Source organism: Crinia signifera, chromosome 19 (genome assembly GCF_055691185.1).
Source record: "Crinia signifera chromosome 19, ASM5569118v1, whole genome shotgun sequence".
NCBI classification, from domain to species: domain Eukaryota; kingdom Metazoa; phylum Chordata; class Amphibia; order Anura; family Myobatrachidae; genus Crinia; species Crinia signifera.
The window spans coordinates 125,736,917-125,809,005 of record NC_139226.1 but is presented as its reverse complement, the minus strand read 5'-3'; positions in this window follow the sequence as shown (position 1 = coordinate 125,809,005).

Sequence of the window (72,089 nt, the reverse complement as noted above, 5' to 3'; positions counted from 1 at the left end):
CTAGTGGGTTTCCATCTTGTCCGTGTTTTGTGTGGGTTCTTCTGACCCCTAAATGGGGGTTTCTGAGTATTGGGGCCCTATGCACTTAAAGCATCCTGTGAATCTCCAGCTGAGCGATATGAGCCACTGGTAGAATCCATTTCTTGATTTTGATGGCTAACAAACTTTTTTCTTTGTGGATTTCTTCTGCTATTAGTTTTGTATACAACAATTTAATGCTCCAATTTTTTTTATCCAGTGGCAGATAAGTAGCAAATCATTTAAATTGTCTGTAGTTCAAATGTTGTCTCATTCTGAGCAGTAGAACTTTGCTAACCCTGTAGTTCTTCAAAGTTTGAGATTTTTGCGTTCATTAAAGAGAGCGCTCATGTAGAGTCCTCAAGAACGAGGGGCATCAAATCGAAAGAACAGTTGTTAAGGACTGCGGCAAAATTCATTGTTATATCTGCCATTGATGGGGAAATTTTTGACCTCGAAGCCCCTGGGTATTTTTTTTTTCACTATAATATAGTGAACAGGGTAAACCGTGCATCCGAAAGTCTACTTTTTTTTCTTCTTAAGTTTCGTTAGATTGTTATATATCTTATCAGCTGTAGAAATACCTGCGGCTTCATTCAGACATTCTTTGAACAGCAAGGCTTCTGTTTCACTCTTAGAGAATCTTAATTTCTTCAATGATGGGAGTGTAACTCTATTGCAGTCATCACTGTCCTGAGCAGCCTCTGCAGGTTCTTCCGTTATTTAAAGTGTTGAATGCCAGCGTAAAAAGTGCAATAAAATCATAACCATCAATTTTGTCTTGACACGGGTTCCAATGGTTGCGCTGTGCATACGCAGGGTGCGTGCACCCCGGACAGCCTGCGGGGAGCGGAGAGGGGGTTGGGGCAGGGTGCGGCCCCATTAGCATATGGGAATGCCCAGCGTTTCAAGGCGGGGTTTGGTGGACTCATGGCAATTACTAGCACAGTTCCTGAAATTTTCACCTTACTCCAGTGCAAATCCCTTGTGTCTTAGAAGATAGGCACTCACATAACCCAAACAGAGATATCAGCCACAGTGCATGCTCAAGGGAATACAGAAGATGCAGCACAGACCCACTCCCACTCCAACTGACTTAAGCAAAAACTCCAGACACAACTCTTAAGGTGCCCATACATTAGTAAGATTTTTCTTCAGATCTGGCTGGTTGGAAAAAAAACATGGTTATGGATGAGTGACAGTTTGTCAGTTTTCCAGCATTTCCAAGCAAATGGTCAACTGTCATTTGCTCTCATCCATAACCATGTTTTTGTTCCAACCAGACAGAGGTCTTCCTTCAGCATTTTATGAAAACCTAGGGGTCAATTCTATTCTCTACGCCGTGAAAATAGCGCTGGTAGAGAGCTCCCGGCAATATTCTAATCAGTGCGCTGCTACGGCCGACAAGTGGATTTCTGCTCGCACTTGTCATGGGGTGCGATCAGAAATCTGAAGAAACTAGGGTGTCGATATTATTTCAAACCCTAGCACAGCTCAAACAGCATTGCAGCGGGGCACTCAAGTCACGGTACTCGTGACTCAACACCGGAGAATACCAGCATTCTCTGACCTTGCAGTGCTCTGATTAGACTATGGGAGCTCTCTCTGCTCTTCACAGCGCAGAGAATAGAATTGACCCCATAGAATTTGAGAGCACTTTTTGACAGAACCACTTGGCCCATCTAGTCTGGCTGTTCTTATCCTTTAGGCAATCTCAACCCCTATCAGTGTGAGGTGTCATCACCTGGGACTGCCTTTATCACAGTGGTGTCATCGAGGGATGCTACTAGAGGCTTTGTTTCACACCCCAGAAAACTTCAGAAATAGAAGAGCTATTGAAAGCTGTTATGTTATGGTAAAACAAGGAGCCGATTCCATGCAGAAAATGGGTGTGGTTTATCTCCCACGAGGCCACGCCCCAATTTTAAGTGATTTGTGGCCTAGATGGCACAAGGCAATGCCCCTTTTTTTGTGTTCATGCCTTTGGAGTGACACTTGTAGGAGCATGGCCTTATGTCAAACCTCGGTTTTAATTTCGGATGTGGGTGAGACAAGTACATTGAAATGCACAGTTTATGCAATCTTCCCAATATAGAAAAACTTTACCATTACCTTGTCACTTTGCTGTTATTTATTTTATTAGTGGGACTTTTGACTTTAATCATTTTTATTAAAATTCTAGCTTTTATGCGGAGATACTCGCAGCGATTCTCTTACATGTGTGTCTGTAAGAACAGATTTTTGTTTTCGTTTCATGTATTTCAGTGTTCAAAAAAAGACTCACACCCACTCTGCTATGCAGCTGCATACCTGCTCTGACGTCCTGCCACTGCGCCCGCTCTGCTGTCTGGCTGCCGCACTCGCTCTGCTGTCCAGCCACGGCACCCAGCCTTTCACCCCCTTGCGGTCTCTGTTCCCGATTCCTGACACTTGGTACAGCATGCTCTTTCCAGGATGTGACATCATGACATCACGTCGAGCACTTGGAAAAGTAGCGCATCACTCAAAGTGTGCAAGTGGAACTGCCGCGGGTGCGGGAGCCGGCACACTGCTAAGTAGTGCACAGTCAGAGGAGCATTCAGCTGTGCCATGGGTGCGGGAGCCACATCTCATTAAGAAAAGAGCCACAGGTTGGCCACCCCTGATGTAGACAAAAAACAAGGGTATGCAGGGTGGGGGTGGTTAGAATTACCACCTTCCAACCTGCAAATTCCGGCTTAAATATTGTTAAAATAAAAGAATAAAAATTAAATAAAAATTATATTGTATGAATTAGATATCCACTGCTGCTGCAAGTGTTCTAGTTGGTCTGCTGGGACTCACACAAAATGGAAAATGGGAGAGATTGAACACCATGCGCTGCTGTATGGCTATGTGTAAATTTCTTGCTGAATAGAATGCACACTGGACACACTGCATATTTTATAAGTTTTGTAAAGAGTAACATATATTGAAACAATTAATAAAAACAAGACATACACATAAAATGCAATTGTAGCATAAAAAGTATAAATCTAATGTAGCACGTTTGAAAAGATAGTCCATAGCAGGGCTGGGCAACACCGGCCCTCCAGATGTTGATGAACTACACATCCCAGGATGCTTTGCATTAGTTTTGCTATGTGGCCATGCTGAAACTGATGCAAGGCATGCTGGGATGTGTAGTTCATCAACATCTGGAGGGCCGGTGTTGCCCAGCCCTGGTCCATAGGGTCATTTAGACTAAGCAGTGGGAAATCACTTTCTGATGGGTAGTCAGAATGTATTAATGGGGGATTGCCAAGCTGGTTAAAAGCACAGATATACAGGAATCGCCAAGCAAACTGTGTTAGTAGAAACGGTTTGTTGGATTTTAGTTGCTGTTGCACCCGGCCCAATTAGCATTGGGCCGGGTGCAGGGGCGGATCCAGGATAAAATGACAGGGGGGCACCATGATAAAAAAGGGTTTGGGTGGGGGAGGGGCGGTGTTAGTGGTGCCAGTGTACATGCTAAGAGAGCGGCAGGAGAGGGTGGGAATGAAATAAAAAATAGGCCCTGGCATTTAAAGTACGCAGGCCCACCATGGCGACAAAAGTGAAGGATGTAGTTGTGCGCGCTCCAAAGGCGCGCTCCAGAAAAGGGTGTGTGGCCACTCAACAGGGGGCGTGTCAACACCATATACAACTTTTACACATTATGCAACAAAATACTAGACCCCATTATACTTGCCCCTTACACATGATGCCAAATGGAATGAGCCAAAATTCACATAATGCCACATGGATTGAGCCAAAATTCAAATAATGCCACACGGATTGAGCCAAAATTCCCATAATGCCACATGGATTGAGCCAAAATTCACATAATGCCACACGGATTGGGAAAAAATTCACATAATGCCACACGGATTGAGCCAAAATTCCCATAATGCCCGATGGATTGAGCCAAAATTCACATAATGCCACACGGATTGAGACAAAATTCACATAATGCCACATGGATTGAGCCAGAATTAACATAATGCCACACAGATTAAGCCAAAATTCACAATACACTTCATAAACAGGGACATTGTCCACCAAAGGCGCGCATTAAACATTTACACCATAATGTCCATTACACGTTAAGTTACACGCCATTATGTCCATTATGTGTTATACCAAACACCATAATGCCTATTAAAAATTATGCTACATAAGTGCTGCTTCTCTACATGCTCATTGCCAAGGGTTCCATGCTCATTGCCAGAGGTTCCATGCTCGTTGCCATGTGGGATTACATGCTCATTGCCAAGGGGAAATACATGCTCCTGGTAAATGGGGGACAGCCGTCAGGCAGAAGTGATAGCCACTGACAGTGGCAGAGCCTGGCTGTATTCAGAGCACTGTAGGTCCCGGCTATTTGAAATAATACCCCTTTCACACCAGAAAATGCATTCCCAGGTTGGCCCCTTTTACACCAGCCTAGTCCCTGCATTTTCTGGTGTGAGGGGAGAGAAAACCACCCCTCCCCCCTTTAACCAGTTATCTCATTTAACCGGCTATATCTTCGGAACCAACAGACCCATTTACATGAGACCAGTATCATATTGAAGAACTTTTGAGTGGGCTTTGAATGATTTTGGTCCAGTGAAACTTGAACGTTTGGTTCCAGAGTAATCTGCCCTCGAAAAACATGAACAGCCATGAAATTACATTTCAAAAATAAAAAAATAGGTTTACACGCAATATCTCTGGAACCGATTGACCGATTTGGACCAGCCTGATAACATATTAAAGGCCCAGCGATTTGGAATTGAATGAAATCATTCACAAGCTTTTGTGATGTCAGGGCGGGAACTGGCAGCCGTCGGAACTGGGTGGGGGTCGGAATTGACGGGTCCCATATCATCCTATGGGGAAAAAACGTTACAGGTTTGCCAGGCGATATCTCCGGTTCCCGGGGGGGCTAGAGACACGGGGCTGGGCTCGTTGGAAAGCGCTGGTCCTCAGCTACAAAATAAATGACAGGGGGGGCACGTGTCCGGATGCCCCCCCCCCCCTGAATCCGCCACTGGCAGGGTGCAAAATCCAACAAACCGTTTCTACTAACACAGTTTGCTTGGCGATTCCTGTATATCTGTGCTTTTAACCAGCTTGGCAATCCCCCATTAATACATTTTGACTACCCATCAGAAAGTGATTTCCCACTGCTTAGTCTAAATTACCCTAAGGACCAGGGCTGGGCAACACCGGCCCTCCAGATGTTGATGAACTACACATCCCAGCATGCCTTGCATCAGATTCAGCATGGCCACATAGCAAAACTAATGCAAAGCATCCTGGGATGTGTAGTTCATCAACATCTGGAGGGCCGGTGTTGCCCAGCCCTGCTATGGACTATCTTTTCAAACGTGCTACATTAGATTTATACTTTTTATGGTACAATTGCATTTTATGTGTATGTCTTGTTTTTATTAATTGTTTCAATATATGTTACTCATTATAAAACTTATAAAATATGCAGTGTGTCCAGTGTGCATTCTATTCAGCAAGGAATTTACACATAGCCATACAGCAGCGCATGGTGTTCAACAATCTCTCCCCTTATGTAGAGGCATAAAGTATCTTTTAAGTGATTAATTAGTTCTGGTGCAGTTCGTTAGGGGTGATTGTCAGGTTATCATGGACTATTGAAAACATTGGAACCATTTTACAGAAATGTGGAAAGGGCCATCAAATATTTTTCACATCATTTTTTATGTGTATTATTATTTATGAGAACAATTAACTTTGTTGCATGCCTCTGCTTTTCATTTGGGTCACTAAAATACCCTGATTCATATTATTGGGCTGCTTATAAATGTCTCCCTTTGATATCTTTCCCATCCAAACAGAGTGATGCTACCGTGGTTTCAGGCTGGTACGCCAATGCTGTTCCACTTAGTATTTCCAAAAAAAGATCAAGGAAATTGTTATTCCCCTATTTCCTGTCATGAGCCACAAAATGCCCACCGGTGGTACAGCTGTAGCTCAGGATTCCAGAAGCCTGAGCCCAAATAAAGGCTTGTGGCTCATTAGACAAATATACAGTAAATAATAATGTTAATAGGTAATTATAGGCCTAAAATATGTTGTAATTAGGACCATTAGCTGTGTTTATTTCCTTTAGGGTGGGGTAAACAAACCATCTTCCCATCACCTTAGTCACTGACTTAATGTAATAGATATCTCGGACTCAATATATGCTGCAGCAGACCTTTATATGGTTAAATCAATGTTTTATCTGAAAATTTTCTTTGTAATCCGTATGCACAATTCAGTACCACCTACTTTAACCATTTGAGTGCCAATATCTCTGTGAGAGATTTTCAAAATATCCGCTAAAAATGCCACCGTCGCTCACATTTGTTATATAAATTCAGATAAAAACATGTCGCGTAAAAAAAGATGATATTTTAAATATAAGGTAAACATTACAGGTCATTGTGATAAATAACAATGTTTGCTTGGCAATATTCGCACCAATTTTGTCAAATTCACTTGGCACTCAAAGGGTTAAAAAACATCTTCAGCTTGAAGAAGAGACGTAAAGAAATATCTCAATTTCCCATTCAAATGAATGTATGATAAGATGCACTCTAGAACATTGTAGGGATTCGCTACTCATTGGTCCATGAAAACATGTGACTTCCATGTCAGAGTTCAACATCTTGAGAAACTGCTAAAGATTTATAATACACCTTTCACGCCAAGCACATTTCCCGGGTTATTGCTGGGTCGACCCGTGTCGGGCGTTGATTTAAATGGGCCCCTTAAAAATAACCTAGTCAAAGACATCACGGACGGTGTAATGGTTAGCATTACTGCCTCACAGCGCTGAGGTCAAAGGTTCATGTGTATGACAGGCACCCTCTGGGGAATAATGTGAATTACGGGAACCTCTCTGTGGCATAATACAAATTATGGGCACCACTCTGAGATATAGGGGGAGATTCTCTAAGAATCTTCGCCCCCCTTCGCCGCCCATCGCATATTTAATTATCGCATATGCTGTAACATATGCGATAATTAAGGCAAAGGACAGCTCTTGCGTTAAGAGCTGTCCTTTGCGGTGAGAGTCGCCGGGTCCCAGCAGGTCCCGGCGGCTCTCCCCTCCCTCCCACACCCGGCGCTGCTGCTGCTGCTGCGCCGGGCTCTCCTCCTCCCTGCACCCGGAAGAGGATCAGTGCAGGGAGGAGGTCACAGGTCCGGGCAGCACTGCGCTGTGCTGCCCAGACACAGGTGAGGGGGGAGGGGGCGATGCGGGGCGGCGGGGGTCCGTGCGGGGCGGTGGGGGGTTGGCGCGGGGCGGCGGAGGGTTGCGATAGAAGCCCATTGGCTTCTATGGGGCATCGCCAGATTTTTCTGGCGATGCCCCCCGCCGCGATAACCCGGCGGGGGATGCTTACAGCATCCCAAAATGCGGTAAAAACCCCGATAACGGGGTTTTTACCGCATTTTTAGCTTAGAGAATCTCCCCCATTGTCTGATTTATGGGCCCCACTGGGTGGCATAATGTAAACTACAGGCAGGTGACTTGCGGGCACCACTGTGTAATGTTTATTATGGTCAATTTTGTGTGGCTTAATGTGAATGATTGGCACATTCTATTTGGCACAGGTACTATACAAACAGCCTGTTGTGAAAGTTTTAAGGAGATAAAGCCACCAAACAATGGGTGAGGAAGTACTGCATGGCCACTCCCCTGTGATGTGTGACCACACCCCTTGTAATGTGTGACCACACCCCTTGTAATGTGTGGTCACGCCCCTGTGATGTTTGACCACGCCCCTCGTGATGCATTCTTTGTTGTGTGCTGAAGCTGTGCACACATTGTACCTGTAAGAGATTTCTACATGCACCACTGAAGAGAAATAGAAACTTAAAATGCAGAAAAGTTTTAATAGAATAGGATTTACTTAGTTATAGAACTGTTCGGATATACTTGGATAATAGGGCAGCACGGACGGTGTAATGGTTAACATTACTGCCTCACAGCACTGAGGTCCTGGGTTTGATTCCCACCATGGCTCTAACTGTGCGGAGTTTGTATATTCTCCCCGTGCTTGCATGGGTTTCTTCCGGGTACTCCGGTTTCCTCCCACAATCCAAAAATATACTGGTTGGCTAATTGGCTACCAACAAAATTAACCCTAGAATGTCTGTGTGTACGTGTACATGTGGGGCAGGGACTGAATGTTCAAATATTCTCTGTAAAGCGCTGCGGAATATGTATGCGCTATATAAGAAACTGTTAATAAATAAATAATCAATATTGAACAGTTACACAGGGGGCGAAATGTAATGGGAGGCGTTTTGGGGTTTTTTTGCGATTTTTTCCGCAAAGCATGCCGTTTTCGGGCATTTCCCGAAAATCGCATATTTTATAGGGTGTGATTTGCGGCAAAAATCGCAATTTTTAAAGGTGCGATTTTTAGTTAGACTAAAAATCGCATCCAGATGTTTTCCCATTAAAAAGGATAGAACTCGCATATTTAATGGGTTGCGATTTTTAGTAAAGGTTACTAAAAATCGCAAAAAAAATAGACCAGGTTCTGCCTTGTGATTTTATCAGAAACATGCACAGATCATTGAGATCTGTGCATGGTTCTGTTGTAAAAAAAATAGTTAAAACAAAAAAAAAGAAAAAGAAAACGGCGTGCGGTCCCCCTCCTAAGCATAACCAGCCCCGGGCTCAAAAAGCCGGTGCTGGTATCATAAAATCAGAGGGACAAACAAATAGGGGTTTCTCGGCTCCTGATTGGCCGCTAGGCGGCCAATAGAATCAGTCTGAGGAGAGGCGCGGAAGATGAAACATCTCTGCTCCTCTCCAGTCCATGAGCGGGTACCAGCCGGGAGCAGCGCGTCTGCCGGAGAAGATGCCGGGGTCATCGCCGGGGACCAGGTGAGTAGGATTTCCTTCCTTAGGTACCCCTTTTGGATTACTTCGGATCCTGGACCCCGGAGACATCAGCCCTGGAGCCCAGGACCCCGGACCAGCCCCGGAACCAGGACCAAGGCCCCGGAACCGGACTCTTCAGCCCTGGAGCCCCGGACCCCGGACCCAGGATCCAGGGACCGACCTACGGGCTCAAGGTAGGTAAGTATCAGTATGTGTGTTATGTGTGTATTAAACTTTTATTTTTCAGGGTGTCAGTGTGTTTTATTTAACTATTTTTGGTACTGTAGAACTACAAGTGCCAGCGGGCCCTTTAATGCCCAGCATGCTGGGACTTGTGGTTCTCCAAGTCCCAGCATGTGGGGTAGGCTTGCTGGGACTCATAGTTCTACAGTAGAAGACAATAGTTTTTATTCTTTTTTTTACACTTTTCATCAGCCCGATGCCCACCGCCCAGGGGCATCGGGGACAGCCCCGAACTTTCAGCATGGGCTGGTAAGTCCTGGAGGGGGGGACCCCTTCATTGGGGGGGTCCCCACTTCCCCAGGAGCCCTGCCCATGCTGACCAGCCACGGGGATAATGCTTTGGCCGCGGGACCTTATATAATAAGTGTCCCCCGGCTGTGGCATTACCCTGCTGGCTGGTTGGGTCTGGTGCTGGTTGTTAAAATACGGGGGACCTTTAGTCATTTTCTCCCCCGTATTTTGGGAACCAGCGCTGGACCTTGAGCCTGGTGCTGGTTTCATTAAATCAAGGGAACCCCTATTTGTTTGTCCCTCTGATTTTATGATACCAGCACCGGCTTTTTGAGCCCGGGGCTGGTTATGCTTAGGAGGGGGGAGCGCACGCCATTTTTTTTCCTTTTCAACACAGCGCACTGTACTGAAAATGTGCCGATTTTCATGACTGAAAATCGCACATTTTCAGGACTTACAAATCGTCCGAAATCGCACCATATCGCACTTTTTTGCCGCAAATTCGCATGTCATTACATTTGCGAATTCGCTGCAAAAAACGCGATTTTTAAAGGTTCGATTTGGTGCGATTTTTTTCTTACAAAAAAAAATCGCACCCAATTACATTTCGCCCCATGTTATACTTGGATATAGAAAAGTTACACAGGATATACTTGGATATCGAACAGTTCCAGTTTCACAGAATATACTTGAATACAGGAATAAACTGAGCTGCAGTAAAATTCCAGTTACATAGGATATAGTGAAGCAGTTCCAGATAGACAGGATATACTTAGCTGCAGAGCACATGTAGGTAGGCTGGATTTGCTGAGCTGCTGAACAGGTGCAGGTATGCAGACTATGCTGAGTTGCTGAACAGGTGCAGGTATGCAGACTATGCTAAGTTGCTGAACAGGTGCAGGTATACAGGATATCCCCAATCAATGCAATATGGCTGAGACAGAGTACAACAATATAGGCTAGATGTACTGGAGTATAACCAAATTCTAGCAGAGCACAAGTAAACAAGGATTATTAAGGCACCAGGACCAGTCCAATAACCACAGCAGAGAGCATGGTGACAAGCAGCCTCTAGAAAAAGTGACTTGTTGCACTGGTGCTTCCCCTCAGGGCTGGACAGGCTTTATAGGCACCATCGCACACTGATTGGTCCAGGAAACCCTCTGGCCAGTCATTGCTGATTGTCAGTCATCTGATGGTCTCCAACATGGAGCCCCATATACAGAAACACAGGAATATAATCACCTGGAAGATACACCAAGTACCACAAACATAGACTAGCATCACACAGTCAGTGCTGCCGACGTGGCTGATATCCCCGATGTCTCATCTGCCATCCATGAGAAACTCGAAAAAAGGAATGGTAATGGTAGAGCGCTGATAACAATCGGTGTGATAATGGGTATTATAATTTGTATAGGTATAAAAAGTATTATTTAATAAATCCAAATTATCACAATAAAATGCAATTATTACATTAAAAGGTAATACATTTGAAAAAGTTGTCAGCAGACGATGAAACGCGTCAAGAGGAAGCACTATACATCATTGTACATTGGATCTGTTGAGTGGACTGTCCGCATTGAACCAGTTCCCCAATACCCCCTTAAGCCGTGAAATATTGCCACTATTTTCAAAAACATCGGGATACCACCACCTGCTTATTATTTGGACTGCCTTTCACCAACAAAAAGTTAATTTCCCCCACTTGGGACATAAAATTCCTCAACGGCAAACAACCCAAGTCAGGTTTATAGATACCCATGCTATTCTGTCTGGGCTCTAATGGACTTATTGGGGGCCTTTTTCCAACCTAAGACCAAAGGAGCTCAATAGGAAAAAGCGGAATCCTGTCCTAAGTATTCCTATTATTACTAATCTTTGATTACTGCCTATATAAGAGAAAGGTATGGCAGAATGGACACACCCCCTGACAAACTTCTGGTTTATAACGAAATGCGTTGGGTGTGGCTCGTACGGAGAGGACGTGGTGACGTCATCGCTTTGACGGATTGATCGGGATTAGCGGCGGTCCGCTTGCAGCTGATGCCGGTGGAGCAGGAGCTGGACGTGACTGTAGCGGCTTAATACTGTGATCTATAAGCACGCTGTATTGTGATTTGATCCCATCACCAGATGCTGGCAAGCCATTTTTATAAAACCTTAATGTATGTGAGCTCTCATTATCAGTAAAATACTTGTGTATATTTGGCTCATTGTGCACTTTCTCTCTATTTTTCCAAGATACCTGCGAATTGGACCTTGGTAAGGTCCTTTGGGAGAGCTGCACTCTATAAGGATTGCCATCAATTGAGGACTTTGCTCATGAGTATTTTGTATCATACACACATGACACAAGTGTAGTAGCCAATGTACCCGAGGCGCACATTCGGTACATCACACAGGAGGCAATACAGAATGTATACATTATATGTAACAGTCTTAGAAGAGAGTAAACAGTACCCACCCAGGTAGATTGAAACTGAAAACATATACATCAAAGAGTATTGCAGCATCAAAACAAATCAATATGTATACCCAGCTACTAAAACACAATAAACAAAACCCAAAACAAACCTACCACATAACCCCCCACCCTGTACAACCCACCCCCTACTTAGGCGTACTTGGATCCCATAAGATAAACCTACCCCTACCCCATTAACTACTATGGACTATAGAAAGGGAGTAAATTAGTGGCCCCTTAGCCAAAACCAATTAAAAACAACATCAGCAAAAGGCATTTCTATGTTAGCCAAACTATGACAAAAATCTAATCTACCCCTCCCTCCCCACCTACCCACCCAACAGAAGGATAGCAGATATACTGCATGGACTGATCGGGGCAATGGACATATAGCAACATAATGTAACAAACTCACCAACCCCCCGTCCCCCCCCCCCCCCCCCCCGTCCCCCATATACAGGATATTACTGCTAATAATCAACTAGGGCAATGTAGTAGTAACCCTAAGCCAGGTTAGACGAGAACCAGCCCCCCCCCCCCCCCCCTCCACAAGTAGAATTGTGTAGTACTTTTTAAATGTTTCATTTATCTGCGTATAGATCTGCGGATCTCTTCAGAAATATATGTCCCGTCACAAGTGCATACAGCCGGGACACGTGGCATTTACTGAAGTGGACTGATTACAGCAATGATCTCCCAGTGTAGGCTAAGATTCCCTTCTATGCAGTTGGATTCAAAACACATCAAACATACACATGCACATTTGATGCCTTTCATGCATAAAGCAGGACTTCGTTCGCCTAAATAATTGAACAAAAGGAAGGATTAATGATTGGAAATAGAACACTATTCTGGAATCCTAACTCCTGTACACTTCCAGAATACAGCGAACTACACAACTGAAATAGGTGTATTTGCAATGCACCTTTCATGCCTTAACTTTAGAGTTCTCAGATATCAACGTCAAATATTTTGGAAGAGAAAAAGTATTATATACGCATTAAAAAAAACGTTAAATTACTGTAGTGGTCTTTTGATGCTGAAGGACAAGACGAAGTGGCTGTTTTTCCACAATCTTCTGCTTCTCAGTGGGAACGACCTGGAAATAATAGCGAAAAACACAAAGTTTTCCAATTAATATTATCGATGCTTTACATGTCCAGACGCTTCGTAAATCTGGCCTAAATTCTCTCTCGGATACTTACTCCGTGCAGCTGTTTGTATTATTTTAGATTATCATCCTTCTCATCCATACCATAAATATTTCCCTCAAATCTTTGTTTCCTGGACGTCCGCCTAGCGCTGACATGTAAGGCATAAGCCATCTATGTATATTTTACAGTGGCTGTTATGTATTATATAACATAGCGGGATTTTAATGCAAAAGAAGGGGAATTGGATCTAGACAAACTGAGTTGGGAGGAGGTTGATAGTGTGGGTTTTCTCTCCGCAGTTCTCGCTTCTATAAATAGGCTGCTTGGTGAGCTAGTAAGAGAATGTCTGTCCGAAGGGCACACCGTGTCCTGCATCAAGAGCCCTGGAGAGGCATTTCATGGCAGGAAGCTCCTGAGGCAGAGCGGTGAAACCTTCTGTGTCTAATGGTTCAGCTAGGGTTCTGGAGAAACAGATGGAGATACAGAAAGCAGGAGGAGACCAGGGCCTGAAATATAACAAGGGAAAAAACCCTATTTGGAGGATAGATGCAACACATGTAATATGTATGTTTCTAAAGCCCCATACACACTAGTCGATGCCCCTCGGCAGCCAATATTGGTGACATCGGGGACCCGACGAGGGGGCATGCACATTTACCCATGCCTGCTCCGAGGTGAGCGACGGATGTGCTGCAGCATGGCCGTCGTTAACCATTACCTCCCTTGTCCAGACATATTGTGTCCCCCCACTCCCCTGGGCTCCTCTCCAGTGTGTTTCCCCAGCGTGTGATGACGTCACACGCAGAACTTAGAAGCTGAAGCAGGATAGAGGAAGAGAAACCAGCAGACACTACTGATTCCCTTGGCTCCGACGCATCCCAGGCCGCCCCCCAGCACGCCCATCCGCCCACCCATCCTGTACACAGTAGCCAATAGCCGGCTCTGCGTACAGTCAATTGAATCAGTGGGAGAGATTTGTCGTCTCTGCCATGGCCACACCCGCGCTGCGGCTGACTCGCCTCTGGTGCTCAGCCATTGGGCAGCGGCAGGCAGCAGCATGTCAGTGCGTCCAGCTGGTGCTGGCTCCCACATAGACCCCACTGTGGCTTGCTCCCCCAAACGGCAGCTGGGGCTGCCTTACAGTAGTTACGCCACTGCCTCAGACATCATACGTAGTGCACATTTTCAGAATCTTCCCAGAAGCATAGGTGCATTCTTCACTGATCAATTCATATAGATCTGCACCTATAGACCAGAAGGAATTTCTGTGAGTAAGGTCAGAGGACAGGTCTGAGAAACACTGGTATGTATTATCCGACTCTCCGAATCCACAGGGTACAAAAATAAGTTCCCAAACAACCCCCTTATCATTATTTAATAGCATGGGATATATTATTAATATGATCATTGACTTGTAATGTGGGAAAAATATAGCATTCATAAGACCGGTATATACAAGATAGATGAAATAAATGCAGGTGTGAAAGAAAAGGGTCGATCAGTACTACTTGTGATAGCTCAGGCTATAGACCGGGACAGTAGTAAGTGTGTATCAGTATGGGAAGCATTGGCGTATTTATAGTTGGTGCACGACGTGTAGTGCACAGTAGTGCCTAGCTCACATTATGGGCGAGATGCAGCAAACTTAAAAATGCAGCCAAACCTCTGTTTCCAATCCAGGTCACTGCAGGGACCCGGCGACGTCATACTCAGCGCCGCAGGGACCTCCAGGCTCTCCCTGACAGCAGTTACCCCCATGCCGCATGGACCCCCCCCTCTCACTCCCCGCTGCACCCACAAGGAGGGGGCAGCTGGGGGAGTAACAATAGCCCGCAGACCCCTTGGCGGCTCCCCACTGTGGCGCTATAGTTACACCACTGCCATCGGCGTGCGCGTCACTCGAGGCATGCGCCGATAGAACTCAAGGTGCAGAACCCGGAAGCACTATCAACGCAAAGGATGGCTCTTCCCGCAATTCTTCATGCATATGGTGGTAGTACATGCTGGTATGCATTAGGAGGCTGGTGGCAAGCATCGCAACTTTTTTTGCGACAATTGAAAGTCGCAAAAAAAAAAACCCATACAAATGAATAGACAGCCACTGATTTGCTGATAGAGTTCTCTCGGCCAATCGTCGGCTGCCTATTCATTTGTATAATGATTCCGGAGTCCCCCCCCCCAGGATCGGATGCGATACATCGTGGCTGCTAAAAAGGTTTATCTTATAGGTTGAACGTATGAGATCCGGCTCTGATCCGATGCGTGCAGTACGGCATATCAGATCGGATGTCATTCACATGCGATTTGGCCTGATTTCACGGCACGATCCACTCTGTACATTGCACTGGGTGGGTCTGGTTGTGGGGTGGGGATTATTTTCCATAATGAGGTATGGATATCCACTGCTATGGAGATAGCAGTGGGAAATGTGTCCCAATGAGTTAACAGAGAATGGGAAATGTGAGTAGCAGAGAGGTAGATTTTAATGTTATAAGTGTGGAGATGTTACTGGAGGCTGAATGAGAATGAGTCCAGAAGCAAAAAGAGAGAGGTCTGAGGACGATGGAATAAGCACCCTTGAATGTCCAAATGATGGTTTTGGTTGGAAAAAGTGGTGATCCAAAAGGATCCAAAAGAATTTTTGATGTCCTGATGTAATTGAGAAGGAGAAATTTACTCCTCTGCTGGACTGGTTCGGGCTTCAATTCAAAGATACCTTTGATAAAGCTGGCAGGACCAGCGAAACGCGTCAGAGGTGCTGTTGCCCATTTGCCACCTTGCACTTTGGATTGCAGCCCAAACCAGCCCAGCAGAGGAGCCAATTTCTCCTTCTCAATTACATCAGGACATCAAAAATCCTTTTGGATCACCGCTTTTTCCAACAAAAACCATCACTCCAGTGGATTCCGGTAATTTGTGCCAACTTGGGCCGACCACTTGAATACAAGGACATTCCAGACACCCAATCCTTTATCTGTCTGGAGCGGTAATTATACTTCTAACTTGATAAACTGGGCATACTAGGAACGGACTCTCCACAGCATTGCTATATTGTGGAAATGGGCTTTTAATTGCATTTCATTTCATGCTATCATCTATACCGCACTAAAAGTGCTATTTTACTTGTGTCAGTGTCTTAACTATAGCACCGCAGCCCCCGCGCTCGCGGGGGGGGGGGGGGCGCTGTGCATATGGGGGCGCCGGGGGGGCTGCGGTGCTATAGTAATCCCCCCGCCCCCATCCCCCGCATGCTTACCTGTCCGCGCGTCCCGGCTCCCCTCCTGGCTTCAATCAATGATATGGAGACGGACCCTGATAAAATGGCCGCCCCATAAAGCAGACTGTTCTCTGAAACTGTCTGCGGTATGGGGCGGCCATTTTATCGTGGTCCGTCTGCATAGAATTTATTGAAGCCAGGAGGGGAGCCGGGACGCGCGGACAGGTAACCATGCGGCAATGGGGGGAGGGGGCACGGGGGCCGGCCGGACAGACGGATGGGCGGGGAGGGGGGCCTCCCCCCCATCAACGGCAGGGGCGCGCCCCAAACAAAGCTATGCCGCTGACTTGTGTGTTTATAATTTGTTTTATTGCAGTAAAATTATTGTAAAGATCATCCAATTTTCAATTTTTTAATTGCTCTAGCGCTGCTACCTCTCTCTTTTTGCTTCTAGCACCTACACAGGAGTAACTAACCTGTTTACAGCAGCTGCTGGGAGGCCACTCCTGCCAAGCGCCCCCCTCCAGACCCATACCCCACTTGGGGCGGGCCCTCTTTCTTTCATGAGAATGAGTCCACCTTAGAGCATAGGCCTACAGAAGAAAGCCGATTGATGAAGTCAAAACCCTTTGGGTCCCCAAAAATACAAAACAAAATGGTATTAAGTGCCTTACTGTAAAGAATATGTGTGGTTTGTTAGTCCAACTGTTTTGCTGCTTTTAAAGAAAATGAAACTAAGCTTTATAAGTATTGCAGCCAGGGCTGGCGCCACCACTAGGCAGCTCTAGGCATTTGCCTAGGGCGCCGGCCACTAGAGGGCGGTAGTCCGGAGCTGGGAACCCTCCTGGATTGGATGAGCAGCTAAGTGGCTCCCCGCCACCCCCTGCAACTTCGTCGGCTGCCGATGCATTACACCCTCCCCCTGTCACTTTACTGCCGACAACCCACCCGCCCAACGATGCTATGGAGAGACGCGGCACCCAGCAGGTGTGCAGCTTCCCCCCCACCCCCAGCAATCTCAGCGGCTGCCGCCACATCGCTGCCCAACCCCTGCCCAACGCTGCTGTGGATCGGCTGATGTGGCAGGCATCCCTCCCGCAGCGGCCGCATCATCCACCCCCCCCCCCCCCCCCCCGTAACAGCCCTGATTGCAGCCTTCGTGTAGTAGATCAACAGACAGAAATTGGCCATTTGGAATATATAATTTGAGCCCCACTGGCAATGGCAGTATTTGGGGCTGTTAATAGACAATACTGAATCTCCAAACATAAGTGAACCAGAAGGTTAATTGATATCGAGGTCAAGTTGTGATCCAGTAAATTCAAAACCTCTGTTGAGTGATCTCCTCTCTTCTTAAGGTACGTACACACTGACCAATATATCGGCCATTCAATCATATGGCTTATATTTTTGCTGGACCATCGTCCACTGTGTACCGGCAATGTGTCTGTGAACGGAGACGTTCACAGACATATAGCGTCGGCTGTGCAACGCAGCCGATGGCTGATATATCTAAAGATGTATTGACTCATCGTTCTGTGTATACGGCGATCTGCCGGCCGCCTGTACACCTGCATTGGAGCCAGCGGTAATTGACAGGCAGGAGAACAAGGGACCCAATCCGTCTGTAGATACATAAGCAGATCAACTGATCTGCAGATGGTATACGGTCCTTAGGACGACACATAATAGGTTGACACTGCAGGTCGACAGGGCTTAAGTCGACACATGGAATAGGTTGACATGGCTAGGATCAACAGGGTTGGGAGGTCGACACAAGCATGAGGTTGACAATGGCTAGATAGACAGTCAAAAGGTCGACATGGGGTTTTCACTTTTTTTTGGGAGCCGACATGTGCCGACAGGCGGTATTTCATGCCCTACCATCCACTAGTGGAGGGGGGATAAAATAGTGTGCTGAGCGTAGCTAGGCACCATGCTCGCGGTACACTTTGACGGTGTCCATATTGACTGTGTCAACATTCGGGACAAAAAAACATGAAAAACTCTAGTCAACGTTTTGACTGTCGACCTAGCCATTGTCGACCTACTGTGATTATAATCAGCAATTGTAGTGGTTTCACTGATAGCTGCACCATATTTTCTACAATTAGGAACATACTATATGTGTCTATTACTTTCCTAAGCTGGGTACACACTCAATCAATCGCACACACACAGTGACGGCCGGCCGCTGGGCATGCTGGGAGGGATCTGTGATGGATCCATCACTCAGTGCAGCGCAGTGCAGTGAAGCCCATAGGCCTCTATAGGGTATCGCTTTGCTGGCGATACACTCCGCAGCGCTGCCACGACAGAGGGGCAGTGGTGTAGCTTGGTTCCACGGTGCCCGGAGCAAGGGCATGTTTTCAGCCAGGTGCCGTGGACTGGTGCGGTGATGCGCCGTCCTCTCTCTGCTCTGCTCCCACGCGCTGCTGGCCACGCTGCTGCTCTTCCTCCTCCTGCCCCTCGCCATGCAGCTTCACTCTCCTTCTCCTCCTCCTCGTCGCGCTGACCCCCGACCCCGGGCTTCCTCTTCCTCTCCAGGGACCAGGCACATCTCTCCATGGCTAATGTGGGCTCCTTGTTCCGTCCCCCTACACAGGCACAATGGGGATCCACGGCACAGAGGGGAGCAGGCGAGCTGGGCGGAGGAGCCGGCGGCAGAGCTCTGGCGCCAGATGACCAGGTGACATGTTGGCGCCTGGAGCTTGTGCTCCGCCGGCTCCACCCTAATGCACCCTAATGAGGGGCATTAGAGCAAACCCGATTTCAGGCTTTTTACTGCATTTTCGTTTTAGATCATCCCGTCTAGAGTGTGAAAAATGACAGGAGCTGATTAGTTGGTTCCTTATTATCTCCAGATTTTGATACATCTGTGTAATTCAAAAATATTCCAACGGGACAGATAAGAAGGGTAAGAAGAAACTGCACTAAAAAAGAAACGTTCAGAGAAGAAAGTCAAAAAATGAGGATCAAATTTTCCCAAAAAGGCTATAAGAACAAACAGCTACAAGAAGAACAAAAAAAGATCGAAAACATGGATAGAAAGGATCTCATAAAATACAAACAGAAACCGATTGAAAACAAAGAATACGAATTAAATTTCATCACACAATATAACAGCCAACATCAAGAAATAAACAAGATACTGAAGAAATACTGGTACATACTAAAATCAGATGAAAACCTAAAAGACATTCTACCAAACGAGCCTAAAATCATTTTCAAAAAAGCTAGAAACTTGAAGCAAGAACTAACGAAGAGTTTCATTTCACCAGAAAAAATCAAAATTCAAAAAAATGAAGGCTTCACACATTGCTTAAACTGTTTGGCTTGCAAAACCACCAGACAAAGACACACAAAATCAAAAAAAGAATTCAAATCCAATCAAACAAACAAAACTCATCAAATAAAAGATTCAATAACCTGTGAGACCGAAGGCCTTATATACCTATTGGAATGTCCATGTGGGCTCCAATATATCGGCCAAACGAAGAGAAAACTGAAAATAAGAATAAGAGAACATCTGTACAACATAAAAAAAGGATTACAAACACACAGTGTCTCAAATCACTTCCGGGAACACCATAATAAAGATGCATCATTGATTAAATTCATGGGAATCCAAAAAATTAACAAACACTGGAGAGGTGGAGACCATATCGCATCTTTATTACAAAATGAAACACGATGGATCTACCATCTAAAAACCTTACACCCTCAAGGCTTAAATATAGACTTTGACATTAAAAGTTTTTTATAACGGAAAAAATCCTCAGAAATTCTTGCCATATAGATATATTTGATATTTTCAGTCACTTTGATCTTTATTTATTGTATTTTTATTTTCTTAATTTTTCATCATTTTTTCATTTTTTTTCATTTTTTCCTTCTTTTTCATTCTTCATTTTGTTTTTTTTCCTACTATTATTTCTCTATTTATCTTTAGTCATTCTTATTTTTATTTCTATTTCTTTATGCATATATTTATTTTTGTTCGTCTACTTTTTCTCTTTTGTATACAACTTTCAATGTTTACTTCTTCTTTCATTGCAATACCCATATTTTATATGGAGTGCAACATGCGATTGCCTCCCATTTTTTACACAGACTTCCTGCTGCAAGTTCCGTTTTTTACAAAATAAAGTTTTTTGACAAAAGAAAAAAAGAGAAAAAAAGAAAGAAACCACCCCATAAATAGAGGGTGGAGAACCAGCACAGGTATCCATGACTAAGTGCGCAAGCACGAAACGCGTTGGAGCCAGCAAAGCCAGGAGCGAGTGTCACGTCTGTCGGAAGTACAAGCGCTGAAGCCGGAAGCCGCCGCACGGGACTCCGAACTTGGAGAGAAAGCCGCATCCCGTCACGGTATCGTAGCTAGGGCTAGTCAGCTGTACATTGTACTGAAAGACCTCGATATACTCGCTAAAAGACTTTGCAACAATATCACTAAAGAGCTTAAACATTAATAGCCGCTGTTTATTATTTTATATATGGTATTGCACTCTTCTCTCTCCTCTCACTTCAAACTCTCCTTTTACTTGCTGCTAAGTGTTTTTTCTGTTTGTTTTGTTAATCTTATTTTATTTTAATTTATTTATTTAAATTTTTTTTAAATTTTTTTTAAATTTTTTAATTTTTCTTTTCTTTTCTTTAATCCATTTTATCCCAATCACCCCCAGCGCTTTGATTCTATTTTTGTCTTATTAATGATCATTGTGAGATATGTCTCATTTAGAAATGACCAGGGGTTAAAGTGAGGGGGAACGAGGTGGAACTGAGTTCCACCACCTCTAATGGTAAAGTGGAACATTTTAACCTCCACATTGGCCCTGCACAGTAATTCTCACAGAAAAGCATTCTAGTTTACAGGGGGGTGCCAAAAACCCCACCACTGGCCCTGTCTCTGCCTAATGGGGGGAGGGGGGTAATTAGAAATGGCATAGAGAAATAAGTTCCCCCACCTCTGCATAACCACTTTAAGCACTGGAAATGACCGCTGTTTGTAGGAAGGACCCTTGCCTCTTAATCTTGCATCATGAGAAGCTACGTGAATATCCACCACATCCTGGCAGCGAAGGAGTCAGTGTCAGCATAGAAGGATTATATTTAGCTGCTGCCCAGTGTGTTACTGTCAGACAGGTAGGCAGCCCTCTTTCTATCTCCTAATTATCTTCACTCCAACTTGCAGACGCTGACAGAATCATGCCTCTTTAATTAATTTGTTCCGTTTTTATTGTATTTTTAATACTTTCGTCTTTTTTTTTAATGCTATTTTCTGCTTCTGTTTTTTGTTTTTATTTTTGCAAATACAATTCGTGCATTTTTACCAATATCTTTTATACCATTCTTTGGTTGGATTTTTTGTTCCAAATTATTAGAGGCATCGAAAATACCGGTGAGACGCAGCTGCTAGTAAAGAAGTGCAAAACCAAACCAAAAAGTTATATTTATAACTCTGCTAGGAGCATTAGACCCCAAAGCCCTTCTCTCCTGTCCAGCATATGCTGCGATGTACTGTGGTGTGGTTAGCCCAAGGGTGATGCTGCTGCTCTCCTCTACCTACCCATCCCTCTGACACACCCAGGGCCGGCGCCACCACTAGGCAGCTCTAGGCATTTGCCTAGGGCGCCGGCACCTGGAGGGCGGCAGTTCGCCCCTCACCCCCAGCATGGAGGGTTAGCGAACTGTGTAAAAAAACTTGCGGCGCCGGGGTCCCTGCAGTGCTGGAGCGGGCAGGGGTGTCCGTGCCGCGGGGGAACCTGCGGCACTGTCATTGTGTATAAAGCTGGCGGCGGCCGGCGGGGTCCCTGCAGTGAATAGAAAATAACTAGCGTTATGCGCGCAGCGGCGTGGGAAGCGCTAGTTATTTTCTATTCACTGCAGGGACCCCGCCGGCCGCTGCCAGCTTTATACACAATGACAGCACCGCAGGCTCCCCCGCGGCACGGACACCCCTGCCCGCTCCAGCACTGCAGGGACGCCGGCACCGCAAGTTTTTAACACAGGTACCACCACCACCGCCCCCCCCCCGGCACCGGGGCGCCCCCACCCCGACTCGCCTGGGGCGCTCCGGTGCCTTGCACCGGCCCTGGACACACCCATCCCCAGTACCTGGGTACCTGGTACTCGATGAACCTGACATTATGGGGGAAATTTACTAAGATGTGTATTCTACTTCACATGTGATGTTGCTATGGCAACCAATCAGATCCTGTCTACTATCTTCTAGAGCAGGGCTGGGCAACACCGGCCCTCCAGATGTTGATGAACTACACATCCCAGCATGCCTTGCATCAGTTTCAGCATGGCCACATAGCAAAACTAATGCAAAACATCCTGGGATGTGTAGTTCATTAACATCTGTTGCCCAGCCCTGTTCTAGAGGGTGCTAAATAAATAAGAAGTAGCTTCAGACTGGTTGCTATGGGCAACCAATCAGATACTATTTATTATCTTCCAGATGGTGCTTAATAAATGAAAAGCAGATTCTGATTGGTTGCCCGTAGCAACACCCCATGTGATTTACAACTCCCATCTTCGTAAATTTCCCCCCCGCAGAATCTAAATCCTGGAAAGGTGTGTTAATTGCTATGTAGAATTGTCTGAATTTAGATATTGTGTATTAAACGTTTGAGTGCCGACATCTGTGCGAGAGATGTGCAAAATATTCGCTAAAAATGCCGGCGTGGCTCACATTTGTTATATCAAGTCAAATAAAAATGTTGCGTAAGAAAAGATTGGATTTCCTAAATAAAGTAACATTACAGGTCATTATGATGGGAAAAAAATGTTTGCTAGCAATTTCCACACTTATTTTGACAAATTCAGTTGGCACCAAAAGCGTTAAAGGATATGGCTCCTGCAATTTAACATTGATGACCAGTAAAGAACTGAGCATATAGGCCCTTATTCTGATTGAGTTGGACGGCTCCGTGTGCGGTCGGATGGCCGATGTTTAGTATTTGCGCATGTGCAGAGGCATATCTGCGAACGCTTCGCACGTCCGAACACGGAGTGAGGTCCGTGCAGAAAACGATCGTACGGAACCATCCGAGCAGGGGGGTGGAGAGGGGCGTGAAGGGCTGTTTGGGCTCCTTACCATATGCGTACGCCCTGCGTTTCATGGGCGTTCCCATGAAAACGCTGGGCGTACGTATGGTAATGTGGCCGTGACGCACGTGTGGGGGGCGGACAGCTGACATAGCCGGATGCCAGCTGCCCGCCCATATCCCTGCTTTCATACGGAAAAATGTCCGAGTGGTCTGGAGCACTCGGAGCTGTCTGACCGCTCGGTCCAGCATTCGATGGGCGGCGACCATCGGAGGATGGGGGAGGTTCCCACAGATGGAGGAGGTGTTCACATGAAACATCCACTCGCGGTCCGTACGCTTGTCGTCTTACCGCATTCGGACGGTGTGAGCGATCCGTACGGTAGGCGGGGCTAAGAACACACGGTTCTTGTCCGAAGTACACATCCGTCCGAATCAACTAGAATAATGGCCATAGTTCTGCACAGGCGGAACATATACCGTTATTTCTATGCAGACAAAGCCTTTCATTTATTTTCTATTTACACTATGTCCTTGTGTATAGTATTACTGATCAAACTCCTCATTTGTACATTTGGACCACCTGTCTTTTTTTATTTCTAAATGCAATAAATATACTTACCTATAAAGAGGAAATATAATGACGGTCACTTCATATTAAGCGCAGATTTTCACGCTTGTTGTCTATTTTTATGGTTTTTTTGGGGTTAACGGCGTAATGCGTATAAACTGCCCTGTGTGCCGTAAAAGATAGGAAGCCTTTGCCAAGTGTCGCATTGAACGTCATTCCCTGCAACTATTCCAAAATAGGCCACCCTGCAGCCACTTCTGAGCAAATGAGCTGAAGCAGCCTCACCACTAATTGGTTTCAGTGACTTAGAAATGTAGGCACTCACGTGCTGTTACGTGTTACCAAAAAGCGCATTCAGGTGTGTAGTTCCAGTGAGTGTGTGACCTATTGCTTTGCAGGCAGAGTATAAATATTGTATCCTATTTTCATATGTACATAAAGGATGATAAACCACAATCATGACAGCTCTTAGGCATATATTCAATGCCGTGGGCGAGCGGTGACTGCGAGCAGGACTTTTTGCTCGCAGTCACCGCTCACCCTGTCAGTATTCAACTGACCCCCCTCATTCGCAAATTCCCCCTCGCTCCGTTTTTTGAGCGAGGGGGAATTTGCGAATGTGCCTCCAAAAACTGCGAGAGCCGAGGCTAATTACAGCGAGTTTGCTGCACTAGCCGCGGCTCTCGCAGTTTAGGGGAATCCTCGCAGTTCTGTGACGGCGAGGATTCCCCCGGAACGTTGCATAGTGCGAGCGGCCGGCGCGGGGGTTAAACTGCGAGGATCACTGGTTTTCTGTGATCCTCGCAGTTTAACCCCCTCGCCGGCCGCTCGCACCGGCATTGAATACTGCACTTAGTTTTGCTCCATCATTTATCCACCTCCACATCAAACACAGATCAAGGATTCTTATTACAGACTGAGGAATCTATGTACCAAGCTTTGGAGAGAGATAAAGTGGGCTGTGATCAGGGTTGCCGATTTATGTTTTTACTGGAGGGTGCTCAGGGAGGTGTGGCCTTGTGAGGGGGCGTGTCATTTAGGGAGGGGGTGTGGCTCTGCAATGTGCTGGCCTGGGCGGTCCTGTGTCATGGTGTGCAGAGGCAAGTGCTGCACACTGTATACACGGCACATGGTGGTGTTCTTGCCTCCCACTGTGGGCACACATGCTGCACGGAGAGGGCGGTATGTGTACGGGGAGAGCACACATTGGGCAGCACGAATGCTGCACTCTGCCTGGTGGTTGTTGCTCGCCGGGCGGCAGGTTCGGTGGTGTGGGTGCAGCAGACACGAATAAACAGGTGGATGTGGCCTGGCAGTGGGACTTAGGAGGTTGCGGGCCAGTGGGTGCTCATAGTTTTCTGTGGGTGCTCTGGCCCTTGAGCACCCACAGAATCGGCACCTATGGCTGTGATAAGATACCAGCTAATCAGCTCCTGAAGGCTGTGTACAATCTGTGGGCGAGATATATTATAGTGGTGCTTATCACGCCGCTATATCACTTCCTGCTTCACGTCATTACCTAGGCTAAGCAGGAAGGAACACCTACAAATACACACGTCCCCAACATGACCCTGTCCAGGAGGGACACAATGCTCTGTTCCTGGAATTCCCTCTTAATGTATGATTACCAGCACCTTTCTTATCCCATAACCTGTTCAACACAGGTGATGGCAATCATAAATTAAGCGGAAAGTCCAGGAACAGAGCATTGTGTCCCTCCTGGAGAAGGTCATGTTTGGAAAATGTATCAACATCTTTCAGAAGAGAAACCCCCCCCCCTCTGGAAAAGCCCCCCATAGCGCATCAGCATATGCTGACACTCTGTCTCTGCCTGCTGGGCCGGCTGTACTGGGCATGCGCGAGATCTTGCTACTTACGTGAGATCTCCCACGAAGGAGAATAGCCGGTGGCTGTTGGGCCCCCATGTGTCAGGGTTTTGACTGTCTGGATCCCGACGTCGGGTAAATGACTGTCGGGATCCTGACTGTCGGGATCCCGACTGTCGGGACCCCATCCGGCATCCATCAGGGAAGGGGGCATGTAAGACAACACAAACCCGGTCCTTAAGATCTCCTCTGAAATTTGAAGGGAAATTATGCTTGGTCCCTATATGCTCCTACCTCCAATCTCTGTCTTCACAGCTCCCTTTTTCTATATCCAATAAGTTAGAAACAGATATTTTTGCTTTCACTTCCTATTAAGGAGTAATTTGGCCCATTGAGTGGCTTCCCTTGACCCTCGGCTGTGCACAACATGACATCAAAGGTCCCACTGTGGAGCCCGACCGCCCATCCGCAGTCTTCAGCAGAGCCATCCGCCAACGCCCATCAACATCCGCCAATGCTGTCAGGGTCTTCAGCAGAGGAGTGTGTAGTTTTTGTATCGCAATGAAGGGAACCAGCCCGGATAGCTGTTGAAGAATCACACAAGTGGAGGCTGGTACTCGGGGACTGTAAGAGGAAAGCGGTAGTTAAGCACTGGCAGTGTGGGGGGCTTTAAGGGGAGAGATAGATAAGGACTGATGGGGGGGGAGGGGCAGAGAGAGAGAGAGAGAGAAGGACTTAGGCAAAAGGGGGAAGGAGGTGAGGAGGATGCTGCCTGTCATTGCCACTATTAAATCAATCCCAGGATTGAGTGTATTTCAACCCCAAATCCCAGGATTGAAGGAGAGCAGGACATTTTTGCTGGTAATACCAGCAGATGGAAATACCAGCAGATGAGCGGCTGGGACAGCGATGATGCGGGAGCGCACATCCCCACTCACCACTCATCACTGCCCCATACTCACTGGGTGGCTTTCAGCTGAAACTCGCCCAATGTGTATAGGCAGGGGCGGATTGGGGACCAAAAGTGGCCCTGGAAAATCTCAGGAAGCGGCCTCATGTGGGTGGCACCAAAACAAAATGGGCGGGGCCAGTACAGCAGTAGGCGGGGTTACTACATCAGTATGGCTGCCAAACTTGAAGCTGAATAATGCATGCTTTTCCAACTAGGCTTCATGGGGAAGGGGCGTGGCAACATAACAGTAACAATAACACCGTAATGCCCATTACACATTATGACACACAAGGTAATGCCACACAGTACTGCCTATTTCACATTATGACACACACCCCTGGACTGATACGGCACACTTAGCATCACCCCTGGACTAATACAGCACACTTGGCAGCACCCCATGAATTATATGGCAGACTTGCCTTATCCCAGGAATAATACGGCAAAGATGGTGGCACCCCTGACCTGATGATGATGACCTGGCACATATGGCGGAACCCGTGGACTGATACAGCACACATGTAATTATACAGCACACATGGGGACACTCCTGCAGTAAAAAGAAAAAAACTTTTATTATATTAATGAAAAATTGCAGCACCCCTAGATTGAAACGGCACACTTAGCAGCACCCCATGAATTATACAGCACACTTGGCTTACCCCTGGACTGATATGGCACACTTGGCAGCACCCCATGAATTATACGTCAGACTTGGCTCACCCCTGGAATTATACAACACACATGCAGGCACCCCTGGACTGATACGACACACTTAGCAGCACCCCATGAATTATACAACCAACTTGGCAGCAACCCATGAATTATATGACACACTTTGCTCACCCCAGGAATTATGCGTCACACATGCTAGCACTCCTGATCTGATAGAGCACACTTGGAATTATACGGCACAGATGGCGGCACCCCATGTCTGATAAGGCACACAAAGCAGCAGACATGGAATTATACGGCACACATGCAGGCACCCCAGGACTAATACGGGACACATGGGGGCACCCATGGAATTATATGTCACACATGTGGGTACCCCTGGACTGATACAGGACACGGCAGCACAGCTTGACTGATATGGGACACGTAACACCCCTTGCAGGTAATAAAAAAACACCTTTTTTATTTAAATATAAAAATGAGGGCAGCTCCATTGGACTCATACGGGACACTGGGCAGCACCCCTGGACTGATACGGGACACTGGGCAGCACAGCTGGACTGATATGGTAAACTGGGCAGCACAGCTGGACTGATATTGGACACTGGGCAGGACAGCTGGACTGATACCGGGCAGCCCTGCAGTAAAAATATATATATATTTTTTTTTAGTTTGTTCCCCATTACAGTTACTTTGTCCCCCATAGTTTTACCCTCCTTGCAGACAGCACGGACACATCCGTTTTGTCTGACTTTCATATGCCGAATCAAGAATGGCGCTGCTGCCGGGACTTATACAGAGATCCGGATCTAGCGAGAATCCTGACTCCGGGTGATGACGTTTTGCCCGCGTGCCCAGATCCGAGGCAGGCGGTAAACTCTGAACGCCGCTCGGATCCCCAGCGTTCGTGCAGGCTCGGATCTGGGCTATCCGAGCCTGCACATCCCTACTTATATATAATGTCCACTGTTCCCCTTAGTAGTAGCACTAACTATACGTAACACCCACACCAGTTGCCAAAAGTCTTAGCGCTGACTATACATGCACCCACACCAGTTGCTGACAGTAATAGTGCTGCTTTTACCTAATGCCCACACCAGTTGCTGACAGTAGTAGCGCTGCCTATAAGTAATGTCCACACCAGTTGCTGACAGTAGTAGCGCTGCCTATACCTAATGCCCACACCAGTTGCCGACAGTAGTAGCGCTGCTTATACCAAATGTCCACACCAGTTGCTGACAGTAGTAGCGCTGCCTATACCTAATGCCCACACCAGTTGTTGACCGTAGTAGCGCTGCTTATACCTAATGCCCACACAAGTGAAAGAAGTATAGTAGCACTGCCTATACGTAATGCCGACAGTAGTAGCGCTGCCTATATGTTATGCCCACACCAGTTGCTAACAGTAGTAGCGCTGCCTATATGTTATGCCCACACCAGTTGCCGATAGAAGTAGTGATGCGTAACACCCACACCGAATGCATACAGTAGTAGCGCTTCTTATACCTAACTCCCACGCCAGTTGCAGACAGTAGTAGCGCTGACTATACGTAGTGCCCCCACACATGCTGCCGACAGTAGTAGTGCTGCATATACGTAGTGCCCACACCAGCTGCCGACAGTAGTAGTGCTGCCTATACGTAGTGCCCACACCAGTTGCCGACAGTAGTAGTGCTGCCTATATGTTATGCCCACAAAAGTTGATGACAGTAGTAGCGTCATTGTTGCTGCTGGTGCGCCAGATGCTCCAAAAAAGCAGGTGGCCCACCAGCATACATGGACATGCCAGCGTCTCGGACATTCGCATGTCCTTTGCCGGGAATGGGGCGGGCATTGGAGATGCACACATGTCAGAGTCCACAGCGCACCGAGGCGATTAGCACGGTGGGGACAGTTACAATGACAATGGCTCCTTCTGGACATAATGCCCACACCATTATGACAGTACACTCTCTCTCTCACAAACTTTTTTTTACCTTGTAATTTGTGTGGCAGGTAGCTCACCCTCTCCTTTCATCAGCCCTGCTGGTGTTCTCCCGTGTAGCTCCGCCCCCTCGTTGGTGTAGCCCCGCCCACTCGCGTCCCGTGTAGCTCCGCCCCCTGCCCAGTCTTTTCTCTGACTGTGACACTAATGTAGGTGAGGGGGGTTGGGAGGGCCTTGTGACTTGAGAGCTGGGAATTAGCTCGCAGCTCACTGCTCAGCCTCTGCTTGATGCTGCTGGCGTCGCTGCCTGTACTGTGACAGACAGCGGCAGCCACGGAGTGCAGCAGCAGCAGGGGGCAAGGCAAGGGGGTCCTGTGTGTCACGGGGGGAGGGGGGGCTCCTTTGATACTTTGCCCAATCCCCCTGTGGCATCCCCGCTGTCTTCCCAGCAGCAGCTCCACTACCTGATGAGCTGCTGCTGGTGTTCGTTCCGGCTGGCCTCCTCCTGCTCACGCTGTGCATATGCGTGAAGCAGGAAGAGGGGCAGTCACCTGCAGTACAGCTTTCGGCCTCAGGGGCGGCCGGCCTCCCGGGAAACCTCCCGGTGACTTCAATGGCCAATCCGCCCCTGTGTATAGGCCTTAACTCTCTGCATGTTGCATAAACTTACTATCGGCAATCCTTATGCCCCAACACTTTAATAATTTATCTAATCTTATCTAACTTAACACTAAAATAAAGAGACATTTATTGATTGACAACTATTTATATTGATCTTATAAAAGAGGGTGGCGGCCCTAAAGAACGGTCATAGAGAAAAGAAGGGTAAGATGACATCACACCATTCACACATCATTGGTGTTCAACTCTCCCACGCAACCCACCCGTGCGGATGGTGTAGCCCATCCCCTGTCCAAGGGGCATGGGCTAGTAACGTATCATTGACGGGAGAGCGCACCCCACTATCCTCATATCACTTCCATTTGAACAAGGACCGTTCTTTACCGCCGCCAAGAAAAGATAGAAAAAATAGGGAGGGAGGGTGGGGAAAATCGGGCCAGAGAGGCAGATCACCTGACTCTCTGGCTATTCCTAACTATAGGAACTCCTCCCCTGCTCCCTAATTGGCTATTGCTGCAGCATCATAGCCCCCTAGCAAACCACAACTTAAAGTGCAGGCATCTCAGATTCCTTCGGTAGTTTATGTCACCTCAAGCTTAAACAGCCCTCGGTTTTCTTTTGCCACACCTACAAAGCACATGGTTTTAAGAAGGCAATTTAGGAGGATGAGTCAAAGAGATCATCTTACTGTAGGTCATATTCTGTTATGGTGAGGCCTACTCTTACGCTGCCAACCATTGTCACCATGGGCCTTATTTTGGTTCATTCTTTCTGACAAAATCCTTCTTAGATGGACAAAACCATGTGCACTGCAGGGGGGGGGGGGGGGGCAGATGTAACATGTGCAGAGAGAATTAGATTTGGGTGAGTAATTTTGTTTCTGTGCAGGAAAAATACTGACTGCTTTATTTTTACACTGCAATATAAATCTCACTTTGAAGTAAAACCCCACCCAAATCTAATTCTCTCTGCACATGTTACATCTGCCCCACCTGCAATGCACATGGTTTTGTCCATCTAAGAAGGATTTTGTCAGAAGGAGTGAACCAAAATAAGGCCCCATGAAGCTATGCACTGCTTAGCCCTCCTAGTGAATGCGTGTTTTTTTTTTTTTTTTATTTACAAATCAGCCTGTAAAAAGGCAGCAATGGGGAAATCTGACATTTCAGACCGATGTGATAAATAGGCCCTATAATATTCAAATATTAGTAGTCTGACGGAAGTTGTGACTCATACTGTAAAAGGGGAATAAGAACACAGAACGTTTTGGATTATACATTCTTATTGCCGACTGTATAGTGCATTATCTTGACAGTGATAAATATCAGTTACGTAACTTTAAGGAAACTCATATTGGCTACGGTAGAATTTTAATTGCTCTAGTACATTGAATGTTATAAATAACCCAATTGTTCGGCAATGCTCTTACTAGCTAGACCATCAATAGATTTTACATCAATTTGTGTATTGTCTTTTATTTCCCACATATCACTCTATTAGCATGTATGGTCAGATCCACAGTTGCATGCACATCCATATTGTGGATGGATTGTGCTATTTTTCGCACTGTGCATCCCCGTAGGCTGGATTGTGCTATTTTTCGCACTGTGCATCCCTGTAGGATAGATTGTGCTATTTATCGCACTGTGCATTCCCGTAGGATGGATTGTGCTATTTTTCGCACTGTGCATCCCCATAGGATGGATTGTGCTATTTTTCGCACTGTGCATCCCCGTAGGATGGATTGTGCTATTTATCGCACTGTGCATTCCCGTAGCTGTCCTCTTTGAACTTAGTTATCAGCAGTCCCAGAGGCAGAACTCTGGGAGACAATGGAGTCATCTGCCGCCGGGCTCCTGCTCCCAAGGGGGCACCTCTCCTCCCCTGCAAGTTTAAATCCATTAATTGAAAGCCATCAATATTGCTTCCGTGGCAGAGTTCTGAAATATATGTTTTCTCTCTCTCTCTTTCTCTCTCTATATAGATATATAATTCATAACAGACATATACATATTTTATATATGGTGTGTGTGTGCGCGTGCATGTTTGTGGTTGTTGGGGGGGGGGGGGCGGAGGTGCCAATGTACATCTTGCCTCCGGGCAACTGGGACGAACTTACGCCACTGAGCAGTCCCATGTTGTAGGCATCTCAGACGTATATCCACTTGCATCTGAGGGGCAGATTTATTAAGCTCGCTGAAGTGATAAAGTGTCTGGTTTTTATCACCGGCCAATCAGCTCCTATCTGTGAAGTTACAGGCTTGGTTTGAAAAATGACAGGTAGGAACTGATTGGCCGGTGATAAAAACCAGACACTTTATCACTTCACCGAGCTTAATAAATCTTCTCCTCAGTGGGTTAACTGGGTGACAAATAAGATGTTCGCAGGTAGGAGGCTTTTCAGGAGCATGTAGACAGAATTGTGACTATTCCAAACCAAGCATTTAAGACTGCGGCTAACTTGATTGTGACTATGAAAATGTAGAATAGCTTAGAGAAGCGGAAATGTTAATATTAGTAGTACGCCGCTGAAAGCCTTAGATAGATTGTCGCAAGCTAGTCAGGGAAATAACTCATTCTTCCGGTGTCCAGTTGTCCGCTGCCGACCCCATTTCTGCTCCTCACCCCGGCAGTGCCCGTAGTGTGCTGGAGGCTCTCTCTCGTTAGTCGGTCTTTAGAGGCTCTAAGCTGTGCGGGTGGAATAGGTGATTTATCAGCGCCACGGTTGGGGAAGTAAGGAAGGGGAATGTAATTCAATTTGGAGCCTGGTGGCTGATTCTGTTTGCCCAGAAGACAAGTCATAAAACCTACAGCAGGACAGGTCTCCTAAAGAGAAGTGAATGTGTGGGGAGATGCGCCAGCACAATGCAGGGCACTGTGGCTGACGGCTGCCTTGTCAAGCTCTCTGCCGTAATGAAGCAGTCTGGCCCGAGGCTACTCTCCCTCCCACCACTTACTATGGAGGCTACAGCCAATTCACGCTGTCACACAGAACTACACCTGGCAGGGAAGGAAAGCGGGGGAGGGGGGAGTCACGAGGATGGGTTATTAGGTTGCTGCAACCCCTTTACTCTATTTTAAAACATATATTTCTGTGTTAACCCATATTTCATTTCATACAGTAGGTCACGTCTTTTGGCAAAGATGATTAATAGAATTTCTCATTCAGAGCTGAAATGTAACTGTGCTCGCACAGAATTATGCTTTTTTTATAGCAAAATAGGGTGACGGCCTGATCCGGGTTTGTACGCTCATTTCCTTAAATCTGTTGTATATATGCGTACCTCCCAACTTTTGTAAATCAGTAAGTGGGACTCTCGCACCCAAAAAGGTGTGTGACCTCACTGATGGGCGTGGCTTTGTGGCAATAACACAATTGAGATCCATGTCAATGTCATCACTGTTGGGGGCATGAGCTGCTGGTAGTGGTGTAACTATCGAGGGTGTAGGGGGTGCAGCTGATATAGGGCCCTGGTTGATCTGTGGGCCATCCTCTGCACCTTGTCACGGTCTGGCCAGCAGTCCCACAGCTTGGCTTCACTCCCGATATCATAACCTTCCTCTCCTCTTCCACATGAATAGAACAAGACAGTAAGCTGAAGTATCTGTAGTAGGCAGTGGCAGGTAATGGTAAACTGGACTGACTACCGTAGACCCGACTTGCAAGTAACAGATGGTTTAACTAGAATTGGTTTGCTTGATCGGCATGACCTGGAGATGACTGGACCAGTTGAAACCAGTTGGACCTATACCAGGCTAGACCTGGAGATGACTGGACCAGCTGAAACCAGTTGGACCTATACCAGGCTAGACCTGGAGATGACTGGACCAGCTGAAACCAGTTGGACCTATACCAGGCTAGACCTGGAGATGACTGGACCAGCTGAAACCAGTTGGACCTATACCAGGCTAGACCTGGAGATGACTGGACCAGCTGAAACCAGTTGGACCTATACCAGGCTAGACCTGGAGATGACTGGACCAGCTGAAACCAGTTGGACCTATACCAGGCTAGACCTAGAGATGATTGGACCTCCTGGAACTGCTTGGGCTTTTACCAGGCTGGACCTGGAGATGACTGGACCTCCTGGAACTGCTTGGGCTTTTACCAGGCTGGACCAATTTAACTGTCTGGTACTGGATGGACTTGGTCAGACTGGACTCGGACATACTGGTCCTGGTTGGAACGTAATCATTAGATGGTACTTTAAAAGTCTAGCTCTGTTATTGGTGCTGGACTGGAGCCCAGGATCATAGAAGGAAGCAATGTTGTTCAATGGCCGGACTTCTGTCCAGAAGCCCCTTTTAAACTATTTAAACCCCCTCCTGGAACACCATCGGTGGAGCAGAACTTCTGACTGGCAAGTAGTCTGCGGGAGACTACCTATCCCTGAGCAGCTGCAGTCACAAGTGCATCCCGAAGGTAAAAATGAGCCTCCCGGGCCTGTCCTATGGCCATTCCACCAGGGTTTGCCTGGCCCGCGAGGGTACAGGAGAAAACCTTAGATGGGCCCCACTGCTCGGGGGGTAGTGAGGATGGTCCATCTCCTCCTTTAGGGATCAGGGTCCAGATTGTGCACAGTGTGCTGTATTACAGCTTCTACAAATGCTAAAAGGGGGTCTCATTATCTCTTTCACACCGCACCTATAACCTGGGTTACTGCCGATTCAACCCAGGTTGAGTTGCAGTGTGAAAGAAGCAAACTGTATAACCTGGCAACCTGACAATACAACCTGGGTTATAAGAAGGGTTAAACCTGGGTTCAGTGTGAAATTGTCGAAGACGGGACGGACCCGGGATCAAAATCCCGGGTTCGACCCACCTTTAAAGATGCGAAAATGGTATCAGTCCTTGCAGTATTCATATGTAATGTTGTACACCATGGAAGGGCATTTGTATCAAGCTGCAGATGAGATGGGCGAATACCAAAAGATGTGACCGTGCCTGTTCCTTCTTCTAAAGTTCCCCTTAGATGGAGTTATTGTGTGCTGGGCATTCTGGGTATTCTTATATATGGCATGAAATAATCAGGTTATAACAATAGTTTATACTCTTAACTTCATTGTTTTCATAATGTAAACCAATTAAAAAATATTTCTGGCAATTATTATGCAAAAATTCCATTTGGACCATGTTTGATTGATTGCTAAACTCAAGTGTAGATTTGCACTAATGTCTATTTCCCACATACAAACTATTGTGTGAGATTCTCATCTGGCGGGTGTCAGGGAACTATGGTCCTTTATGTCGCAGCTGCTGCCATGTGCGTCTCTATTCTCTGCCTCTCCTGCTCCCGATAACAACTCAGACTTGTGAGAGCTGTGTCCAGCTGGTTCTGCTGCACGACTCTGTACTATCTACAGAATCCAGTGCTTGCTCTCTGGTCATCTTATAAAATCACCGTGTGATATGACTCTCATCAATCCCATTAAGCCGAATAATCAGCAGATGGTGTCAGTCAATCCACTTTCCTCCACAGGTATAAAACCCCCAGACTAACAGGCCCAAGGATACAAGTGGCACAAGTCACACTGCACTGCGTGTAAACTTTATACTTGCACTAAGTCTCTGATTCTTCTGGAACTCCTCCTGGTTACAGTCCGGGATTCTGTTGCTAAATTCTTTAAGGTCCAGTCCAATAACTGTTACCATCGGTTCAAGTTCAACACCTGTCACCACTGGTTCCAGTCCAATACCTATCTCATTGGTTTCAGTCTTTTACAAGTCTCTATCAGTCTCAGTCCGATACCTGTCACGATCGGTTCCAGTCCTAAATTACAATTACAATTTGATACCTACTATATCTCCATTGGTTCCAGTCCGATACGGATCTTCATAATTTCCAGTCCAATATTGTTGTTCACTTTTCCAAGTGATAAATAACCTACTCTCAGTGTTATATTTCAAGTCACCGGGTCCCGATCTGAAAACAACAATCTTTCCTGTTTCCCGACCACCCAGAGATTATCCAGTGCTAGTTCTGAGTAACTCAGACAAAGGGCCATGACATGCTGGACAGGCACAGCTAAGCCTAGACCTTCTTGAGGGGGTTTCTGGTGGAAACCACCATTGGTTAGACTCTGCTCCCCTGCCAATCACCCAATGCAGGTTCAAGTTACCTACTATATTTCTTTTGAAATCCTTCCAAGTCGTCAGTATTACCTGTTGAGGTTCCAGCTGGACACTTCTTTAATCAGAGGCGGGACTACCATTGGTGCAGAGGGGGAAGTACAGCGAGGCCCCTGAGAACTAAGGGCCCCACTGCTGCCCCTGTCACACTCTTCCTATCACCCTTCCTGTCAAGTTCAAATCGTACTTAACTGTTTTTCCCTGTCACCTTTGCCTCTCCTCGTCACCCTATGCCTCTTCCTGTCACCCTCTGTCATGTTGCATATATTGAACTTGGGTTGGGGTGGAGGAGGTGGGCCCAAATTATATCTATATACCTGGGCACACCACCCACATGTTCCGCCACTGGTCTTAATTTATGCAAAGGAATTACATCAAACCCTCGTGCTTCCATCACTCCATTAACCAGACTCCTCAAAGCTCTGATCCTGACAACATGTGTGTATTAGTAACAACATAGATTTTTATCGGATACCTTCAGTTTATCCGATACCAACAATTATTGGATACCTCACAAAATGTTGTGCTAGACTATGGCCCTTATTCTGATCGGTGCGTACTTTCCCGAATTCTTTCGGATCGCGTTTTTTAGCCGTCTGCGCATGCCACGCATGGTCTCCGTACTTGTTCTCACTAATACCGTACAGAAATGTGCACCGCAATCACTCGGCCAATATGGGCGTGTTATGGGCGTCATGCGGAATGACACAGGGGCGTAGTTTCAAAGTGGGCTAAACTGGGCGGAAACATGGGTGGACACGGGGGAGTACACATATTTTGGTAGGCGTGCATTCGGACAGCACGCCGAATGCACGCGAACAAAAAGGGAAGAAATGTGCGGTGTCCAAAAGGCTAGTATTGCTTAGCGGACACCACTCGGTCATGCGCTAGGCAATCGGAACGCCTAATCAGGACGGACGCACCTCAACCAATGTCAGCTGAACACAATACAATCACCTACTTTACTCATTACTTGTTAATTACACGCTTGTCACTGCTTCAATTGGAACCATTGCAGCTTAAATGGACCATTACTAAACACACACATATATGCTGCATTTTTCACACACTTTTACACTGCAAATAATGAACACAACTTAATATTAATAATACTAATACACATGTCACTTCTGTCTTAATACAGACATTTGGGGGGCCAAAATAACATTTATTAAAGAAACTTAGAAAATAATTTCGAAACCATCACAAAATAAATGGTACCATAACAGGACTAAAAGTAAATAATATATAATAAATAGCCACAGCCGAATCATTAGGAACACATCAGGTGGCTTCACAACAAAAGTAGAGCACCAACACTTCAAGTACAGCACACAGTAATGCTAGCCGACAGGGCAACAGGGGAACCAAACATGACATTTGAACCGCGGGCAAATGTGGTGACCCTCGGCACGGAATTTGACACAGGATGCTGACACACACAGCTCAATGGAAGATTTGGGAAGACATAACGGTGGAGATTAATGGGGACACAAGTTCATTTGCGGGCACGTTTGCCCCTGGCAGGCTCCTTGCCACGTGCAGCAGCTCTTCGGCCTCGCCCACGGCCACAGTCAGATGGTGGGTCACGTGGAGCACATGCTGGGGAGGGGGTGGATCTTCTTCCCCCTCTGGCAGCAGGGAGTGATGATGGTGGTAATGCACCAGAAACGGGTGACATTAGGACTCTATTGGTGGTAACTAGCTCCACCATAAGTTCATTATGGCGGAGGAGGAGTTCATTTTGCCGCAGGGCTTGATCAGCCAGCACCTGCAGGCTAGCAGCAATAGATTGCTGGCTGGCACTCATAGCCTGCAGGCTCCCAGCGATACTCTGCTGGCTGGTGGTCAAACCCTGCAGCACCTCCTCGGCCCTACGCACCCGCTCTGATGCCGAGTCTCCCTGCTGCACAATACTTTCAAGCACATGCCCCCACGTGGCCAATTCAGCCGCGGACATTGCCGGCTGCTGCTGCACGGGCCTGCTACTGGGGCCAGGTGGTACAGACTCCACAACCTCCTCAAGAGATTGTTGACCAAGCGGTGGGGATGCTGTTGAACGAGAAAATACCAATTACCACACATTACATGCAAAATTCAAAACATCTACTTATGGCCTGGCAAATAATTACCTTCAAGCGTAGAAGCCATCACTTCCGCTGGGGACTCGCTGTCTATGGTGCTCACCCCCCGGACCTCCTCCACTGCAATGCAGCACTGTGCCATCTCTTCCAGGGGGGTGAGCTTCAGCTTTGATGGCATGGGGCCAGCCCCAGAGGTGTGGCTGTGTTCCCACCGCTGGGTCAATTTCTTCTTGAGGTTGCCTTTGAAGTCGTGCCACCTGCAATCAAAGTGTACATATTAATACATGTCACTCCTCATGTTTGCTGTAGCACCCATTGCAATCTGAAACATAATACAACATGTGCCTACTGACACCAAACTTACATTATATTCATTTTGCAAAACAACCCTTAGAAGATACAACCACAGTCACCCTACAATAACTATCAATTCAATGTCATGGCAAACATGTCTGTGCCTCCAAGCAACGTGACCACCCATTGACCAACTCCATCTAATATTGAATGTAAACATTACTGGACTTGTACTGCTCAAATGTAACACACATGTACTTGCCTCTTCTTAACGTGCTCCGCCTCACGAACTTGTGGAGCCACCGCATTAATCTCCGCCGTTATCTCCTCCCAGATCTTCCATCTCCTTGTGTGTGTCAACTTTACCGGTGGGCACTCTATCAAATCACGTGCCCGGGTCACCAGGATGTCAACCTCCTGCGGTTCATATGCCATGTTTCTTGTGGTTGGTTCCTCTGTTGCCCGACTGCGGCCACGGGCACGACCACTGGCACCGCCACTGCCACTGGCACGGCCACGGCCACCGGTTGCTGTACTTGAAGTGCTGGCCTGGCTACTCTGTTGGGAAGCCACCTGCTGTGTTCCCAATGATTCTGCTGAGGATGGGCCAGCTGCTGATTGGCCTGATGTTGATGGCCCATCTGGCTGTTCTGGGTTGAGGGGGACATAGGTGGTGTTGGACTCCATGCGGGACAAGAGGTTCTGCACCACCTGTTCTTCCTCTGACTCTGAGCCAGCCATGTTTGCAACAACTGTTTGCCTTTCTAGGACAACTTTAAATACTATTTCTGTAATTGGCGTTAATTAGCTGCAACCTGCGTTCCATACGGCCGCGTTCCGTACGGCAGCGTCAACCGTGCGGCGCATACGGCACGCCCCTTGGTGTGGATAAATATTTCTCAAAAACCTGGCAAACTCAGTAAGTCTGATTTAGTAGCTAAATGCAGATTTGAACACCAATGACCAAATAAAACTGAGGTCACACATGAAATGTATATTTGAATGTACATCTGTACTGTGCACTTGTTTGGTATGTAGTACAACTGACACTACCCATTCCATATGTAAATCCAGTCCACCACTTAGCCACAAGTAATCAGTGCTAGCATCCAAATCACATGTGAAAGCACTCCAAATTCTGGCTGGATTCTAGCTACTTTTCATTCCACCTCAGTAGTATGGGCCAGTAGAAGGTAAGTGTACACATGGCAGCATGGCCTAATTTTGGGAAAAGGTCTGCCACTATTTGCTATGTTTCTGCTGCATAGCTTTCATTATAAAATAGCTGTTTAGTACCTTGTTGAGTTAGGTGTAAGTGTCTAGTGATGCAGACTATTTCACCTGTTGCTTATACCCATGTTTGGTGAATGTTATAGATTATATATAATGTGTTTCCATCTTATTTTACACTGTCTGTTTAGGATGGGTGTGCGATGCAATGGGTTAGCCGTCTGTTCGGGCGCATACACGCTGTTAGTGTAAAAATGAACAATAAAGTTAATACCAAATATCACTCTGATCAACCAATGACAGCACATGATTGTTTGATTTGTGCCATTGCTAAGATGGCGGCCTATGGCAGAGCAGCCCCTTTTTCCCCTGCAGAATTAAGGACACTGGTCGCCGTTATGGAGACCAGGCTGGGCCGTGCAGGGCCATTCATTACCAACCGGCAGAAACGTAATGCCTATGCGGTGGCCCGCCGGCGCATATACGCCCGTACGCAGGTGCGGCGGACCATCGCACAGCTGGAGCGGCGGTGGTCTGACTTGAGACGACGCCAGCCGGATTTGCTCCAGCAAATCAGGGCCAGCATAGCGAGATGTGAGTGTTTATACATTAAATGGCCATTTGTACATGATTGCTTACATGACCTTATTTAAGGCAATAAGGTCACCAGCCTGATCATGAGTGAAACATGGCATACACTATATGTGTGCTACTTCCTGTTTGACACCCTGTAATGGTGATAAAATATGTCATTGAGTAGGATTAATGTTTGTGATGCTTACAATGGCCCAAATGTCACAGCATACCTGCCATGTTACAGGCTGTGTTTTGTAAAGGCCACTAAAGAGCTGTTTGCCTGTACAATTATCTGTACTTATAACCTTTGCATGTATAGCTTGATAAGGCTTAATACAAATGACCCCTAATCAGCACTTTTTTGTTTTTCCCCAAACACAGCACGGGATCGAGCAAGACAGGCCCGGGAGGAGCCAGAGGTGGGCCAGGAGGAGCTTGCCCAACCAAGGGCCCAGGAGGTGCCTCAGGAGGAAGGGATGGCGGAGGAGGTGGCACAGGAAGTGGAGGAGGAGGAGGAGGGGTGGGCTGTGGAGGCGCTGCCACCAGAGGAGGACGTGCCACCAGAGGAGGAGGTGCCAGCAGTGGAGGCCCCTCATGAAGAGGAAGAGGAGGAGTTTGAGGCCTGTGAGGTTGTCCAGGCGGCAGAAATTGGTATGTATACATAAGGATTAATTTTTCCTTTTGTCATCTACTATTTGCTATGTAGCACTGGTGATTCAATTGTGTTTTTCAATACTATAAAGTGATAAAACAAACTGGGTAGCAACAGACACACTTAGGGGTTAGATAGGGTGGGCAAACCATCCCTTTCATCCAGGACACATATTAATGACACAGGTTGTGGGGATGGCTTTCAGGTCGATTTTAAGTGTCAATGAACCAGTGTAGTTAATCTGTATCCTGGAAGAAAGTGATGACGTGCTCATGTAAGGGTTACATGTCCCTGCTGCAAGCGTACAATCTGTAGGCTCATATAGGTGAGTATAGTTTACAGGTGCTTAATTTGACCAAACTAGATTCAGTATGGCATAAATGGAGTATGGACAGGCGTGGCTTAGACTGGAGTAACAAGTGGTCAGTGGCCCTGGGCCCTCCTCTAGCTAACCACCCCCTGCGGTCTGCATGTATGTTTGCCACCATAATTGTTTGATAATTTGATCTTAGTAATGATTTTGTGCATGGGAGTGGGTTAGTGCTGCAGCTTCACCTAACTGGCATTATGACAATGATTTCTGGAGCAGACCATCAGCAGGCAAGCCATGCTTGATTGCACCAATGTACTGTGCATTCCTGAGAGTTGTGTAACTCCCCTGCCAGGCTCCATCATATAACAGACACTGAACTTTGTTTGCAGAATTGTGATTGGTGCAGCGCGTGACATGCTTCTCAGAGCTTAGTCATGGGTGGGTTTGGATTGAGAAGGAGCAGTATGACTGTGAGGTGTTCTACAGAGTAAAGGGTATAGGGCAAAAATCAGGCTTTCCATGTAGTATGTATGCATGTATGTATAGGTGTATGTGTCATATATATAGTTATATATGTGTCTATATATATATATATATATATATATATCTATATATAGAAAGGTTGCTCTCAGGGGGTCCCAACTGGGGCTGGTCCCAAGAAACAGGCGGCACTCAAAGGGTTAAGGAATAAATCCAAATTTATGTAGACAATTTGTGCATCATGTCAGCATACAGTCGTGTCGACGTTTCAAAGCCGGTGAGGCTTTTTCCTCAGGACGTGCAGTACATAAAGTGCATAGGGTGCTGTGAACAATAAATATATACATATACACACACACCTGTCACGGTGCATGTTTAAAATGTAGGTATGACTATGTTAAATGTATGCATGAATATCATTATTTATTTTTCGATTTGTATTTCCTCCACAGATGAGCGTGCCCAAGCAGAGGAGGGTCGCCGTGGGGCCCTCTTAAGAATTAGAGCCCACATGCGGCACATTTTGGACGAAATGGACCGGCTCATTGATAAGGAAAATTAATTTCTTACACATTTATTTTTTCGTGTTTATTATAATAAATAGTTATTTAAAGTTCATATGTGTAACTTGTTTAAAATCTTTTAAATAAGCAAAATGTAAATAGTGTATATAGATGTATGTTAGGGTCACATGCTGTAAGGGTTAATGTGTGTCATGAATGTAGTAGGAATGTGAGTCAGTATAGATGAGCATTTAATTGATTGAAATTGATAACAATCCCTTTTTCATGAGGTTGCCTAATTGCCTAAGTGGGTCATGTGATCGCTGTGTGTACTCAGTAAAAAAGTGTGGGATTGAGCGTAAATACTCCGCATCGGGGCGTACGGACAGCTTCCCGTCCGTTCTGACGCGGTAAGACCGTGCTTGTGCGGGAAGACCGTGCAGAATCTGTACGTTTCCACCGCACACGCACGGTTTGTATGTCGTCCGTACACACGCCCTGTTCTTAAAGAGTGAGTCCGTCCGAATGTGGAGGACACGTGGGCGTTTCTACGGACGTTGGCCGTACGCCACCGCACAGCGTGGCGTGCGGACCGCACCGTAAGAATTCGGGAAAGTACGCACCGATCAGAATAAGGGCCATATGTGTCCTTTGATTATATTGTATTTATATTAGAACAGCCTAACGTAATGAACTAATGGTTCGCCCTACATATTGTTTATCACACTTGCATTGTAAAACATAAATAACTCATTTAGCCCTGTAATTAAGAAAGCTAGTACAGGTTGAGTATCCCTGATCTGAAATGCTCGGGATAACAAGCATTTTGGATAAGGGATTTTTCCGGTTTTTGAAAAAAAAATTTATAAACATACTTACCTGGTCCCTGGTGGTGCCCCTACGGTCCCTCAGTGTCCACAGTGTCCCCCAGCTTCCACGGCAGCCTTCAGGATCGTCTTCAAAGGTCCCAAGGCGGCATTGCATGAATGCGCGGGTGCTCCGGTGACGCCACCGGTGCGCCCACGCACTCGCGCTATGCACCCCTGAGACCGGATGCCACTGAAGAGGATCCTGAAGCCTGGATGCTTTGGGACACCCTGAAAAATTCAGAAAAAAACACGGTTTTTGGAATATTTCGGTTTTTGCATATACGGATAAGGGTTACTCAACGTATGTAATGTTAAAGTTTTCTTTTATATTTAAATAAAACAATTCAGAACATTTAATGTCTGCAGGTAAACATTAAACATTCATCTTTACCACACTTAAAAATCATTGTGGATTAGATGATAACCAGCTCATGGAATTAGATGTTGTATCAGTAATCAACGCTTTGTTAGATTTGGACAGACTAGTGGCTTATCATTGTTAAGTGACATATCTCTTTTAAACACTGCCTGTCCTTTCTTGCGGAAAACTGATTAAAAAACCTGTGTGATCTCAGAATATACAGATTTCTTACAAAAATATTCCGTATATTATCAAGTATATTGTGTCACAAAGGAAAGTGATTTATATTAAATGGTGGGGAAATTACTTTTTTCTTTGGCTTGCATTCTACTAGTAATTTTGATTTAGAACGCAAAGAAATTTCTCTCAAAGCTTGATCTCAAATATATATTGGATATACCTGACTGACAAAAGAGGAATAGAGAGTAGGGGCCTTTTTCATAAACTCCTCCTCTGTAGAACAGCCAGGACTGTCTCTACTATTAGGCAGCTTTAGGCAGCTGCCTAGGGTGCCGGGACCTGGTGGGGTGCCACCAAGACAGATGATCTGCTTGATCATTGTATAGTGTATGCCCCATACTTTGCCCTGAGACATACTGTACATCCCTACTTTGCTGCCACCTCCTCCTTGTACTCTGTTGTGAGTGGCAAAGGGCCTCCAGGGAAAGCAGAGGACTTGCCCACCTACCCTGGGGGCTGGGAAGACCACATGATTTTTTTTTGGGGGGGGGAGGGTTGAAGTATTGTCTAGGGTGCTGAGAAACCTTACACCGGCCCCAAGGACCGGCTCTACCATCAGGCAGCTTTACGCAGTTGCCTAGGGTGCCTGGATCTGCGGGGGCCGCAACAAAGTCTGCAAATCAAAAAATCAAGGATGTCTATGAGGATCCTTTTTGTAATTAATGCAGGTGGCAGCTGTGGAACTTCTAAGACCTCACCCCCATACTTTCCCCAGAGACATATTGTACATCCCTACTTTGCTGCCACCTCCTCCTTGTACTCTGTTGTAGCATAGGACTTGCCCACCTTCCCGTGGGCTGGGAGGACCACGTGATTTTTTTTTTTTTTTGGGGGGGGGGGGGGGGTAGGGAGTAGGTCAAAGTTTTGTCTATGGTGCTGAGAAACCCTACACCAGCCCTGAGAACAGCTCCTTCATAAACCTTTGGGAATAATTTTCTTCCATGGTTTGTGATGACTACGTCTAGAATGTAAATATTTTTTACAGTCAACATCTTTGATATATCAATAGTAACAGCAATATCCCATAAAAATGAAATGTTTTTGCACTGGTAAAACTTTAAACCAAACATTTTCTTCTTTAAATAATCTATGAAAGTGGTGAGTGATATGGTGTCCCCATCCCAAATGAAAAATAAGTCATCTATATACCTGCCATATCTGCAGCACAGATTTAATCAATTTCTCTAATTTTTTTGTTCATTTTCCCGTATTTGGGAACAAATGGTTACTTACTGTATCATTTGCTTCCATACTTTACAAGATTTTCATTCCAAACAGCTTGGACAGATGGTCTGCTTGATCATTGTATAGTGTATGCCCAACTGAAGCTTCATGAAGTCAGGATATTACAACATGTTGTACAACATAGATCTATTTTCCGGATGTGTTGAAGTTTAACCAGTAGATACAGCAACAGCAACTATAACAGCAAATGGGAAAAATTTACAAAATTTACAGCCAATCCACATTATGAACAGGTATGACCGGGAACGTCTGGAAAAGACGGCCTGATAATTTGGCAAATGTACGAAGCTGCCCAATTCTCAAGATTCATATTTTTCGATGGTGAAGTAATTGTATTTTGCTGCTGAGTTTCCCAGCAGCCAATTACAGAGGAGCATGAAGTATTGCACGGGTTTGACTGATCCTTGTGATTTTTCTCTGTGTAAAAATAAAATAAAAAAATAAATAAAAAAAAACCTGGATGGGGTCCCCCTCCCCACACATTGAGCCAGTGTTGGTTGCAGAAATACAGGGACCAAACTGAACAGGGGTACAACCAGCACAGGGATCTTGGCTTGGTCCTGGTTCCTGGAAAACAGCACCAGGCTTCAACAGCCATCAGGGTAATGCCGTTTTGACCTTCTGTGAATGTCGACCTAGAGTATGTCAACCATTCTTAGGTGTTGACCTAGTCACTGCCGACCATTAGTGGTCAACTTAGTGACTGTTGACGTAGACATTGTCCATCATCTATACCAGGGGTAGCCAACTCCATTCCTCAAGAGCTAAAACAGATCACATTTTCCAGCCCACCCAGCAGGTGCACAGGTGCTCATTACTCGCTGGTACAATGCTGCTTTATATGTCTTCATTTGACCAGAGTGCCACTGCTTACATTTGCAAGTCTATTTATCTATCTACATACACTATATTCTGTGCCATCGAGAGGGTTGGAGCGCGTACTTTTTACCTGGGCCTGGGTCTGATGGAGGGGCCCCGGTTCCACGCTTCCCTCCTCCTCTGCAGAGAGCCAGGCATTCGGAGTACAGAGGGCAGGCTGCCGCCGCAGCACAGCCTCTTTCCCCCGCTCAACACACCCTGCTCAGTGCAGTGCGCTCAGCATCGGAGAGAGGCAGCTGCAGCAGCAACCTGTCCCCTGTCTCCCTAATCGAGTGTCCCACCCGCCGAAAGTTGAGCCGCCAAACAGCAGTTTGACCACACCCCTCCCATTGGTCACACCCCTACCATTGGTCACGCCCTGTTTTACCGGGGTTTGGAGGCACTTTCAGCAGCCCTGACTATATGGACAAAAGTATTCAGATGCCTGACCATTACACCAACATGGACTATAATGACACTGTATTCAAATACATATACTTTAACAATGAGTTGGTCCCTTTTTTAAAGCTTCCATTCTTCTTGGAAGGCCTTTCACCAGATTTTGGACTGTTTCTGTGGATATATGTGCCCATTTATTCTTTACAGCATTTATGAGGTCAGGCACTGATGTTAAACAAGTAGGTCTGGCTCTCATTCTCTGTTCCAGTTTATCCCAGAGGTGCTCGATAGAGCAGTAAAAGATTAGCTGTTGCTAAAAGCAGGGTCACATTGTAAACACTTAAGAGCCTACAGTCGGGGAGATTTGCTGAGCGTTCTGATGTTGGTGCATATGCGATTAGTAAAAATGTGGTAGCCGGCAGAGGAGCACAAAAACTGGGGGCGGATGTTAGAACATCCCGCCCCCTTGTCATTAACAGAAGTAAAATCATGAATGCCACAGTTGTCTTTCAAACTTCTCCGCCATCTAATTTGGAGTTCCCCACAAAAAGACATTGGCTCTCTTCTATTAGTCCCATCGTCTTTGTAATTCCATGGCTCCATCAAAGCTCCGCTTATGGCTTATCTTTTGGTTCCTGTCTGATTCTTCAAGTGCATGATACCCAAGTTCTTCTCTGCATTCATCTGTGTGGCTTATACATGACTAGCGATGGGTCAGTCGTGAGTGAAACGGATCTTTTGAAAAGATCCTTTAAAAATTACTTTAAAAGAGACAGTGAGTTGTTGCTCCCTAAAAGATGAATGGTCATTCTTTAGTTCAGTTTTGTTTTTGTTTTCATACATTGCATTTGACTGAGTACAACAGTGCCACACATGGTAGCTTACAGGAACTGTGCTGACTGACTCAGGGCTGTAGTTCATCCAGCTCTGCAGAGTCCAATCCACACCATGTCTGAGCTCAGCACTGCCACCTGTGGCAGCTGAGATGTACTAACTCTGGAGAGTATTGAATTGGAGCTGCTGAGTGCTGAATAACAGGGCTGCTGCAGAACTTGAAGCACCACAGGTCCCAGCAAATGCTTTGATACAGCTGTATGCTGCTCGCAGGAGTGTACCCAGTACCAGAAGCAGCACAGAAAGGTGAGTAGCATGACCACACATTCTCACTCACAGACACACAGACTTTTGCTAGGCAGTGCACATGCATACCTCCCAACTTCTGTGCTGCACGAGCGTCCGAAAAGGGGGTGGGACGTATGCAAATGAGGGTGCGGCTTATGCTAATTAGCCGTAACCTCATTTTCATACGAGAATAGACGCTGTGCGCATGCGCACAGCGTCTATTCTATTAGATCGGGGGGTCTCCCAACTGCCACCCCCCGCAGCGGGTCAATGCCTGCCGCGGGTGGGACAGCGGGACAGAACCCGAAAATCGGGACTGTCCCGCTGTAATCGTGACAGTTGGGAGGTATGCACATGTTTTTTGTAATTATTATATATGTGTTTGATGTGCTGTGTAGTACTTTTAACTTTCATTTTACAGCACCAGATTCGTGAAGTCAAGATCCAGTAAGCTGGACTCCATCTGTCTGTCCCTCCCACTTGCTTTACTTCCTGGTGTGTCACAGCTCTATTACACCAGTGGACCACTAACAGCCGTGTGCTACATCATTGCCTGTTATCAAAAGGTACCCCCTGTCTGGCTTCATTTACACACTTGTGTGTGTGTGGTGTTGAACACTTTGAGGCTTGATGCTGTGGAGATAATCATTTTAGCGGCTTTATCGCATATCATGTTAGGAACCAGTACATAGGGCTGCAAACATGTGTACCGGGTGCAATGAACTACAAATCTCTTGGCATGGGTTACTGGTGGAAACTACCACTGTGTTAGACTCTGTGCCTCTGTTTGTTGCACAAAACTCTGTTTTTAAATTATGGGTATAATAGATATGAAAAAAACATTTGATTTTAGCCACTATACATACATATTGATAAAATTCAGAATTTGGAAATATTCAGTTCTAACACATATTAGTTCAACTCATTCATTTTGCCTATTATGAAAGTCAGGTGTAAATGGTAATTCCAAGATATATTTTCTTTATTTCTGAAAAAACTTTCCATGCTATACCACTTGAATGGGCTTTGTACAATGTAAATAGATTACAGGAGACCGTCTTAATCTATGTTCCCACTTATTTCCTCAATTAAACTAATAAGATTACTTTGGAATGACATGTCCCCTTTGAAAAACTATGCTGCATAATACTAATAAATGTTTTCTTGCCTAATGAGACTTAAAGTACCAAAGAACGTTATTGAACTTATACTAAACTCAAGGGAAATCTCTCATGCTGAATCTCCCATGCTAAATCTCTGGAACACATCTCTACATGTGTAGGCCCCATAAATTGTGACAGCCTGACTGGAACCCAATCTGACAAAACAGCAGTTCTTCTGAGGCCAAACAGTATTAAGCAACCAGTTTCCCATCAGTTTTCCGGCCCCTACACATGTAGTGATGTGTGTAGGAGAGCGTTCTGAGCGATGCTAGCTAGCCCAGAACGCTCTGATCACGCAGCACACAGCACTGCACAGCGCTGTGTGCTGAGCAATGTGTCAGGTCCAGGGGTTAAAGTGAGGGGGAACGGGGTGGAACTGAGTTCCACCACCTCTAATGGTGAGGTGGAACATTTTAACCTCCACATTGGCCCTGCACAGTAATTGTAACAGAAAAGCAGGGGGTTGCCAAAAACCCTACCACTGGCCCTGTCTCTGCCTAATGGGGGTAGGGGAGGGGGGGTCATTAGGTGGCATAGAGAAATGAGTTCCCCCACCTCTGCATGACCACTTTAAGCCCTGGTCAGGACCAGTGTTCTCCGATGAGAACACTGACCCCGACCCACTAATAACCAGCGTGCAGGTTATTAATAGGCGGGAGATACCGAAAGACGGGACCGCGCATCTATATTGCTATGGCTCCCACACACACAGCGAGGTAGGGGCGTTTTCTGAGCGATGTATTTAAATTAAGTAAAATCGCTCAGAAAATGCCTGCATATCGCTATGTGTGTAGGCCCTATCAGTGGAGCTACACGATACAGCATCTGACAAATGTTGGTGCTTGAGGTTTCATAGCAACCGAAAGGCCAAAGATTGCATATTACTCTTCAAAAGTTGTAATAAGGCACAGATCCGCTTGGCTTACTGTGAGAGAATGTTAGCCCAGATGTAAAAGAAATGTGTGCTACGGTCTGACCACACATGTTCAAACAGACCACACATTCACCACACGTATTAAAGCTGATTACTGGCATGGGGACAGAACAATACATGCACACAGTGGTGGAACCTGTGAGTGGTGGGCCCAGGTGCAAAAGTATAATTTGGGCCCCACACCAGTGGTTGACAGGGGCACAAGCTGCTGGTCTGGACAGCAGTGCTGCTGGACTGGGTCCCCTTAGTCCTCAGGGGCCCCAGTGCATTGCACCTGCTGCACCAATGTTAGTTCCGCCTCTGCATGTCCATACCTAGAATATACAGATTTCAGCATGACGGCAGACTCAGGACAAAAGTTTACTCCAAGGACTGCACTGGAAAAATTAAAGGTTTACCCCACCTGGGTAGCAGCCAGGACTTTCAGGATCCCCCCTTGGCCCAACATCAGTAACTACATGACAAGCACTTAGGTAGGGAGGTCTTTAAACTGCATCTTATATTGTGCCTACTAATTCATTTAGTAGTCTTTCCATTATGAGATGAAATTGTTTTATTATACTGTCTCAACCATGTATGTATTTTTTGTTCACTATTCTCTGTATTTTTGTCTCACACGCTCGTGCGTCCCCTTCACGTGGCTGCAGGGAGCGGATTCCCTGCCAGTTTAAGCTTCAGGGAGACGGGCAGGGTTAGTAGGGGGTGTAGGCATCTATGGGGAGCAGGGGGGAGCAGCGGGGAGGCAGCTGAGGGTGGCAGAGTGTGGCGGCGGGCTCCGACAGAACGGGGCATGTGAGCGTCTCGTCGCTCCCCCTTCTGGTGAATGGCTAACAGTGGCGAGAGGCTGAGAGCTGTTACATCTGTAGGTCTATTGTCTAGCTTCTTGATTCCGGAAGCAAGAAGCTGGAGACATTGTGGTCGCATAGAAGATCGCAGAAGCAGCTTCAAGCATGCCCCCAAAGTGGTTGTGACACACCTGGTTTTTGATACCACTCCCTGTTACCTTCTCCTAAAAGTATCATTCACTTTGAAAACAAATGGTTTGTGTGTCTACCACCGCAAGATTATTGTAGCACAGTGCGACCTAAGACACATGAGCAGGTTGGCGATAATTCCGCAACTGCAAAAGTTTTGTACATCTCTGAGCCATTGCCTTTTATGAAGACAGCAAATGTGCCACATCCTGCTTTAGCCAACATCCAGGAGCGACACACCACATTGCAAGAGACCTGAGGAATGGATGAACTCCACAGGTGGGGATGATTCACACTCGCATATCATCACGGCACCGGGCACACTTTATGGTGGACTGAATTCACTTTAAAGTGCTTGCACCTAACCTCCATAGGGTTGCGAGTAATTTTAAGCAAATTCAGTCCACCGAAGGATGCGATATTGGCTTACTTCTAGTAACGTCACCAGCATTTAAACCACCCAAATGGCACCTTGTACCCTTCGGTGCTAATAGGATCGACACCATAGTGTTGTGACCTTTAGAAGATGGAAGATCTGAAAACAAAATTAATTGATATGAATCCAGGGTTGACTGAGAAATTGACCTAAAGGGTCATATTTTGAGCACGTTCAATGTAATCGGCTATCTAAGTGTCAACATTTGCTTTCATGGTAGGCCGCTGATTGAATAGGACCCCTGAATAAGCTTTCTGAATTATGGCATGACCTGTAAATCGAGAAGCAAGGGCCCAATCTAAGAGCAGGAACAACAAAGGACTTTCCAGCAGTTGGAGTGGAAGACAAGGGTGCTGTGATAATCCTGAAAGCTTAATGGTCTTCTAAAGAAACATGAATATTGGATTCAGATTTTCTTGGTGATACAGAATTTCCTCCTAACTTGACCTGCACAAGTTAGGAACTGATGTTTCCTGGATGAAGGGGACCCACAGTGAAGACTGAGGTTGTCTCTTCGCCATCTAAGGCCTTCCTCCGCAAACAGACATAAGCAATTCATTTGCAATGGCTCTTCGCAAGTAGAGAGAGGTGAAGCTGGACATGATGGAGGATGTTTAGCCTGGAGATGGAGGACGATCAGCCTGTTTCTCCAACAACTGTTCCCTATGCCGCAAATAAACTTTATTGCAGAGAGAAATTAGGTCATGCAGGCAGATCACAAGTCCCCAGGTAATCCTTGTGCTTATCCAAAAAGGTTACTCCAGAAAGCTGCAATCAGGGCTCTTTCATTTCAATTTAGTTTGGATGCCAGAATTCAGAACTGAATAACATACTAACCGACATTCTTCCTACCCTGAGGGAGTCAGAGGATATCGGGGGGAAACATGTTGTTATACTCAGCTCATCAAGTACCTTCTGGTGGAGATAAACTCAGAATAATTTTTGAGTAATGGGTCTACCTTTTCCCACAAGGGTGAAATCCACTCTAAAAGTTGTCCTTCAGAAAAGAGATAATATAGGCTATCAGTGTAATGGTGGTAATGAAGTTGGCATCTTGTAATTCAAAGTGGATCTTGCACTGATTCTGAAACCCTCTACAATGCTTGGGATTCCTATCGAATTGACTGTGTAGTGCGAGCTGGAGATGAGACACTGGAGCAGGAGATGGGAGGGGACTTGAACAGGAGCTTCAGCAGGAGCCACTGGAGCAGGTGTAGTTAGCAGTTAGTAATTCCACATGATTCAACAATTCCTGAGTAACATCAACTCTGGAGCCGCGGGAACCAGCCAAACCCTTCTGGCGAATGCCAACTATAATGGTGTGTGAGAGTGTCTTTGAGGAGTCTGGTAAACACTGTTGGAAGAGAGAGGGTTTTATTTAATAGTGGGGAATTTGAGCCAGCACTCAATTGGTGAGATTGGTTAGAACATGAAGCAGGGTTGAGGAGTCTAACCTACCGGTGGTTTTCACCAGGGACCCCAGGATCACCAGGTTAGGGCCTCCTGTCTGAGTTACTCAGAACTATTATTATTATTTTCCTTTATTTATATGACACTACAAGGGATCCATAATGCCCAATTACAGAGTACATAAACTAATAAGCAAAACAGAGGGTTAGGAAGAGATTTCGCCGGGTTTGGTAAAGAAGTGCATCTTGAGAACCTTTTTGAAGTTTTGTAGAGAGGTGCAGTGTCTGGGGGAGAGATGTAGAAAGTTCCAAAGAAAAGCACATGAAAAATCTTAGAGGTAGGAGTGAAAGGAAGTAACCTAGTAACCGGGACTCGGTTCCCGCAGGGGCCGATGGGTGCCACCTGCTGCTAGGCAATGGGGATGCCGGGACACTTCCATATCACTGGTTGGCTAACAATTCCAGGATTGCTGATACTCGCAGCGCTACACCTGTAATTAGTTTGTATTAGCACTCGGCCTCTCCTTTGCGTTTTTTTGATTGGTGGGGCTTCCCTAAATTTTGTTCCGACCAGAGCTTCTGAGCTGTTTATAGTTTGTGTGCCACACTCTTGACATTGGTTCTCTGTTTGTGAACCAATGTATATTGCCCATGGCCTGCTCCATAGTCCGGGTATCCTGTCAGTGCTACCTGTACTGCCGATGCTACTTAGCAATCCAACTTCCCAGTGCTACCTGTACTGCCGGTGCTGCTCTACAATCTGGCTATCCTGTGCTACCTGTACTGTGTGCGCTGTCTCGCAATACGGTTATTCTGTGCTACCTGTACAGCCGGTATACCTCCGCAGTCTAGCTGCCCTTTGCTATCTGTACGGCCAGGGATGCTCCTGTGATCTCCTGTTGCTTATGATTAGCTGGTACAGCCTGAGAGCATAAGTCCTGGTGGGCCCTCAAGTACTGGTAACCTACTCAGTTCTGTGGAAACAGGAGTGGCTGTTATAGACTAGAAGACCTCTCAGGATAACCTATTGCTATCCCATCTAAACACATAGGAGTATCATTGCATTCCACTGAAATCCCTGGTTGTGCTGTAATCTACAGAATATAGCAGCTATCTATAACATTGAAGGCTATTTCATCTTTGCCTTTGCATTTCTTGCTTTACGTAGGATTTACACTTTTCCGCTTGCACTCAATTTCTTTGTGAATTATAGCACTCAGGGGCAGATTTATTAAGCTTGGAGAAGAGATAAACTGGAGATAAAGCGGAGAAAAGGTAAAAGGAGATAAAGCACCGGCCAATCAGCTCCCAACTGTCTTTTTCAAACACAGCTGATTGGCTGGTGCTTTATCTCCTTTTACCTTTTCTCCGCTTTATCTCCAGTTTATCTCTTCTCCAAGCTTAATAAATCTGCCCCTTAATCTTGGATTTTTGGACGTTTCACATTTTGTATGCAATGCATTCTAGAAACTGTAATAATGTTGCTGTAAATGTGTCTGGCTTAGTTTTGCCCTATTTGCTTCCAAAGCTGCTGTTACACATTGCCATTTTACACTGTGTGGAGCCTAGGGTGGCCAATCCCGGGATCGGGATCGTCGGGATCCCGGTATTTGGCCCCCAAAACGCCGGGATTTCAATCCCGGGATTGGAGTTTCCAATCCCGGGATTTTCGGGATTAGACTGCGCATGCGCAGTCTAATGCCGGGCAGCGTCTGAGCACTCGCTCAGCCGCTGCCCGGATACTCCCATACCCGGCAGAGCAACCCTGTGCAGCGTGACCTCTCAGCGTGACGAGAGGTCACGCTGCGCAGGCAGGCAGGCAGAGATGAAGCCGCCCGTCCACCTAGCCAGCCCACCCAGCAAGCAAGCAACTCCGCATTATGAAGTCGCCCGCCCGCCCACCTAGCCAGCCAGCCAGCCGACCCAGCAACCCGGCTCCCGAAGTAGTAAGCTGTCCACCCGTTATCCCGGCTTCCACCCTGCCGCCGGCCGGATGAAGCTGCCCACCCGGCATCCCGGCTCCCACCCATCAACCCGGCCGCCGGCCACCCCTGCAAATGTAAGTAAATGCGGGGTGGCCAGGGCGTTTTTTTTATTAGGAAAGCCAATCCCGGGATCCCGGGAATCCCGGGATTGAGCATTTTTTTAATCCCGAATCCCGGGATTGAAAAAATGCCCCGGGTTTGGCTTCCCTAGTGGAGCCGCTGTGAGGGTTGCGGTCATTTGGTCTACAGTATGATGGTTGACAGTCATTAGGTCGACACCATTAGGTCAACATGGGAAAAGGTTGACATGGGTCTGGGTCGACATGGAAAAAGGTCAACATGGTTCTAGGTCGAAAGATCATTAGTTCGACAAGTCGTTAGTTCGACAGGTCAATAGTTCGACAGTGTCTAGGTCGACAGTCAAAAGGTCGACATGGGGTTTTTCACTGTTTTTTTGAGCCGACATGTGCCGACAGGCGGTAGTTCATGCCCTACCATCCACTAGGGCGTGGTGGGAGAATAAAATAGCGTGCTGAGCGCAGCGAGGCACCGTGCCCAACACATCGCGAGCGCAGCGGTGCACTTTAAACTGTGTCCATGTCGACTGTGTTGACATTCAGGTAAAAAAAAACAGTGAAAAAACCCATGTCGACCTTTTGACTGTCGACCTAGGCATTGTCAAATGAATGGCCTGTCGAACTAAGGACCTGACGAACCAATGACCTTTCGACCTATAACCATGTCGACCTAGACCCATGTCGACAATTTCCCATGTCGACCTAATGGTTTCAACCTAATGACTGTCGACCATCATACTGTAGACCTAATGATCCCAACCCCCGCTTTACTGACATTGAGAACGTGCTGGATTACCAAAGCTTCTCTTGCTGTCAGTACCTTTAGTCATCCACGTAGGTAGCATTCCTGCTGCACCTTTTCCCTCACCCCCGCAGCATGGCTGCTGGCATCTTAGTCATGTCACATGATGCTTCAACTGTTATGACTACTCCCAGCGCCGCCTCCCGTATTCACCGCTACTGACGCTACAATTACTGTCTCCTACTCCCACAACCAGGAAGTCAAACTCAGGTGTCCAGTTCTGCAACATTTCAGTGGCAATCGCTTTGTCATCTACTTGCACTCCATAGATGTTGATTGCTGAGAAACAGATATGATTTTTCATACTGTTGCATTCACTCAATTGTGTATTATAAAAGGCACATCTTAAATGCATTATCTTCATCAAATGTTCACCCGCCTGTTGTGCTGTACAGATGTCTTTAGTTGACATCTTCCGATGTATGTTTGAATCTGATCCTGATTCTACAGTGACCATCCACAACATTTGACTCTTTAATTGCATTTCCATAACAAACTTCCAGGTTGCAAATTTAGCATAATAGATTCTGTGGGAAAAGGTAGCCAGTGAGTAACAAATCCCTAATGCTCCTGTGCGGTATTTCTGCAGAAAACATATCATTGCATTTTGGGAACAAGTATCATACCAGCTTTTAGCTAAATGTAAGTATTTTGAGAGATTTGGTTGCCTGTACAGGATTTAACTTAAATCATTTTAAATAGGATTTATTTCTCTGTTTCATAAATAGAATAGGAACCAGTTCAGAAGCCAGAGTGTAACAAGCACAAAGCAGAGGTTTATCCCCTTAAGCCAACAGAAAACATTTAAAATGACATATATTTATTATATGAAAAATAGACTCTTGTGGCGTCTTAGGAACATGTGCATGGTAATTGGTATAAGTGGCCGGCTACTGTCACATTTTCAATTTCTGTGGGAATTAGTGGAATAAAATTGCCTTTGGTCATGAACAGAATCTATGCCCGCTGTACCCAGGTGTCTGAGTTCACAGATCAGTGATTCAGTTGTTGATCATCCTTCTCCAGCCCACAGGAGATAGTAAGAGATTGTCTTTATATAAGTATTGACCTTATAATAAGCAGGTTCCGCTTGGCCGACAGAAGAACTAATGAAGCCTCTTCTGCCATGTATTTCAGTGCAGCAGACATTGGGGGTTATCCTGGTTGATTCACAAGGCTGCCAGTTGCGTAACCCCCCTCCCCCTAGCCCTCCCTCCCACCCACCTTCCCAAGTGAAGTTAAACACCCCCCTTACCCCTTCGCATGCCGCTGCCGCCAAATTCAGGGTCCCGCAGCGCAGATCTTCTCCCGGCTCCGTCTCCTCCTGCAGTTCTATAATGACTATCACAAAATGGCTGCCCCCTAACAGCAGACAGTTTTTAAGGATGCTAGAGGAGGCCCGCGCCTCCTCTAGCATCCCAAAAACTGTCTGCTGTATGGGGGCAGCCATTTTCTGATAGTTATTTTTCATTAGAACTGCAGGAGGAGACGGAGCCAGGACAAGATCTGCGCTCCGGTCGGGACCCTGAATTCGGCGGCGGCATGCGGAGGGGTAAGGGGGGTGTGTAAGTTTACTTGGGTGGGTGGGAGGGCTAGGGGGAATGGGGGGCGGCGCTGCCAATATGCCCTGCTCCCGGCCACAGACGCATACTACGCTAGTAGTATAGTAAGTTGTAACTATAGCCCCGCAGATCGGCGCCCACAGTCCCTCAGCGTCTTCCCGCCACAGCGGGGGCTGCAGGGCTATAGTTACACCACTGAAGGCTGCGTAGTCACAGCCTTGTGAGTCCACCAAATCCCGCTCGGTGAATGCCGGGCCGATCTCCCCTCCACCTCCCCTCGCAGCGTGTGTTCCCATGCACAGGCTGCAAATGGATGCTTAACATAAACATCCATTCGTATGCTGCAGGGAACACCCATATCTTTTGATAGTCGCCGACCATCGAAAGATGTGGAAGGTGCACGCGTATAAAAGGAACCTTTAAGTCACTTACATATGCGTGCACGCTGGGATGGAAATTGGCGGGCAGCTGACATCCGGTGATGTCAGCTGCCAGTCCCAGGGCAGGCGACAGGGGGGGTCAAGGGGGACAAGTGTGACGGGCCCCAGAGATCTGAAGGGCCCCAGAGTTTCCATGCCCCGGCATGGCCACTGCCTGTACTAGCTGGCCTGTCAGTGACCTTTGGGACCCGGCCGTTACTGTGCACCATCTGTTTTTGGCTGAGTCTGACTGACTCACTGTGTGCCACTGCCGTCTACTGTGGGTGCGCCCTGCCACTCGGCACACAGAGCCATCTACTCTGTGAGTGTGCACGGCCTGGGGCCGCAGGCGCACAGCCATACCCACCGCTGGTGCTGTGGCCTCAGTCTCTGGGTCCTGTACTTTTACTGCGCATGCGCGGGTCATCTGTTCCGCACTCTGTGAAAGACCTGCCCTGCCTGCTCGTAGTGCTCAGCGTTCTTTTGTGAAAGTGACAGGCCAGCAGCAGCCAGGAGCCAGCAGGAAGCAACAGCCAGGAGCCAAGCCAGCAGGACTGAGAATGAGAGAAGTCTGCACCTGAAAGCAGGATCTGGAGCAGCAAAAGGTTAAATGAGGCTCATGCAAAAGAGCGTTGTGTGGATTTGGGATAAGTTGGGGGGCCCCAGAAATATCATTGTACAGGGCCCCAAGATTTCTGTTGCCGGCCCTGGCCAGTCCCCCGCACTCATTACCATGACAACTCCCAGCATTCTCATGGGAACGCCCATGAAATGCATTCCCATATGGTAATGCGGCTGCGAATGTATTTGCAGCGGATCCCTCGTGCTAATTTTCACAAGCCATGCTAAGCAATTCGCAGGCGCACACAGGGTAGGATTTCAGGACTGAATAACCCCCATAAGCCATTGGTTACGGACAATGTCTAGGTTAGCGGTTCTCAAACTCGGTCCTCAGGACCCCACACAGTGCTTGTTTTGAAGATCTCCTCACAGAGTCACAAGTGAAACAATTAATTCCACCTATGGATCTTTTAAAATGTGTTAGTGACTTATGAGTGCACCTGTCGGTTGACCAGGAAACGTGACCTGTGTGGGGTCCTGAGGACCAAGTTTGAGAACCCCTGGTCTAGGTCGACAGTCACTAGGTTGACCACTAATAGTCGACAGTGGCTTGGACGGCACACCTTGAAATGGTCGACATACCCAAAGTTGACTTTGACAAAAGGTCAACAAAAGTGTATGGTCAATATGAGTTTTTCACAGTTTTTTTGGGGTCGACATCAGGGGCATAACTAGAACTTTGTGGGCCCCATAGCAAGGGACCCCCTTACACTCATATGTGCATATGCAATTGGCTCCAGCAACACTATATAAGGCCACATCTGTACAGTGCCTCTCACATACATACTGTACTGTTCATATATATATATATATATATATATATATATATATATATATATACAAACATACAGTACTGTTAATATATATACATACATACATTACTGCTCCCATTCATACATACTACATACACTACTGCTCTTATACATACATACATACAGTACTGTTCATATATATACATACATACATTACTGCTTCCATTCATACATACTACATACACTACTGCTCTTATACATACATACATACAGTACTGTTCATATATACCTACATTCATACATTACTGCTCCCATTCATACATACTACATACACTACTGCTCTTATACATACATACATACATACATACATACAGTACTGTTCATATATATACATACTGTACATACATTACTGCTCCCATTCATACATACTACATACACTACTGCTCTTATACATACATACATACATACATACATACATACATACATACAGTACTGTTCATATATACATACATCCACTACTGCTCTCGTTTATACATACATACATACATACATACAGTACTGTTCATATATATATATACATACAAACACTACTGCTCTCGTTCATACATACATACATACATACATACAGTACTGTTCGTATATATACATACATACATTACTGCTTTCGTTCATACATACTACATACATACATACATACAGTACTGTTCATATATATACATACATACATTACTGCTCCCATTCATACATACTACATACACTACTGCTCTTATACATACATACATACATACATACATGCATACAGTACTGTTCATATATATACATACATACACTACTGCTCTCATACATACATACATACATACATACATACATACATACATACATTACTGCTCTCATTCATACATACTACATAAACTACTGCTCTTATACATACATACATACATACATACATACATACATTACTGCTCCCATTCATACATACTTCATACACTACTACTCTTATACATACATACATACATACATACATACATACATACATACATACATTACTGCTCCCATTCATACATACTACATACACTACTGCTCTTATACATACATACATACATACATACATACATACATACATTACTGCTCCCATTCATACATACTACATACACTACTGCTCTTATACATACATACATACATACATACATACATTACTGCTCCCATTCATACATACTACATACACTACTGCTAACAGGTCGGATGGGATGTCAAACACATGCGATTTGGTCCGATCTTTCGTAATCGGGTCAAATCGCAGTAGTGTATGGGGGGACTTTAGATCATCTAATACCCCTTTTCCACTTGCAAAAATATCCCGGGTTTTTGCACGTGAACGCGCATCATCCCGGGATTTAGTGCAGTGTGAAAGGGTCTTCCCGTGTTCAGCATTCCGGGATCTCTACCCAGGTCCTGACCTGGGTAGGACCCGGAATCGACACGGGATGCCGTCAGTGTGAATGGTCCCGATCGGCTACACGGGACTTTACGCTACCGCTATCGGGGAAGCCGCTTCCAGCAAGAAGCTGCCGACCTGCTGCAGGCTCCCCCGAGCACCCGCAGCCCTGCCCCGCGTACCCGCTGCACCCCGGCCAGGAGGCCAGGAGCAGGTTCCCCGGGGACTACTCGCTGGAGCCGCTCGCCTACCACCCCTACCCGGCGGATGGCTCACAGAAGGCGGCCTCCGCCTCTTCCTCCCCCGGGGGGGGACGAGAGCAAAACTTCCCCGAGATCGCACAGAAGTGACGGGAGAGTTCTCCCCCCACTCCCACTACAGCGACTCGGACGAGGCCAGCATAGGGGAAGTGCGTCCAGGGCACAGGCAGAGTGCAGCCCCCCGGTGTCTATTGGATCCACTTGCACTCCCGGGTCATACCCGGGAATGTGTGAATGGGGCTGTCCCGGGTCGATCCCGGGTCTGAATGCAATGTGAAAGGATACATTCCCGGGTAGTGTCCCGGGAAGCATCCTGGAACACATTCCCGGGTATAACCCGGGACTGCAAGTGGAAAAGGGGTATTAAAGGGCATTTCCTTTTCCAAATGTTTTACCCAGCTATTCGCCTGTTTACTGAAGGTCACTTTGCTAGGATGCCTTCCTCCTTTACTATAAACCTCTGAATAAATTAATTTTCCACAAAGCTGGCAGAGAATACCTTAAGCAGCATTATGTTGAACCTGTGACCCACTGCATCATCCCATTTTATCTTCACACTGTCCTTATTAAAGTCATGGTATAGTAGGTGGGACATTTGCATATAATTACATTGTGACACAATGCAGTGGTTGGAGGGCTTCTGACTGCATCTCTGCATCCAGCTGTATATATATGATTCTCCTATGTACATATTTACTACCTTCTTTGTGGTCAACAAATGTAATTTAATTAATTATTGGGTATTAGACCCAATAAATATATAGAGCAACAGTACTGCAGTAGTAGCAGTACTTAATCCTCATACAGTGCTATCGCCGTCGTATGTCAGTTACAAATTCGTATTCTGGAGGCAAATTTACAAACCAGTCGTATTTGGCTGATTCGTATTTGCCGATGTCGTATGGATTTGTAACGCACATGTGCTGTGTGGCGATATATCCAACAAGCAGACTTTCTACAGTCCACCAAGTAATCACACCTTTGTTCTACTTCTTGGCCAATTAATATGTGCTTGTTTTTCATTGGCTTGTAATATTTACTGAACACTTCACTAATTAACATGTTGAGTCCATTTTACGTTGAAGTTGCTCTACCATTTCTTTGTAGTTTATTGTGTACAAAAAAGTCAAAAATTATCCTTCAAATGTGGATTTTCAGATGTGTTTAGATTGTTCTAAACCAGAGGTGGACAAACTCGTGGCACTACTAGGAGCTAGGCACACCACTAGGGATGCCAATCCCAGAGCAATTTTTTAATCCCGATTAAAAAATGTCCAATCCTGGGACTCCTCCCGAAGCTGGCCACCCCGGACATTTACTTATATGGGCGGGCGGAGCAGCTGGGAGCAGGGCAGGTGACAGCAGTGTGGAGGAGCCACCGGGAGCAGGTGGGCAGCAGCGGTGCAGGTGGGTGGAGAGGTGCAGCTTTGCGGCCAACGGGCTGCACAGCGTGACCTCTGATAATGTCACGCTGCGCAGTGCCGCACACTGGGGTCAGGAACAGCCGCTGTTGCTCAGACACTGCCCGGCATTAGACATTAATCCCAAAATCTCAGGATGGGAAACTCCAGGATTGAAATCCAAGCAATTTTAGAGATCTTAAACCCTGATTTGGCCACCCTAAGGACCACATTCAGCTTTCGAGTAGGTGTATAATAAGTTGTTGGTATAGGAGTTTACCACGGTGTATTCTCTAGGAAAGCTTTATTCCCCTAAATAACACAGAGTACAGCCAGGGCAGCCGAGAGGTATGCTGGGTCCCGGTAAAATTTTGTGGGGCATGGGCTAATCGCGGAGGCATGGTCAACTTCCACAAATAGGCCATGCCCCCAAAATGTTTAGAAGGGGGTGAAAACTCTAAAGTTGAGGGGGGGGGGTGTTATTGCCCCCCCTTATAGCATGTGCTGGGCTGACAGCAGGCTCAGCATGTGCTCTCACACTGTCAGTGAGACTCTCATGCTGAGCCTGCTGTCAGCACAGAACTTGCTGTAGGTGTGTGCTGCTGCCTGGGAGGGAAAGAGGGGGAAGGGGCGGACCAGGGCCCCCTCTGGGCCCTTCCAGCAAGCCTGGGTAATTAGTACAACACATGCATGGTAACATCTTGTTACAGCATAGAATAACATAGACATCTCCCTTCAGCTCCAGAGGGATCCAGGGCCGGCGCCACCACTAGGCAGCCTTAGGCAATTGCCTAGGCCCCTAGAGCATCGGCCACTAGAGGGCGGCACTACAGGCTGCCGATAAATCACTTTTTTTATGTGCTGCGTGTGGGAGGCTCACAGGAGAGGAGAAGGCAGAGACAGAGAGCGCTCCCCCCATCAGCCTGTCATCCCCTGTGAGGAGGAGGGGTTTGTCCTGTCCTCACCAATGACAGCCTCTCCTCCGGGTGCAGGGACAGCCTCCACAGGCTTATTCCGTCCAGTAACAGAGCCTCAAATAGTTGCTGCTGCTGCCCAGTGCTCTGCAGTAACACACTGGCCTGCAGCCCGCCCCCTGCCAGCACACACCTCCAGCTTAGGAACACTCGGCTCAGGAACACTCCACCAGCCACCACCATTGCTGCCAGAAGTAACAGAAAACAGGTTACTAGGGTAGGGCTGGGCTTTGGGTGTGTGTGTGTGTTGTGTGTGTGTGTGTGTGTGTGTGTGTGTGTGTGTGTGTGTGGGAGAGGGGAGGGTGCAGGGCTGGGGTATGGATGTGTGAGGGAGGGAGCAGGGCTTAGGTATGGGTGTGTGAGGGAGGGTGCTGGGTGCAGGGCTGGTGAATGGGTGTGTGAGGGAGGGTGCAGGGCTGGGGTATGGGTGTGTGAGGGAGGGTGCTGGGTGCAGGTATTGGTGTGTGAGGGTGCTGGGTGCAGGTATTGGTGTGTGAGGGAGGGTGCTGGGTGCAGGTATTGGTGTGTGAGGGAGGGTGCTGGGTGCAGGTATTGGTGTGTGAGGGAGGGTGCTGGGTGCAGGTATTGGTGTGTGAGGGAGGGTGCTGGGTGCAGGTATTGGTGTGTGAGGGTGCTGGGTGCAGGTATTGGTGTGTGAGGGAGGGTGCTGGGTGCAGGTATTGGTGTGTGAGGGAGGGTGCTGGGTGCAGGTATTGGTGTGTGAGGGAGGGTGCTGGGTGCAGGTATTGGTGTGTGAGGGAGGGTGCTGGGTCCAGGTATTGGTGTGTGAGGGAGGGTGCAGGGCTGGGGTATGGATGTGTGAGAGAGGGTGTTGGGTGCAGGGCTGGGGTATGGGTGTGTGAGGGAGGGTGCTGGGTGCAGGGATGGGGTATGTATGTGTGAGGGAGGGTGCTGGGTGCAGGTATTGGTGTGTGAGGGAGGGTGCTGGGTGCAGGGCTGGGGTATGTATGTGTGAGGGAGGGTGCTGGGTGCAGGTATTGGTGTGTGAGGGAGGGTGCTGGGTGCAGGTATTGGTGTGTGATGGAGGGTGCTGGGTGCAGGGCTGGGGTATGGGTGTGTGAGGGAGGGTGCTGGGTGCAGGCATTGGTGTGTGAGGGAGGATGCTGGGTGCAGGGCTGGGGTATGGCTGTGTGAGGGAGGGTGCTGGGTGCAGGGCTAGGGTATGGGTGTGTGAGGGAGGATGCTGGGTGCAGGGCTGGGTCATGGCTGTGTGAGGGAGGGTGCTGGGTGCAGGGCTGGGGTATTGGTGTGTGAGGGAAGGGTGATGGGTGCAGGTATTGGCAGGTAGGGAGGCCAGCCGATCCCGGGATTTTGGCCTAAAATTGCCAGGATTTGAATCCCGGGATTGAAGCTTCCAATCCCCGGATTCCGGGATTAGTAACCCCATTAGTTTTTGTTTAATGGCGGGCAGCGCTGAGCACCAGAATATGTCTCAGACGCTGCCCGGCTGACTGTTTCTTACCTGCGGTGCTGGTGTCGAGAGTTGGGAGCGACTGAGTGCTGTGCTGACAAGCATGGCGGTGCCCAGGCTGTGCAGCGTGACCCCTGACATCACGTCACGCTGCGCAGCCTGGCCGCTGCTCTGCCTGTCAGCACAGCACACTGTCCCAAAGCCAGAGAGACGCCCGCTGTGCCAACGCCAGCCTTCCGCCCACCCGCCGGAGATAGCCGTCCTGCTGCTGCCCTGTCACCACAACCCCCGCCGCCGTAAGTGACAGTGCGGGGGTCAGCTTTAGGAGAAATTTATATTGTCATCTGGGGGAGGGGCCGGTCTTTTTTTATTAAGGAGGCCAATCCCGGGAATCCCGGGATTGAGCATTTTTCAATCCCGAATCCCGGGATTGAAAAAATGCCCCGGGATTGGCATCCCTATTGGCAGGGCCAGATTATAATGGGGGCACAAGGGGTCAGTACCCCTGGGCCCCCCTCTAGCTAGGGTTCCCCTGTGGTTGGCATGTATTTAAAAAAAAAAAAAAGGTACTTGTTTCCTAGCACGGCGCCCATCGCATACCATTGCATGCCTTAATTAGTGGTATATGATGGGACCCGATTTTCGGGTCCTAAGAGCCACACTGTACAATTTTAAAATCGCATCACATGCCATTAAAATGGCATGTGATCGATGCGATCAAAACGATGATTTAATTGCACATGCACCCTGATGGGTGATTAGTATGTTATATGCACTCCCATTGTTAATGGAAACCCGTAGCGTGGCGAGCGCAGCGAGCCCACGAGGGGCGGCGGTACGCGTCCTCCGACCTTTTCATACCCCAACTATCCACGTCGGCGTGGAGTTGATGTTATATAGTGTGGCGAGCGCAGCGAGCCACCGAGCCCAAAGCGTGGCGAGCGCAGCAAGCCCTGCATGGGGACGTGGAATACATGTGAAGTTACCCGCGTCCCCTCCACGTTGTCAGCGTTCGCTCGCCACACTTCGGGCTCGGTGGCTCGCTGCGCTCGCCACACTATTATTTGTTATTTATTTATTTACAGTTTCTTATATAGCGCAGCAGATTCCGTTGCGCTTTACAATAGTAGAACATATAAAATCAACTCCACGCCGACGTGGATAGTGGGGGTATGAAAAGGTCGAAGGACGCGTACCGCCGCCCCTCGCGGGCTCGCTGTGATCGCCACGCTTCGGGTTAGCGTTAATAGTGGCGGTGGCGTAAACAATGGGGGTGCATATAACATACTAATCACCCATCAGGGTGCATGCACAATTAAATCATCGTTTTGATTGCATCGATCGCATCGCATGCGATCTGGTCGCATGCGATGCGATCAAAACGATGTAATAAGATTAAAATCGTGGGCGACGTGCTAGGAAACAAGTACCAAAAATAATATTCTTTTTTTTAAGCTAAAGGTTTTGTGCATGGGAGTGGGGTAGTGCTGCAGCTTCACCTATCTGCCAATGTGATAATGATAAATGGTGCTGAGCATCGGGAGCCAAGTGTGCAGTGCATTGCTGGGAGTTGACTAAGTCCCATGACACTTTGCACCAGAGGGCAGGGGCTGAGACGTTTGTGCTGAGCTCTGATTGGTGGAGCTCATTACATGTTTCTCAGGCCCATGGAGAACAGCAGCAGCCTAGTCATGGGAGGGTTTTTAATCAGAGGCAGCACTAGGACTGTGAGGTCTCCTACAGAGTAAGGTGCAGAGGGACAAACACAGGCTTTTCATGTGGTATGTATTTATGTGTGTGTGTATAGATATATATATATATATATATATATATATCCCCTGCAGTTACCCATTCACCAAGTTTATACTGCCTTTACTCTGTGTTTTGACAGTGTAATACTCCCCCATGCAGTTTGCGACCAGTAATGACAAGTGCAAGGGGGCACCCCTGTCTAAAGTGCCCCGAGCCCCCCCGAAGGCTTAATCTGGCACTGGGTATTGGTGTGTGAGAGAGGGTGCTGGGTGCAGGGCTGGGGTATGGATGTGTGATAGAGGGTGCTGGGTGCAGGGCTGGGGTATGGATGTGTGATAGAGGGTGCTGGGTGCAGGGCTGGGGTATGGATGTGTGATGGAGGGTGCTGGGTGCAGGGCTGGGGTATGGGTGTGTGAGTGAGGGTGCTGAGTGCAGGTATTGGTGTGTGAGAGAGGGTGGTGGGTGCAGAGCTGGGTGAGGGCTATTTCACACGCTCCGACTCCTGCTGGATGGCGAAATCCCGCACGGCAAAAAGCAGTGCCGCACACTATAGTTAATAATGGACCCGGCCATCCAGTTGCAGCCAGATCCCACCATTGTAAACTACTTTGTGCGGAACGGCTTCCTGGCCAAGCGGGATTTCACAATCTGGCAGGAGCCGGAGCGTGTGAAATAGCACTTATGGATGTGTGAGGGAGGGTGCTGGGTGCAGGTATTGGTGTGTGAGGGAGGGTGCTGGGTGCAGGTATGGGTGTGTGAGGGAGGGTGCAGGGCTGGGGTATGGGTGTGTGAGGGAGGGTGATGGGTGCAGGGCTGGTGTATGGGTGTGTGATGGAGGGTGATGGGTGCAGGGCTGGGGTATGGGTGTGTGAGGGAGGGTGATGGGTGCAGGACTGGGGTATGGATGTGTGAAAGAGGGTGATGGGTGCAGGGCTGGGGTATGGGTGTGTGGGGGAGGGTACTGGGTGCAGGGCTGGGGTATGGGTGTGTGATGGAGGGTGATTGGTGCAGGGCTGGGGTATGGGTGTGTGATGGAGGGTGATGGGTGCAGGGCTGGGGTATGGATGTGTAATGGAGGGTGATGGGTGCAGGGCGGGGTATGGATGTGTGATGGAGGGTGATGGGTGCAAGGCTGGGGTATGGACGTGTGATGGAGGGTGATGGGTGCAGGGCTGGGGTATGGAAGTGTGAGGGAGGGTGCTGGTGCAGGGCTGGGGTATGGTGTGTGATGGAGGGTGCTGGGTGCAGGGCTGGGGTATGGGTGTGTGATGGAGGGTGATAGGTGTAGGGCTGGGGTATGGGTGTGTGATGGAGGGTGATGGGTGCAGGGCTGGGGTATGGGTGTGTGATGGAGGGTGATGGGTGCAGGGCTGGGGTATGGATGGGTGATGGGTGCAGGGCTGGGGTATGGGTGTGTGAGAGAGGGTGCTGGGTGCAGGGCTGGGGTATGGGTGTGTGATGAAGGGTGCTGGGTGCAGGTATTGGTGTGTGATGGAGGGTGCAGGGCTGGGGTATGGGTGTGTGAGGGAGTGTGCTGGGTGCAGGTATTGGTGTGTGAGGGAGGGTGCTGGGTGCAGGTATGGGTGTGTGAGGGAGGGTGCAGGGCTGGGGTATGGGTGTGTGAGGGAGGGTGATGGGTGTAGGGCTGGGGTATCGATGTGTGATAGAGCGTGCTGGGTGCAGGGCTGGGGTATGGGTGTGTGATGGAGGGTGACGGGTGCAGGGCTGGGGTATGGGTGTGTGATGGAGGGTGACGGGTGCAGGGCTGGGGTATGGGTGTGTGATGGAGGGTGATGGGTGCAGGGCTGGGTTATGGGTGTGTGGGGGAGGGTACTGGGTGCAGGGCTGGGGTATGGGTGTGTGATGAAGGGTGATGGGTGCAGGGCTGGGGTATGGGTGTGTGATGGAGGCTGATGGGTGCAGGGCTGGGGTATGGATGTGTGATGGAGGGTGATGGGTGCAGGGCGGGGTATGGATGTGTGATGGAGGGTGATGGGTACAGGGCTGGGGTATGGGTGTGTGATGGAGGGTGCTGGGTGCAGGGCTGGGGTATGGGTGTGTGATGGAGGGTGCTGGATGCAGGGCTGGGGTATGGGTGTGTGATGGAGGGTGATAGGTGTAGGGCTGGGGTATGGGTGTGTGATGGAGGGTGATGGGTGCAGGGCTGGGGTATGGATGGGTGATGGGTGCAGGGCTGGGGTATGGGTGTGTGAGAGAGGGTGCTGGGTGCAGGGCTGGGGTATGGGTGTGTGATGGAGGATGCTGGGTGCAGGGATGGGGTATGGGTGTGTGATGGAGGGTGATGGGTGCAGGGCTGGGGTATGGGTGTGTGAGGGAGGGTGATAGGTGCAGGGCTGGGGTATGGGTGTGTGATGGAGGATGCTGGGTGCAGGGCTGGGGTATGGGTGTGTGAGGGAGGGTGCAGGGATGGGGTATGGGTGTGTGATGGAGGGTGATGGGTGCAGGGATGGGGTATGGGTGTGTGAGAGAGGGTGCTGGGTGCAGGGCTGGGGTATGGGTGTGTGATGGAGGATGCTGGGTGCAGGGCTGGGGTATGGGTGTGTGAGGGAGGGTGCAGGGATGGGGTATGGGTGTGTGATGGAGGGTGATGGGTGCAGGGCTGGGGTATGGATGTGTGATGGGTGCAGGGCTGGGGTGTGTGATGGAGGGTGATGGCTGCAGGTGTGTGTATACGTGTGTAATTCATACCGAGATGACTGCGATATATGTGAGAAAGTGGGAGGAAGCTGGGGCAGAAGCACGTATGTGTATATACAGTATATATATATATATATATATATATATAATATATCACAAACATACATGTGTGTGTGCCAGGTTCTTTGTATGAGTCTCAGTCCTAATGGTCCATTGATATATCGGCCAGTATATATTCATATGTACTGGCCGATATATTGGACCATCAGTCAGTGTGTACCATCAATATGTCTGTCAATGGTGTAGTTGGCAGACCTATTGCGTTGCCTGTACAATATCACCGATAGCCGATATATCGGCACACCATGCTGTATACACGAGTGATCCACCAACCACCCATACGCGTGCACTAGAGCTGCCGGTGATTGACAGCTCAGTGGTCGGGCAGAACTGTCTTTCACTTTGCCACATTCACACTTTTGACTAAGGGTGGTTAGGGCAGGTGGGGGGGGGGGGGGGGGGGGGGGCAGGTGGCGGGGAGGGGTGCAGAAGGCAGAATTTTGCCTAGGGTGCCATGAAACCTTGCACCAGCCCTGGCTGTATTATGGCTTATGGTATCCTATGTATTACTGTATAACTTTGTGTACACCCTGTGGCACCATATAAATAAAGGTTCCCATGAATACCAGTGATGCCCTTATATAACCATCATTGTCTGTCCTCCTGTATAACGCTGTAATCCTGCACTGTCTCCGCTCCTGCAGCGCTCAGCCTGAGATGTGCCCAGTATATTGGCAGTAGCTCTCCTTGCCCGCTGATTGGAAGGAAGTGCCCATCCTACGGGACCACCTGTCTCTCCCCGGCCTTCAGTGCACAAGGTGATTGAATGCTGGAGACATGAGGCCTAACTGAGAACACATTTTCTTTTTTTTTCCATCAATAAGTTTTTATTGGTGCAGAAAGTTTATATGGGGTACAAAAAGAAAAGGGGGCAATCAGGGGGGGGGGGGGGAGACATAGACAACAAATATAGCAACAGGATACAATGCAAATTGGCAATTAACCCATAACATGTCACTACGCAAAGCGACCAATACAAGAAGTAAGATTATAAACATAGGAGAACATGGCTAAATACAATAGTTTCCTAAAGGCTCGTATTAGTTACACTCAGCAGTCATATGAGGTAGAGGGAACAGGACTGAGGTGTTGACCCTGGGGTGGGGAGGCATTGGGAGATTTATTCAGACAGAACTGTGATGGATGCGAAGAAACTTCGGGGGGGGGGGGGGGGGGGGGGGGGAGAATTTGGCACTGTCTCCTTCCGTGACGTATATATGTACCAAGGTAACCATCGGGAGTGTGGAGAGGAGGGCCTAGGCGAGACGGGTAGGGCGTTGGTTTCCATAAGGTAGTGGTGGTTTGTTTTCAGGATGACCTTAAGGAGGGATGGGGGGGAGGGTTGTTTCCATTGCTGAACTAAGTTTGCGCGTGCAGCAATGAGTATATGCCCGAGGACATAGGTTTTTTCTGTTGGGACTCCCTGGGGATACATATGAAATAAAGCGATACTAGGTGAGGGAGTAAGAGCGAGCCGGAGGACAGTGGAGATTAAGTTAAATACCTCTTCCCAATACTCCCGGAGTTTGGGGCAGGACCAAAAGATGTGGTATATGTTACCCACACGGACCAAAAGATGTGGTATATGTTACCCACACAGCCACATTGTCTCCAACACTGGTTAGAGCATGATGGCCAGAAGGTATGGAGGCGGTCAGGGGTTAGATAGAGTTGGTTGATGAGTTTAATGTGCATCTCGGTGTGATTTAGACAGTGAGACATAGTGTCGGAGGATAGAAAAATCTGCCGCCACTGGGTTAGTGGGTCCGCCTAGGTCCGACTCCCACTTCCTGTGGGCAGAAGTCCTGGAGAACTCAGAGGGGGTCACCAAGGCTTTATACCAGAAAGAAATGTCCCCAGTAGAGTGGACCAGGGAGGGTCTAGAGAGAGCTATCTGTGAGAGTGCATCTGGGGGAAGTAATTGTGGAAATGAGCTTTCCACCAGTGTGTAAGTTGTAAATAATGGTAGTGTTCTGATTTGGGGAGGGAGAACTGGCGTTGAAGGGAAGTAAAGGGGATCATAGAGTGGGTGTCCAGGATGTCACCTAGGGAGGTAATCCCGCAGGATCTCAAGTAGTCAAGCGGAGGTTGGGTATTAATTTAGCTACTGTGGTGATAGGCAGAGTAGTAATGAGAACACCTTTTGTAATGCCCCATACACACTATACGATATGTGGCACTGCCAATATAACGATACCGGCGGTGCTGAGAAACAAGTGATCCGCTCTGTAAACACTGAATGGTTACCGGTAGACGGCTCCTGCTGCAGTAGTGATCTGTGCTGTGCCCTAGGATGCAGCATAGGATCCCTGACACACCATTGGCCGACTTGCTGCACCCATGTGACTAAAGGTGCCCATACACCAGGGCAGATCTCCAGTGATGCGCTGTCCCGTGTGCATTGCATCGGAGCCTGAAGATCGCACCTGATGAGCGATAGATTTATCACATCTCAGCAGGCTTGGCTGAGATTGCATACGATACATCGTATGCGTAAGGACGGCATAATGTGTATCATATGCAGTTCTGCCACCTGGGTACCTCCCGTCAGAGATGCCGCCTAAGTGTATGGACACCTTTACATCCCGACCTCTTCCCCCACCTATAAAGCATTGACATGACATGTCTTTACACACGGAGACCCCTTTCCCCTGCCCCTCACCCCCCCCCCCATCCCCTTGCGTGCACCCAGTGAAAATTGCATTATGGGGGTGATTCAGGCCGGCTCAATGTTGCGGGACTGCACATGCGTGTGGGCGAGAATACCCATATGCAGACCCGATGTGCGAACACCAGGCGTCACTCACTGAAGGGAGGGAAGGGGCAGAGAGCGGCCTCTGGCAGGGGAACACCCATCGTTTTATGGGCGCCCCCATGAGAATGCTGGGAACACAGATGGGCCAATGCCTGTTCGGGGTGGGTGGCTGATGTCACATGTAGGCGACCATCGAAAGAACGCTGCTTAGCGAGCAGGTCTGAATCAGGCCCCTGTCAGTCACGGACAGTCTGGCACCCTACACCACAGGACCCACAGGAACGGTCCTACACATGCGCAAAGCACCGATAACCGGGACTTTGTGCATCAGGAAGCAGATTTATATATTTATGTTCTGTAGCATGCTGGGACTTGTAGTTCTAGAACTGCTGTCCATAATGTAAAGTTGTGCATAAGACCTATGGAGGTTTTCTGGTCCCTAAACCTTCTATCGGACGAGGGGTGTCATGGGTGCAGGTCACTTACCCTTATACTGTAATGGAATAAAGACACTGAGACGTAGATTTGGCAGAGAAGCGGCAGCTGTTTATTAATATACAAAGGATTATTGATATATCGGAGGATCTGCCAAAAAAAAAAAATGCTACTAATTGTATTGGCAACTCAGCTAAAGTGGCCTCAACACACATGAAGACACAGAGGGGAAAATGGGGGGGGGGGGGGGGGGGGGGGTAGGGAAACACAAGTGAACTCGGCAAGAGGTAAAATAAAAACCTGCTGAGGGACAGACCTAGAACCAAATTGTGTAATTGTAAATAGCCGAATTAGTCCGTCAGTACAGGCAAAAATTGTAAATCCCTCAAGACTCCCATTGCCAACAATGGCGAGTAGCTAATCTCCGAGTAGGACGGACAGGGGAACAGACAAGACAAACACAAGACAAACAACATTGGACATGACCAGTGGTGGATGTTACCTATGGGTTGTAGGACTGCA